This window comes from Triticum aestivum, chromosome 2A (assembly GCF_018294505.1).
Source record: "Triticum aestivum cultivar Chinese Spring chromosome 2A, IWGSC CS RefSeq v2.1, whole genome shotgun sequence".
Classification (NCBI taxonomy): domain Eukaryota; kingdom Viridiplantae; phylum Streptophyta; class Magnoliopsida; order Poales; family Poaceae; genus Triticum; species Triticum aestivum.
In genome coordinates, this window is record NC_057797.1 from 557,549,610 (window position 1) to 557,621,698 (window position 72,089).

Consider the following 72,089-nt stretch of genomic DNA (forward strand, 5'->3'; position numbering starts at 1 on the left):
CCTCCGTTGCCACCTGTGGGTAACCCCTTGAGCATATAAAAGGAGGCCCGTGTGCAACGTGAGGGGGGGTTGGCCAGTTTGAACACCCACGCTCAGTCTTGCTAGCCGCTGGTGTGTACTATAGCACTCCGCGCTCCCGAGCCAGAAATCAATACCAAACCACAAAGCAGGAGTAGGGTTTTATGCATCCATGCGGCCCAAACCTGGGTAAATCGCTCGCGTGCTTCGCCTCGATCTGCTCTTTGCGCGACCTCCGCCCCCACCGAACTGAAAGGGACCCGGTTCGCCGGTCCCATAGGTGCCCGTGGATCAGCACCCCGGCATTCCCCTTTGAAGTTATCTTATCGGACTAAGTCTTTAGAGATTTGAGAACACTTGATGTATGTCTTGCCGTGCGTATCTGTGGTGACAATGGGATACCACGTGATTCACTTGATGTATGTTTTGGTGATCAACTTGTGGGTTCTACCCATGAACCTATGCATAGGGGTTGGCACACGTTTTCGTCATGATTCTCCAGTAGAAACTTTGGGGCACTCTTTGAGGTTTTATGTGTTGGTTGAATAGATGAATCTAAGATTGTGTGATGCATATCGTATAATCATACCCACGGATACTTGAGGTGGCATTGGAGTATCTAGGTGACATTAGGGTTTTGGTTGATTTGTGTCTTAAGGTGTTATTCTAGTACAAACTCTAGGGCTGTTTGTGACACTTATAGGAATAGCCCAACGGATTGATTGGAAAGAATAACTTTGAGGTGGTTTCATACCCTACCATAATCTCTTCGTTCGTTCTCTGCTATTAGTGACTTTGGAGTGACTCTTTGTTGCATGTTGAGGGATATTTATATGATCCAATTATGTTATTATTGTTGAGAGGACTTGCACTAGTGAAAGTATGAACCCTAGGCCTTGTTTCAACTCATTGCAATACCGTTTATGCTCACTTTTATCATTAGTTACCTTGCTGTTTTTATATTTTCATATTACAAAAACCATTATCTACTATCCATATACCACTTGTATCATCATCTCTTCGCCGAACTAGTGCACCTATACAATTTACCATTGTATTGGGTGTGTTGGGGACACAAGAAACTCTTTGTTATTTGGTTGCAGGGTTGCTTGAAGAGACCATCTTCATCCTACGCCTCCTACGGATTGATAAACCTTAGGTCATCCACTTGAGGGAAATTTCCTACTGTCCTACAAACCTCTGCACTTGGAGGCCCAACAACGTCTACAAAAGAAGGTTGTGTAGTAGACATCATACATACTTCTCATCGACATTACATTCATGTTCACACACTCATTGCTAGATGTCAGTGCTCATACTTTTTCATTGTAATATCCAGGCTAGTTTATTTCCTTTTTATGCTTTCTTCTTGTGTGTTTGATAAACCTTAAGAAAAACAAAAAAATAGTTGTAGCTTTTAGCTATTTTAAATTTCTATGCTTGTAGTAGTAATTAAAAAGAAAACTCAAAAAAGATTTCTCGTTCTTCTTTTTCTTGTTGGGGGCTTTCCCGTGTAAATAGTTTTATTTCTTTCTTTCCTTTGGGGGTCGAGAGGAGAAGACCATAATGAAAATGTTAAAGTGGTTCTTATATGCATTATTGTTGAGCTAACAAAGAGCCCATATTACCTTGTCTTCTCTCTTGAATTGAATGCTTGCAGATTCCAGCTTAGTCCAATGCACGTGCACTGTTATTATTATTCACATCATTCGGTCGTGCAAGTGAAAGGCAATTATGACGATATATGATGGACTGATTGAGATGGGAGAAGCTGGTATGAACTCGACCTCTCTTGTTTTTTTAAATATGATTAGTTCATCGTTCCTGATTCAGCCTATTATGAATAAACATGTTTGCAATGACAATTAGAGATTATAGTTGCTTATGCCACGCTTAATTAGCTAGGAGCTTATAATGGTTTACCTTGCGGGCCAACATGCTATTAAAATGGTTGTGATGTGGTATGATAGGGTGGTATCCTCTTTTGAACAATTCGAGTGGCTTGACTCGGCACATGTTCACGCATGTAGTTGAAACAAAATTAACATAGCCTCTACGATATTTATGTTCATGGTGCATTATATCCTACTCATGCTTGCATTCGGTGTTGATTAATTTTAATGCATGTTCATGACTATTGTCGCTCTCTAGCTGGTCGCTTCCCAGTCTTTTTCTAGCCTTCACCTGTACTAAGCGGGAATACTGCTTGTGCATCCAATTCCATAAACCCCAAAGTTATTCCATATGAGTCCACCATACCTACCTATATACGGTATCTACCAGTCGTTCCAAGTAAATTTGTATGTGCCAAACTGTAAACCTTCAAATAAACATTCTGTTTTGTATGCTCGAATAGCTCATGTATCAACTAGGGTTGTCCGTATCTTCCATGTTAGGCGGGTTATTCTCAAGAGGAGTGGACTCCGCTCCTCACTCGCGAGAAAATGGATGGTCACCGGGATGCCCAGTCCCATGCTTTATGCAAATCAAATCAAAATAATTGCAAAAAAAACTCCCCCGGGACTATTGTTAGTTGGAGGCACTCGTTGTTTCGAGCAAGCCATGGATTGATGCTTGTTGGAGGAGGGGGAGTATAAACTTTACCATTCTATTTGGGAACCGCCTATAATGTGTGTAGCATGGAAGATATCGCCATCTCTTGGTTGTTATGTTGACAATGAAATTATACCTCTCAAAATATTATTCACCTCTATTTCAAAATCGAGCTCTAGCACCTCTACAAATCCCTACTTCCCTCTGCGAAGGGCCTATCTATTTACTTTTATGTTGAGTCATCATCCTCTTATTAAAAAGCACCAGTTGGAGAGCACCGATGTCATTTGCATTCTTTACTGTTAATTTACATTGAGTATGACTTGACTGGATCTCTTTTACCATGAATGACAATGTCTAGTCAGTCCTTGATCTTTAAAGGTGCTCTGCATTTATGTTTTGCGGTCCCAGAAAGGGCTAGCGAGATACCATCTTGTTATATCATATTATGATTGTTTTGAGAAAGTGTTGTCATCCAAGATTTATTATTATTGCTCGCTAGTTGATTATGCCATTGATGTGAGTAAACATGAGACCTAAGAGTTATTGTGAATATGGTTAGTTCATAATATTTGCTGAAAACTTGAATGCTGGCTTTACATATTTACAACAAGAAGAGCAAACAGAGTTTGTAAAAGTTTTTCTTTATCACTTTCAGTTTGTCAATTGAATTGCTTGAGGACAAGCAAAGGTTTAAGCTTGGGGGAGTTGATACGTCTCCGTCGTATCTACTTTTCCAAACACTTTTGCCCTTGTTTTGGACTCTAACTTGCATGATTTGAATGGAACTAACCCAGAGTGACGCTGTTTTCAGCAGAATTGCCATGGTGTTATTTATGTGCAGAAACAAAAGTTCTCAGAATGACCTGAAACTCCACAGAGATTATTTTTGGAAATAATAAAAAGTACTGGCAAAGAATCAAGGCCAGGGGGCCCACACCCTAGCCACGAGGGTGGGGGTGCGCCTGCCCTGCCTCGTGGCCCCCTGGAGCTCCACCGACCTCAACTCCAACTCCATATATTCGTGTTCGGGGAGAAAAAATCAAGGAGAAGGATTCATCGTGTTTTACGATACGGAGCCTCCGCCAAGCCCTAAACTCTCTCGGGAGGGCTAATCTAGAGTCCGTTCGGGGCTCCGGAAAGGGGAATCCATCGTTGTCGTCATCATCAACCATCCTCCATCACCAATTTCATGATGCTCACCGCCGTGCGTGAGTAATTCCATCGTAGGCTTGCTGGACGGTGATGGGTTGGATGAGATTTATCATGTAATCGAGTTAGTTTTGTTAGGGTTTGATCCCTAGTATCCACTATGTTCTGAGATTGGTGTTGCTATGACTTTGCTATGCTTAATGCTTGTCACTAGGGCCTGAGTGCCATGATTTCAGATCTGAACCTATTATGTTTTCATGAATATATGTGAGTTCTTGATCCTATCTTGCAAGTCTATAGTCACCTACTATGTGTTATGATCCGGCAACCCTGAAGTGACAATAATCGGTACCACTCCCGGTGATGAACGTAGTTTGAGGAGTTCATGTATTGACTATGTGTTAATGCTTTGGTCCGGTATTCTATTAAAAGGAGGCATTAATATCCCTTAGTTTCCGCTAGGACTCCGCTTCCACGGGAGGGTGGGACAAAAGATGTCATGCAAGTTCGTTTCCATAAGCATGTATGACTATATTTGGAATACATGCCTACATTACATTGATGAACTGGAGCTAGTTCTTTGTCACCCTTGGTTATGACTGTTACATGATGAACCACATCCGGCATAATTCTCTATCACCGATCCAATGCCTACGAGCTTTTCACATATTGTTTTTCGCTTATTTACTTTTCCGTTGCTATTGTTATCATCACTACAAAATACCAAAAATATTACTTTTGCTACTGTTACCACTACTATCATATTACTTCGCTACTAAACACTTGGTACAGATATTAAGTTTCCAGGTGTGGTTGAATTGACAACTCAGCTACTAATACTTGAGAATATTCTTTGGCTCCCCTTGTGTCGAATCAATAAATTTGGGTTGAATACTCTACCCTCGAAAACTGTTGCGATCCCCTATACTTGTGGGTTATCAATGCTCAGGGAAAATTAAACTAGATATGGTATTCGGCACACCAGAAAACTATAGGTCTGAAGAGATAATCTTCCAGGTGGCTCCTTTCAATAGCGGATATCATGCCCTGTTAGGGCGAGATGCATTCACACGCTTTCAAGCTATACCTTATTACAGGTATATGAAGCTCAAAATGCCCAGGCCCAATGGTGTTATCACTATTTCCAGTGATCCGGACATAGCACTCCGCGCCAAAAATAAAACCGCATCGCTGGCCCTTGAGGCACTGTCCGAAGCCCTAGCGGCCGAGGAACTCACCGCTCTGCGTTCCACAGTGGATAGGGACGACGTAATTCTTAATAAAAGGTCTAAATCCACCTCTTTCAAGCCAACTGACGAAATAGTCAAATTTCAAGTCCACCCGACGGATCCCAAGAAAACAGCTTCTATTGGGCACACCTGGACCCGACGGTTGACGCCACATTGCGTGCGTTCTTGCGCGAGAACTGGGACATCTTCGCCTGGCACCCCTCCGATATGATGGGAATCCCACATGCATTGGCTGAACATAGACTCAACATACTGAAGGGATACAAGCCGGTCAAGCAAACGCTCCGGCGATTTTCCAAACCCAGGTGACAGGCTATGGGGGAGTAGCTAGCCAAGCTACTCGAAGCCGAGTTTATCAGAGAGATCAAACATCCGGACTGGCTAGCAAACCTAGTCATGGTACCAAAGAAGGACAAATCCTGGCGCATGTGTGTCGATTTCAAAGACCTTAACAAGGCCTGCCCTAAGGACCCCTTCCCACTACCTCGCATCGACCAGATTATTGATGCAACTGCAGGACACGATTCACTGTGTTTCCTCGACGCATATTCCAGATACCATCAAATTAAGATGAAGGAATCGACCAAGCCGCAACGTCATTCATCACCCTGTATGGGCCTTTCTGCTTCAACACTATGCCTTTTGGGCTCAAGAACGCCGGCGCCACTTACCAACGCATGATTCAAACATGTCTGGAAAAGCAAATCGGCAAGACTATGGAGGCATATGTAGATGACGTAGTCATCAAAACAAAGCATGTTGAATCGTTGGTGGATGACTTACGCCTCACATTCGACAACCTCCGAACATATGACATAAGGCTCAATCCGGAAAAGTGTGTTTTCGGCGTTCCCGTCGGCAAACTGCTCGGGTTTATTGTCTCCAATAGAGGTATTCAAGCAAACCCAGCCAAAATCCGGGCCGTCACAATTGGCAACACCAACTGACCTCAAGCAGGTCCAAAAACTAGCCAGGTGTGTGGCTGCCTAGAGCCGTTTTATTTCCAGACTATGAGAAAAGGCATTGCCATTGTATCACCTGCTCCGACGCACCGACCACTTTATGTGGATGGACGCATCAACAGCCGGACTGGAGGAAATAAAAACTTTGCTAGCAAGCAACCCCATCCTAGCCGCACCAAACATCGGCAAACCAATGTTGCTCTACATATCGGTAACTCACCAGGTGGTAAGTGCGGTGCTCGTCAATGAACGAAAAGAGGAGGAGCATAAATTCCCAACCTAAAAAACAGTATACTACGTATCAATGGTCCTTACACCATGCAAATCCCGATACCAACATTATCAGAAGATAACATATGCGGTCTTTATGGCATCCCGCAAGCTGCGGCACTACTTTCAAGAGTGCTCGATCATAGTAGCTTCAGAAGTACCACTCAATGATATTATAAACAACCGGGACGCCACCGGCTGGATTGCCAAATGGGCTATTGAACTCGTACCATTTGAAATAATGTATAAACCATGCCGAGTAATTAAATCCCAGGTGTTGGCCGACTTCGTCGCCGAATGGACAGAGGCCGAACTCCCTAAAGAGTACATCACGTATTCCAACTCGGTGGTGCAATTTGATGGCTCTAAAATGCTAGCCGGACTTGGGGCTGGCGTCGTCATGACATCCCCACAGGAGATACAGTCCGTTATGTGCTCCAAATACTGTATACGGACTTTAATAACGCAGTCGAATACAAGGCCTTATTGCATGGTCTTCGAATGGCTATCTCTATGGGCATACAATGCCTTGAGGTGCGCGGGGATTCAAACCTCGCAATATGCTAAATAAACAGAGATTTTGATGCCAAAGATCCGAAGATGGCGGCTTACCGCAATGCTATACTCAAAATTTTAGCTCGGTTTGAGGGGCTTGAGTTTCATCACGTGGCCCGAGAGAGCAATCAGGCAGCAGACAATCTTGCTCGCATGGGGGCTAAGCGTGACCCCGTCCCACCGAACACATTCATGGAAAGGCTCTTCAAGCCATCCATGGTATGGCAAGATGAGAGCGGCAACGCCAGTCCGGATCCGATCATACCCCCAGATGCCGAACATAATCCCGATATCATCAGGGACTCGGCCATTGAACCAACACCATCGGCCCATGCAATCATGGCAATAATCGCTCCATGGACCGAACCCTTCCTGGCCTACCTCAATAGGCGAGAGCTCTCTGAGGACCAGAATGAGGCTCGATGCATCATCCGACGCTCGAAAGTCTACAAGGTTCACGAAGGAGAGCTCTACAAGAAAAGTAATACCGGAATCCTTCAAAGGTGTACCTCCGAAGAAGAGGGGCAGCAGCTCTTGGCCGAAATTCATGCTGGTCTTGGCGGCCACCATGCCGCAGCTCGGGCCCTTGTAAGTAAGGCCTTCCGAACAGGATTTTTCTGGCCTACGACCCGAGCAGATGTGCAAGACCTCGTCCAGCGTTGTGTAGGATGCCAGCTTTTCACAAACCAAAGCCATATGCCGCCTACCGCCCTACAAACAATCCCCATTACTTGGCCCTTTGCGGTCTAGGGGCTTGACATGGTCGGACCCCTTAAAGGGGGAAGCCACAAGAAAAAATATCTATTGGTCATGGTGGATAAATTCACTAAATGGATAGAGGCCAAGCCGGTTAAAATAGCCGAAGCCGGACCAATGATAGATTTCATATCCGGTATCGTACACCGTTATGGTGTCCCAGAAAGCATCATCGTCGATGACGGCTCTAACTTCACAGCCGACGAAGTAAAAACCTGGTGCACTAATCTGGGCAAGCTCGATTGTGCCTCCATCTATCACCCTCAAACAAACGGTCAAGTCGAACGGGCTAATGGCCTGATAATGAGCGGCATTAAACCCAGACTAGTGCGATCCTTACAGGAGTCAGATAAACACTGGGTTGAGGAGCTTGACTCCGTACTATGGGGGCTACGGACCACACCCAATCGCATGACTGGATACACACCATTCTTTATGGTGTATGGCACAGAGGTCGTCTTGCCCTGCGACATTATCCACGACTCACCTCAAGTCTGCATGTACGACGAGAAAGAAGCCAAGCTTGATCGGCAAGATGACTTAGATGGTATGGAGGAGGAGCGCAATGTCGCAAAAGCTCGCTCAGCATTCTACCAACAACAGGCTCGAAGATACCAAAGCAGAGAAGTGTGGGCCAAGACTTACAATGTCGATGAACTCGTTCTACGCCTACCAGAGAATAAAAAGGACAAGCTCAAGCCCAAATGGGAGGGTCCCTTCATTATAGATGAAGTTCTCACTGGAGGAGCCTATCGCCTTCGTAATGCATCGGACAATCGCTTGGAGCCGAACCCATGGAACGCTGCCAGACTCCGAAGATTCTACGCCTAAGTCTGAACCCAATGTTCGTCACCTTTTTCTATTCTTTTCTCTTTCTTCTTTTCGTTTTTATACAACTTTTTGGCTCGTGTTCGGATAAACCGCACACTTGAGGGGTATACATCCTTAAATGTACATACCCCACAATACCTGGGGGGCTTCTTTTCACAAGAAGCTTATTATCATTATTACTATTTTTCGAGCATCAAGCTCACCCTATATATGTGTCGTCTACTCACATATGTCTTTTCTTTGGCATTATATGCACCTTTATGACTTAAGTTTTTGCCAAGCTGGGTTGCCTGGCTCCTGTGCTTATGCCCTACGTTCCTGCTTGTTCGGTTAGGGCATAAAGGGAGCACCTCTGCGATTGTTACAGCCGGGTTATCCGGACATGTACCTCAGATGGGTGAAGCCGAAAGCTAGCGTTCTTAAGGGAATGATTGGTCGGTGAGAAAAAGATAAACTGCTCTCGTTGCAATACAAAACCCCAGATTATAACATGTACTGTGATTTTTTAGCATCACAGCTTTGGTATGCACAAAAACTGCATGTTGTCCCAGGGAAAGGAACCCTTAATAGAACTATTCTCTGTGGAAGATGTTTCTTACAATCAAATGTAATATAACATAACTCCCCGAATACAACTTGTCTGTTCAAGCAACTATGACCGGACTGCCTGGTTTCCAAGCATACTTTGGTGTTTACCTACGATATAGTATTCGATAACACTCCAAACCTATGGTTTTCGGAGGTCGAAGCAGAAAGTCTGCCATGACAATCGTTTCACAAATTCGGCTAGAAACAAGTTTGTCAATAAAGTACATTGTTACTGTGACTCCAAAACTTCTTCTTCCTCTAGACCCTCTAACAGGTTGTTAGCTTACAATCCTACTGAGAAAACTTGGCAGCTATCTTCACTTGGTCATACACCAGGCTGACCGGAATTTCCTGCCCATCGGATCCTCGAGGTCCAACTCGCGCCATATGATTCGGATCAAGTCCGGTGTGTCATGTTTTCACCATGGCCCAGGCTTCCCGTGCACCTTCACTACAAAAAAATACACTTCTGTGATGATACGTGTTTGTCACAGTAGGTCGCATTTTCTGTCATGCATGTACATCCATGACGATTTTATGATAGAATCAAGATAGTCATACCTGTGCTGTCATAGAAGTGTTCCATGACATTACCAAAATTATCATCACGGAAGAGTCCACTTCCATGATGATAAATCGCGCGTCACAGAAGTGCTTTCGTCAAGGGTGACCGACACGTGGCATCCACCGTAACGGAATGACGTTAAGCTATCGGGTCGGGTTTTGGATCCGATAACCCGTTAACAGGCCCGACCAATGGGGATTTTCCACGTGTAAAATCATCATTGGCTAGAGGAAACACGTGTCGGCTCATCGTTGGGACAGATGTCATCCACTTATTGGACAGAAGGCGCCTATGATACGTCGACACGTGGCACGGCCCAACAAAGGCCCATTCAAATGAAAAGGTTGGCCCGTTTGACTTGGTCAAAAGGTGGCGGGCCGGCCCATGTAAAGCCTGTTAATGGCCTGTTTGCATATAGCCCATTTACAGGCCGCTAACCCAAGGCCCATTACGCCCTATCTGAATTAGGCCCAGTAGCGTCATCTGGGCCACCCAATATGATTCCAGCACGTTTTCACTTCTGGCCCATGTATGGCTCATGACGTCTTTCGGTCCATATGAGGCTCTATGTAACTCTTGGCCTATTAACGGCCCGTGGTGAAACTAGCCCGTAATGAACAGTGTATCACTTTACACCCATTAACGGCCTATGGTGAAACTGGCCCGTAATGAACAGTGTATCACTTTATACCCATTAACGGCCCGTTATTCCGTTGGGCCGTTTCCAGCCCATGTTATCTTTTGGCCTTCTCAGAGCCCATGTATTCTTGGGCTCATTTCCAGCATTCGTTTACTTATGGCCCGTTATTGTCATTTTCTGCTTGTGGGCCAAATTCAGCTCGTGGTTACAGTCGGCCCGTTTGTGGTCCGTTAATATGTTGGGCCGTTTTCATAGCGTCATCAAATACGGCCTATTAACGATGGCCTGTTATGGTCGTCCCATGAACGGACGATTCCAACTCTAGCCCGTTTACGGCCATAATGCGGTCTATTTGGCCCATGTTTGGCCAATCGATCATACGACCCGTATAAGGCCCATTGATGATACAGCCCGCAGAAGGTCCATTGTTTCTACGGCCCGTAGAAGGCCCATTGTTTCTACGGCCCGTAGAAGGCCCACTATTTCTACGGCCAGTAGGAGGCCCAATGTCACTACAGTAAATATTAGCCCATGGTTATTGTGGCCTAGTTTTAAAAAATAGGTTATTGCAGCCACTAGCTAACCGCGTAAAAAGAACTGCAATGACTACAAGCAAACAAATAAACAAGACAACAAGGAAATAAATAAGCAAGCAACTAACGCTAGGCTATCATGACTATTACACATATTACATCCACTGGGCATCAAAGTTCGCCACCAGTGCAAATATAGGGAACAAAGTAGCATATCATATACACTGGTTGTCAAAGTTGGCGACCAGCGCAAATAAATGCCGCAGCAAAACAAATCCAGAACTAAAACCACTTCAGAAGATCTCAAGAAACAATATCCTGGGTACCCATAATGCTGGCAAGATGCTTAGCAAGCTTATTAAATTTCTCTTGTTTGGCACTTCAATCATCCAGCGCTTGTTGTTGCACCAGAAAATATGCATCTGAATTCTGCAGGGACTTCCTCAGTCCTTCAGCTTCTTGTCGCAGCACATCTGATCGATGTCTTTCAACTTGAAGTTGAGACTCAAGAAGATGAACTGATTCAGGCAGCAAGTTCGAAGAGCTTGTGCCAGTAGTAGTGGCCAGTAACTCGAACACTACCTCAAGACAGGACTTTTGGGTTCCCTCACTATCGTCAAGATAGTTTTTATCAGCTTTCTTGGAGACCAACAGGGATGTCTCACTATCTTGAACCTTATCTGCATTACTTCCTTTACCATTGGATAACGCGATACTGTTCTCAAATATTTTGTCTGCATTTTAAAAGAGAAACAAGCAGACACATCACATGTTTACCATGTTGTATATGAAACTCATTTTGGTAAATGAGTTCAGTAGTAAAGTGGACAGGATAACAGCATGAAACAAACATATATCTATGTACCATGGTCACTTTATGGTCTATATCATTCTAGTTTTTGTTGCCAAATCAAGATAGAGACACAGTTCAAATAATATTCGTTGTGCATTACATGAGAACATAACTGTTTATTCAATTGAAACTAAAATCAACATAGAGCAGGTTACAACAGCAAACCAGTTAAAGAAACAGGTTTAAAACATACCTGTTGCGCCATTGGAGTTTCAATTCCATCCTTCAAATTTGAAAATAGTTGGTATGAGTAAATACAGTAATGCAAGAGCAAAGGAGTATGAACCATAGCTATAGAACCTGACCTGTGAACAAATCTTCTTCTCCTTTAAGTGTTGAGTTGGGATTCGGAGTGGTGGTCCTCGTGCTTTGGGAACTGCGGTTCCCTTACTAACTGCTCGTGTTTGGGTGCTCTGTGGTGGAGACGGTGATGTGTCAACTGGAACTAGGTTACTATCTGCCGGGGTTGGGGTTAGAAGGGGTGTAGCTGGTTCTCTGTCCAACTGGGTAGGGGTACAATCTGCGAGAGTCTAGGTTATGTGTGGTGGATCTGGTCCTTGGGCAAGTACAACCGTGGTTCTATCTGCATCAACTAGTAGCACTATCTTTTCTGAAGACCGTGTTGTTACTCCCTTAGATACTGCCATCACGCTCTCCAATTCAAATGACTGATAAACAAGAAAAGTAATTGAAAGTATAGACATTGTATGATAGACAGGTGCAATGGATAGTGGGGAATAAAAGAGGGCATGCGATAATTCATATTTACGTTGTCTAACCAAACAGGATAGCATGGCACAATTTCACATATATGATGGCTAACTAAACAGGATAGCATGACACAATTTCACATTATGATGGCTAACTAAAAAAGATGGAAAGACATAGTTCAAAATATGAGACTATGTAAACAGGATGACATGACATAACTATATAATGTGTTTATTAAATAGGTTGGCATGCCATAATTCACAAACATTCACGGATAGAATGCCATAATTCAAAATATGATGATTGTAAACACTAAACAGGATGAGATGATATAACTATATGATGTCTTTATTAAATGGGTTGCCATGCCATAATTCAGATAGATGATGTGTATGTACTATGTAAACATGATAGCATGATATAATTCAAATATATGATTTATATAGTAAGCAAGTAAGCAGATGGCAATCCATATATGATGTAAAAACTAAGCAATGCAAGACAACATGCATGACATGGGTAATATAACCCTGCCAAGTTTGAGCATAGACCTCAGGGGGGAATAGGACTGGTTATCAGTCTCTGAATCCTCCTCTGAGGAACTCTCTGTAACCAGCAAGATTTCTGCTTCAGCAGGTAGCATTGTCTACTCTGAATACCTTGTTTTCACTCCAGATACTTCCATCACCGCTTCAAATGGCTGATGCACAGGAAGAGTAGTTGAATATACAAACGTTGTCGACAAATGGAACACGTAATACAAAAAATGATAGCATGATATAATTCACAGACATGATGATTGGCTAAACAGCATGGCATTGCATAATTCACATATATAATGCCTTTGCAACAAGATAGCATTGTATAATTCACATATATAATGTCTTGCAACAAGATGGCAATGCATAATTCACATATATGGTAATTAGACACTGAACAGGTGGCATTCACACAAAGCATGTCTAAACTGATCAAATGACATAGCAATGCGAGACACCATACGCACGATATGAGCAACATAACCCTGCCAAGTTAGAGCATACACCTCGGGGGGAATAGGACTGGTCATCTGTCTATGAATCCTCCTCTAAGGAGCTATCCGTAACTAGCGAGATATGCGCTTCGTCAGATAGCATAGTCTGCTTTGAAGACCTTGTTTTCACTCCAGAATTTGTCATCACCGTGTCAAATGGCTGATGCACACGAAGAGCAGTTGAATGTCCTAACATTGTTGACAAATGTAATATGTAACGAAAAAAAAGGATGGCCTGATATAATTTACATATAAGATGACTGGCTAAGCAGGATGGCATTGCAAAATTCACATATATGATGCCTGGCTAAACAAGATGGCGTTGCATAATTCACATAAACGATGAATAAACTAAACAGATGGCATTCGCACAAAGGATGTCTAAACCAAGCAGATGACATATTTGATGTATAAAGTAAGCAATGCAAGACACCATATGCATGATATAACCAACATCAGCATGCCAAGTTAGAGCGAAGACCTCAGGGGGTAAATAGGAGTTGTCTTCTCCTTCTGAATCCCCCTCAGAACAGATATCTTCCTCTCGATTACAATCCAAAATACATGGAGGGGGGCTGCCTTTGCGCCTACCATGGAGCGACGTCTGCATGAAATTTTATTGCCACATTGCTCTACATGTTCAGTTCTATTGTTTACAATAACTGTCATGCAGAGGAATAAAACATAGTGAGATTATGTAAGGAGTGCCCGCAGAAATCCAGAGTGATGGTAGCAACCTGTGGATAGACCCAAAACCAATAATAGCAGGCAGATAATGGCTTCAGTTAAATAATACAGAAAATGGCTTCTTTACTGTTTGTTTCCCACCCAACATGAAACTCATAGTAGACACCGGAGATTAACCAGATAGTAGATAGATACTATTGATAGCGGCCCCGATATGTACCCCACAACCATTTAAAAACTCAAGTTTGACCATTAGTTTGGAGCCGACTCAGAGTCTAATTGGTGAACAGGACGATAAAGTAGCATGTAATATTAAGTGATGCATAACGTAAGCAGACACGAAAGAGTGTGACCTCTCTTGCGGACCCGTGTAGTCCTCGAGGTCATATGCTCGGTTGATGATGGTAATGCAGTTTTCATGGCTGCCAGCGGCGGGGAAGAAGATCTGAGGTGGCGAAAGACAGTCTGGAGGCCGGATCCCTACTGTGCTGGACCCTTTTGTCGTTGGAGCAGCTGAGCTGGGGTGGACGACGGCGCAGCAGGAGCGGGACAAACCACGCCAGGTTTTCTTTGATAACTATCTGTAAGAGAAGTAATTCTGTAAGGGCTCGTTTGAATTGGAGGATTCCAACAATCTAGGGATAGGAAATAGACAGGAATATGATAGGAATGCACGTGCAAAACAGAGAATTTAAAAACACAGGATTTCTGCCAATCTGGGTGTTTGATTCACAACAATTGGAAGATCACATGATGCAAAGAAGCATGGTGAGATTAAGTCAAACCACAAGAAAATGTACGGTTATAATGCTATCATGCTACTATCTCTTAGTCTTGTGCTTCATGAATAGGTATTTGAAAAGGAGGACAAGTGAAAATTAAAATTCCTACGTTTTTTCTTTCAAGGAGACACTAAAGGAACAAATCTGTGTGCTCAGTGGACAATATATATAACATGTAGAGTAAAAAAGAGATGCAACAAGTGTACAACCTCTTTGGCGAAGCCATGTCGATCTCAGCGTGATTGGGTTGGCCGGTGAGGATGCTCCGACTGACTTTGCTGTCGGAGGAGGGGAAGAAGATCTTAGGCGTCTGGAGATGGAGCCTGAGGTACTGCTCCGCTGTGATGGAGGGTTTCATCGTTGGAGCAGCTCCGGTGAGTTGTACGACGCCGAGGCTGAAGTAGGACAAGAGAGACAACGAACAACGTTAACCTGAGTGGAATTCTAATAGCATCGCCAATACATGACGTAAAATACATAACCACAAAGTGCTAGATGTAAAATATATCAGCCTCTCATCTCTGAACTTAACTGTCGAAACTGAACTTAACTGTCGAAACTGAACTTAACTGTCGAAACTGAATTTTGCTGTCAAAACTGAATTTTGTTGTCGAAACTGAACGCACTAGCAAGGTGAGGCTACATGTCGGTCGACTGACTTTTTCATCTCTGGTCAGTCGATTTTGCAGCCGTTGGATACGAAATCAAGGGCATGTGGTTCATCTTCAACCTCCACCCCCCCCCTGAGCCGCCAGCCACCACCGACCAAACAGCAGCCCCCCGCCGCCCGCGGCTGGCGGTGCACCACCCCGCCCGCCCCGAAAACACTCCCCACCGCCGGTCCGCCGCCGCCCTGGCTATCCCTCTAGCCCCCCCCCCCCGGTGCCGAGCTTTTTCTCCGGCGATCCCCACGCCACCGCCACGCCAACGCCCCGCCACCGACGGCGACCACCGCCCCCATCCTGAACCCTAAGATAGATAGTGGGGTACCTCTCCGGCGAGCCCCCCTCCCCGCTGCGGCTGGTTCTTCCTTCACCCTAGCGAGCCCTCCCCCCCCCACCCCTTGAAAATTGAATGACCCAAAAGTCGATTCAGTCGACTAAAGTGTAGCTAAATTGGAGCAGCATCGCAAGCAAGAGCAAGAGCGAGAGCAGCAGCGCGAGCAAGAGCAATAGCAAGAGCAGACCAGGCAGGGGACCGAGAGCAAGAGCAGAGCAGCAGCGCGAGCAAGAGCTAAAGCAGCAGCAGCTCCTATTGATGTGGACATCGCCGCCGAGGGAGCGATGTTGTGGAGGAAGTGGCCGGCGACACTGCCATGGATGGAGTCGCGCCATGTCAGCTCGGGACCGAGCGCCGGCAGCACCGTGAGATCGAATCAAGAAGAAAATGCGACGATTAGTGTACAACCTCTTTGGTGCGCCGATTAGGCCGCAGCTTCATCCGAGGAAATGGTGATGATGATGCTCTTCCGGTGGTGCAGGTGAAGACGGCGGTGTGGGAATGGAGGTGGCGCAAAAGATGAGGGGAATGTCGGGGAAGCTCCTTGGAGGTGGAGGACGGGGTGGCTGAACCGGTGGGACGATCAGATCGACGACGGATCCTCATCCGGTACGATGGATGAGGGACGTCGAGGTGTTGCTGTGGACGACATCGTCGGGGAAGAGGCTCTGGCTGGGTGGCGGACGGAGTAGGGTGTGGGGTTTCGTCGCGGGTTTTTGTGGCCTCGGTGTACGAATGGGTGGGCGGATGGGATGGCAGTGGGGAACCATGGCTTAGAGACGCGCTTGTCCGAAATGTGGGGTAAGTTATGAAAGTACCCCCACCGATTTGAGGTGGTTCTTTCGGTTCAGCGGTACCACGTGCATTTCGCGTGTCGGGATTTCACAGGTGGTGGGAGTTTTCGCGCGCGTTGTAATTTCGGAATAGCAAGGTGCGGGTTGAGATGGAGGGAGTTGTCGGAGCACAACGAGACAAAGATATATCTTAAATATTTCAGGCTAACAAGGCGCGGGTTGAAATTTCCAGACAAGCCTAACATTTACTGTACCAAATCAATGCGCACTACAAATGTCATTCAAAACTTTGAATTCGTGTTATGTTCAATTAAAATATTTTGCTACGTGTATAATGCATGCAACCTACTACTCAAATGAACGTTTTAGTGCATTCCAGACGTATATACTACCACTTCAATATGAACTAAATTTGAATTTGTTTCTCTATTTGAATAAGATCTACAGTAATGATTGTTGAAGTCAAAGCATTTGAATCCGTTTCTCTATTTTAATAAGATCTGCAATCATCATTATTGTCAAGTTAAACCATCGTTTGTGTATTATCTTCACAGCACACCACATGATTAGTCTCGAGTTACATATGAACTATGTGTACTATATGAACTCGAACTAGATTTTTTGAATCCACTTTATTTTAATTTCAAGTCACATTACATTTCTAGCTCTAGCTAGATCTTCATAATCTAAACCATGTCTCATATGTATAATGTGTTTATCACATTATGTATGGTGCCCCGCCCCCTACGCATACAAGTATTTAGATGTGAGTTGCAAACACCACACATTACCACAAATTCAAATAAAATGTGAGAATGTTCGATATATAGTATTGTTTAGATTGTTCGATATTTAGTTGTAAGCTGCAAACGCCACATATTATCACAAATTCAAATAAAATGTGAGATTGTTTGATGTATAGTATGGTTTAGATTGTTCGGCATTTAGCTGTGAGTTGCAAACGTCATGCATTATCATATTATGGTATAACATGTGCACAGCACGTGTATCACCGCTATATTCATGCATGCAATGTTTAAAACACTATGATCTCCTATTCAAATATATGAATCCGCTTTCATATCAAATTATGGTCTTTATTAGTCTCTTACACCCACACAATCCTCTAACCTTTGTAGCTACCACTAACTTTCTCTCGTGCATGAACATGCCCTCCTCGCCCTCCCCCTCCCTCGGCATTCTATACACCGGGCACATTCATTTTTTTCTTTAGGTCGTTCTCCCAGAGTCTCCACAACTCCTTTCCGACACACACCGATTGATAAACCTCTCCAGCGATGCCTGCCTACAACATACACACACACCTTCAATCTCCTCCTTTATGTGTCCTTGCCTCGTGTCTCTCGTACGGTCAGACACACGTGTAAACTCTCGCCCCTCTTTTCATCGATCTCACAACCGCACACTCCTCCCCATATCTAGCTAGTAGTTGGGCCTCTCGCACCACCTCCTAGATCCATTCTCTCTATCTATCCGTCTCGCTGGGCCTTATTTGCCTCTAACAAATGGACGTACACCGACCGATCTCTCACTATACATATAGCTAGCTAGGTCCTTATAACTCATTTTTACCCACACGTCAATCGATCTACCTCATTAGTTGTGTCTCTCCCTTCCTCCGACAAACAACAATTGATCTACCGATCTAGTTAGGTTTGCTTACCAAATGCATGGTTCCCCTTCATCATCCATGGATCCATCCCGACAGATCTATCATGCACAGGGACACACAGAAACACATCCCCACTCTTATTGATAACATTGCAGTTCCACCCTTAGTTTGTCTAGTAGGACTCTCCCACCATATTCGAGAAGCAACTCCATCACTCATCCAGCACTCTACCCCTCTCCCTACCTCTCCCTCCCTCTCTCTCTCTCTCTCCTCTCTCTCTCTCTATCCCGTCATATTTCCCGTCCTTCAGTTATGTATGGATGTCGACCGATCTCCCTCGAGACATAGCTGGGTCTCTCCTTCTCAACACATATACGAGTCATTCTACCTCTATAGTTAGGCCTCTGCCTACCCCTCCCACACACACACACACACCGATACATCGAGCGCTCTAGTCATGTCTCCTTGCCACACACAAACTTGACATGTGCCCTCTACTGTTCCGGTAGGCCAGTCGCTCTATATCTTTGACTTGCACACACACACAATTTCGATGGCTCTCTTCATCGATCTTGCACCCACCCACTTGATCCTCTCTTCGACTCTATCGATAGCTATGACCCCTCCCTCTCTTCTCGTGGATTGCCCGACCCTCTATGTATGATATGGATAGGCCTCCATTTCACACACATTGCATGCAAAATTTTGTTTGAGATGTCATCGACACATATTCCCATAAATAATTCACGAAATCAACCCTCCACCCCCACCCCAAAACAAAAAACACTCGCGAACGCGGTTTGTATCTCTCACACACACCCACGTAGGTGGGGGGCGTGCACGAAGAGAAGAGATGCATGCACGGCGCACGTACTCCCGTCTCTTTCCCAAACACACCCGCGCGGGTACACTGTGGAGCTCATTTCTGTACGAAAAAGGCAGCCCATGTGGTAATTTGGCACGTGTACTGGTTGTCCACTTGGTGGAGGGAGGATCGTCTACCACGGGTGAACAAACAAATTGCGGCTTGACGTGTTATGTTAAAAAAAAGAGGCAAACCGTGTGAGGCCTACCTTAGAGGCAAGGCTCTATACACTGGAGTACTTTTGATGTGTCCCGTCAACTCGCAGAACGAGGAGAAGCTTGCTTAGTATGCTGTCTCCCCCGTTCATAAGTCTTTGTAGAGATTTCACCATGAACCACATGCGGATGTATATAGATGCATTTTAAGTGTAGATTCATTCATTTTGTTTTGTATGTAGTGGAATCTCTACAAAGACTTATCTACTAGTAATAGCTAGCCCCCACTACTAGGAATTCTCTATCCTCTCCTTGAGCCACATCATCAAAATTGGCCCTGTTTGGATCATGGGGTTAGAGCTAGTTTGGGTTAGTTGGAGGCTCAAATAACCCAAAAGTATCCAAATAGGGAGGGTTAGAGTGGGTTAGTTCCATCTAACCCAACTATCCCGGTGAAGAGGTTCTTATTTGGGTTAGAGTGGGTTAGAAAATAACTCTAACTCTAACTGTGTTAGAGTATCCAAACAGGGCCATTGATGTAGCCGTCTGATCTAGACGTTGAGAGGCTCCGCACTAAGCCACATGCAAGCATGCAGAAATACTGTGGCCCATAAATCACATCAACATGTCTACATGCAAGCAAGCACCGGTAGCATGCATGTAAGTGAGCTTTTAAGTCCCATTAACATGTCAAAAAGAAAAATATAATCCCATTATGTAGTAGGAGTTGGCTGATCTTTTTTCCTTACGTGGGATGATCTAAATGATGATGGGAGTTTATTTAGTTTGGCTACTCCTAGTAGTTATAGCATTTTTTAGTTCTATGAAACCGATAATTTTGCACAAAGAGATATACCGTTGTTCCGCGGCAACGCGTGGGGACTCATCTAGTAATATTTAGGAACGGAGGGAGTACTATGTAAAGAGTTAGGTGTCGCACGGTGATAGTGTGAGGTGGGCCATGTAATCACTGAGCCTGCGTGTTTTCACTGCTCTTGCACGCCTCCGCTGTAAGAATGGAGAAATTGTAATATACTAGTAGTACCTCCTTTCGCCGAAAGCGTGGGACTTCCAGCAGTCCTACTACCTCAGTAATAAAGACCAATGAGCCGTCAAATCACATAGACCTAACAGTAACCATCACTCTTGCGCCAGTGAGAGGTCACGTCTGCTCTGCCCAGGAATGAATGCGGCACCGATTCTTTGGAGCGGCGCTGACCATTTCGGGCGGGAAGCGCGTGCGGGCGATGGAGGGGCTTTGGGTGGACAGGCTGGTCAGGAGCGGGCGCGGCAGCTGTCTGCATGTCCCTACCGAACACGTCCGGAAATGAGAGGATGCACCGACTCTCGCGGCTAAAATCGTACACTACACAACATCTCTGTGTAGGAGTAGGTCGATCTGTCGCTCTCTCTAACACACACATGATGTTAAACACACACACACGCACACACCTTGGTCCCGTTGCACCTTCTAACTTGAGGTCTCGGGTTCGATAACTACACTTGATCATAATTTGTGCCAGGAGGATTATTTGACTGGTCAAAATGTTTTCTAGGGTTTGCATGCTTCACACTCTCTCTCTAGTATATATATACACACTGGAGCCTCGGCGCTTGTAGTTGCTCTCTTCACACTCTCTCGCCCTCTCCCTCCATTCCGAATTACTTGTCGCAGGTATGGATGTATCTTAGATGTATTTTAGTTCTAGATACATACATTTCTTCGATGAGTAATTTGGAACGGAGGGAGTAGTTGCTCTATTCACACTCTCTCGCCCTCTCCAGATCTAAACAAGACTTCATTGGCCTCTCTCTCCCATCATTGCTGCTCAAAGATCCGGCAGGATCCGTCTGCCGGGAAGGGAAGGAGGCTTAATGCTGTCGCCATCGGCGAGGGACTACCGGCGCAGCTGTTCACTTTCCACCCAACGGCGGCGCGGGAGGGCCTCCGACCCCTTCTTCTTTGTCGCCGTCCCGTCGCCCACCGAACCACGCCCCAAGAACCTTAAGGTATAATTTACTTACTCCACATGCATTGCTCTAGCTGCATGTATACCATGAATCTAGGATGTGGTTCAAAGAGGAAAGGAGTGGGGGAAAGTACTGGGAAAAGTTGTATATAGCATGAATCTAGGACGTGGTTCAAAGAGGAAATGAAGGGGGAAAGTTGTATAGCATGAAACTAGGACGTGGTTCAAAGAGGAAAGGAATGGGGGAAAGTAGTGGGGAAAGTTGTATCGCATAAATCTAGGACATGGTTCAAAGAGGAAAGGAAGGGGCGAAAGTACTAGTTCAAAAAGGAAAGGAAGGGACAAGGCTGTAGAGTTTGAGCAGGACTAGATTTGCTGCGCTCACATAGGGAAAGGTGTCTAAAGATAACAAAACTGGGACCAACACAAATATGCTCCTTGGTTGTTTATTCTTTGTTGCAACATACTGTGCATGACCACAGTACATCAGTAGATGCACATGGTGCTGGTGCGTCCACTGTCCCGTGTAACTCATTAGTTCTTGTTAATCTAAGGACCTGTTTGGTTAAAAACTCCCTAGTCCCTACCTGCTTGGTTCCATGGACTAAACATGGACTAGGGGTTATTAAATGACATGCTAAAAGACCATGTTACCCCTAGTAATGAACTAATAGAGACAAGGTGTGATGCGTGGCAGGGGCAACTGTTGGAAAAAGTCCCAAAAAGACTCCCTCAGAGTCTTCTTTCTTTAGTCCCAAATGCCCACTTTTAGTCCCTAAAAGTCCCTCCTGTTTGGTTTATATGGGACAGACACGGAGTTTTTTAAGTCCCTACACCAAAATTCCCTGTAAACAAACACCCTCTAATAATGTCGCTGGAAAATTGATGCAATGCCACAGTTAAAAGCAAATTACATGTTTAACAAATTTTATTGTTAATATAATCTCTATGTTAATATTAATCAATTCCACCGTTTGAGAAATGCTATTGTCTTGCTTTCTTTCCCATTCAGATAAGGTAGATGCTTCTTTTTGTTGGCTTCTGTGTCATCCACCGTTATTGACCACTAATTGTTTCCTTTGCACCTCTGTGTAAATAGGGTTATCTACTTCACCTCGTTGCCATTGTGACCTTTTGTTGCACTGCACAAAACACTTTTGTTTTAAGAGTGTTTTGTGCAGTTCAATCAAAATGTCACACTGACAATGTTGCTTGATTGCTTGATCTTAGTGGAACTGCACAAGAGGAGATCTTACTTCCTATCCGTTAAGGCGAATTTGGTTCAGATCTTCTTCTTGTGAGTTGTTTGAATTCCGCATCATGAGAGGTCAGTACTAGCCTTCTTTCACATGATTCTGCAGTGTGCTTTCATATGTTGTGCTACTTGTACGATGATGTTGCTTGATTTTAGTGAACTGCACAAATGGAGACAAGACTTCCAATCTGTATGTGCACCGTAATATCCCATTAAGGTAAGATAAGGATATTTCACAACTGTTGGCCTGTATTTTGCCACTTTCATCAGAAAATTAAGTTTAGTACTATACTTGTACTCCCTAATTGACATGCCAAATCTTACATTGAATGCGAAGCTTGTCTGTTATTGAACCAAGTGATGAAGGGGAAGAACAAGCGGAAGAAAAACAAAAATCAACTCCCGGTGCTTTAATGAAGCACTGGAACTATGATGACACAAGTAATGATATAGTTTTGCATCTTAATTTATTGCTATGGCTGGAACGAGCAATTGTTTTGCCACTGATTTGATGCCACTCTTAATGTAATATGTAATTATCTCAACTTGTGCAAACAGGGATCTTCTTTAAAGATGCCATATATTTTAGTGGAACTGCACAAGAAGATGTTGAAACATTAAACTAATCGAGGAGTATATAGTAAGCATGGCCACCACCATAGATAGCAATAGATGGTTCCGGAGATGTGCTTCATCTGTATGCTCTACACAATAAGCCTCCTGACAAAGGTTGGTACTCGCCCACTGATTTCATCCATATGATTGAGCTTTGTCATCTCTATTGGTGTTGTGCTACTGTTTAGATACTGTCATGAAAAAGTGGTATTGTCCTTGAGAAGTGCTTCATCTGTGTTGTTTTAAATATTTCCTTTCCTTTTTTGAGCAAACAGGGATGCTAGCATTTAGTAGTCCTCTTGTCTTTGCACAACAGGATCATCTTCCTCAGAAGAAGAATATGGAGTACGTGAAGTGACTAGTTCCGATTATGCCAGGATGAAGAAGCCCTGTCTATCTTCTCATCAAAAGGAGCAGTTGAAGGATGGTTACATTACTCCCCACAAGACCAAACTAACTTTAGCTCAAAAGGACTGACAAATCTCCATCTTTTTGCTGTGATGCGCGAGTACAATGTTGTTCTAGGATTCTTTCTGGTGAGTTCCATTTTTCTAAAAGTGTGCTCTACATGGACCATGTATGTGCCTGTTGAAACTGTCAATGCATAGTACAATTTGCTTTATACTAATCACTTTTTTGTATTTGTGCAAACAGGGGTGCTCAGCTTGATTTCAATGGGAACTGCACAAAATGTTCATGAATACATCGAATCATTCATTTCCACCACAAGAAAGGAGGTGCCGATAAGTTCAAGGCGTTGCAACATATAAGGGCGAAATCATACAAGCTACGTTTGAATTTGGTTGATTTTGGTGGAACTGCACAAAAAGAACAGCTGGTTTATTTAGCACGAGGTGCCATGTCAATGTCCGAACTGATGGCAAACCCTGCCCATTCCACAATCGTAGGCATTTGACATTTTGGAGCAGGACAACCTTGTCAAATTTTGCTCATTGATTTTAGCAAGACATGCGTTTGATATTTTCGAATGGGACGCCCTTTGCTGTCAGTAGCGTCGATCAATTTTTTTTCTTTATTCGTTAATTATGAAGTAAATATTGCCTCTGACATGTAACTCGATGAGATGCATAATCATCGATTGTTTTGCATGTTCTCTATGAATTGCCAGGCCTGTGTGTTTGATTGCAATGTACAAAAACGCTAAAAAGCATCTCAAACTCTTTGTACACCTTCTGTTCCTTTTTACTTTGCACATTGTGAAAGTGCATACTTTTTTGTATACGGTTGGTCAAAGTAGAGATACTTTGACTGCAGACAAAACTTGTATACAGACTAGAAAGGACTGGAGGGAGTACATGTGAAACTGCTGCAAACGAGGTGATCACCTTGGGAATAATGCTAGTACGTATTGTTTTGCATGTTCATCCAATGCCAGTGATACAGAAATTCGAACTAATCGAAATAAATTCATTCATACACGGTCGGATTTCATATAAACATGCTGGATTTCATTACATTTCATACATTCTTCAAATAAAAAAGGGTCCGCTGGAGGTATAATTAATTAACTGAAACTACCCACCTGTGTCCCGCTGAGCCGAACAGAAGTTTTAGTGACTTAATTGCAGGTGCAGTTGCATAACTGACATGTGGCATGTTGGGCCCACGTGTCAGTCAGCCAACTGCACCAGCAGTTAAGTAGAAGCACCGTTCTTCTCCAGCGCAGCTCTCCGACTCCACGTCGCCGCCAAGAAGCAAACTGGCCGTCAATGGTCAATCCGCCTAGCTTGGCTTCAACCAGAGGGTAGAAACGGTGGCCTTACTTGGACCCGAGCGGCGGCGACCTGCCGTGTTCTAGTCTTCCTCGTTTTTCTGTGTGGCGCGGCCTCATTGGCAGTGGGGTGGGGCCTCGGGCGGAGCCGGCGATGTCCTCTGCCTCGTTGTTGGCGGGGCGGGGCCTTGACGGAGCCGGCGGTGTCCTCTGCCTTGTTGTTGGCGGGGCGGGGCCTCGGCGGAGCCGGCGGTGTCCTCTACCTCGTTGTTGGCACCACGGGGCCTCAGTGGAGCAGAGCCTCGTCGACGCCAGTGGAGCGGGGACTCGTCGGAGCCGGCATTGTCCTCTGCCTCGTCCTCGGTCTCACCAAACAGCGCCTCGCCCGCTTCATCGCCTCTTTGCTAGCCTCTTTGTAGGCGGCCGCAGCCTCCACCACCTACATGCGGTACCGCCAGCGCTCAAGGCGGCCCTTGCGGGCGGAGCGGTACGAGTCGAGTAGCGCCTCCTGCTCCGCCCGCTCCGAGACGATTTGCTCCTCCGCCTGCAGGTGCTCCTCGAGGAGATGGTGGTTGTAGGCGGTGTCGGCCTGCGCCTCTTGGAACTTCTCCTCACGCATCTGCCTCACCCTGTCCATATATTCGGCACAAGCCTCGCCGATGGTCATGGTGCAATGCACCGGCGAGGATGGCGTGGAGGAGGGGGTTGGCGCCGGATTGTCGACTACCATGTTCTCCATTGGGACGTCGTCGTCCTCCGGCTGCCTGCCGGCTAGCCGGTCGGCGGCAATGGCTGCCATCTTCTTGTGGTCCGTCGTCCGCCCGTTCCGAAGAGCGCTGGAGCGCGAGGAAGCCATGGTGGGCAGTAGTGGTGTGGACAGGAGAAAGGGAACGGATGCGGATGACTGCGGCTATGGCCGGTGCAGCAGTTTATATAGCAATGGTGGGCGGGCGGAGGGACGGACATGTGGCGCCGGAGTAGAAGCCTCAGCAATCGTGTATCATTAATGTGGGCGGCAGATGGACGAACGGATGGCACTTGTGTCGTTTGAAGGCAGAGCAATCGCCTGCACCGGGAAGCGGGGAGGGCGGCGCTGACTGTTTCGGACGGAAAGCGCGCGCGGGCGAGGAGATGACTTTACTTGGAGAGGATGACAATGGGGACCCACCAGGTCCATAGCCTCACGTACGCAAGTGCCTTCTTATTTTATATATATATATATATAAAAACTATAATTTATTTTGCTTCCTCCTGGTTTCCTGACATCACGGTCCCACACCATTGTCAACCTATGTAGTACTCCCTCCTTTCCGGTTTACAGGGCTTATCTCGAAATTTTAGTTTTTCCATTTTATAAGGCTCAATTTGGTTGTTCCCCATCACATGTTCAGACTTCAAGGTGCATTAAATCATTGCATGCAAGTATTCAGAGAAAACTGACCAATGCATGCATGCATTGCAATTAATGCATTCGTAAACATACTTTTTTGAGGAAAACAGAAGCATTAATTGGGTGCTTTTGCAAACTATAAAAAATATTTCACCACTCATCATCTATCTTGGTTGGTGAGATTTTTGAATTGAGCCTTATAAACCAGAAAGGAGGGAGTAGTCAATAAACGAGAGAATTGCACAAGAAGCGGCCGACAGCTGGGACCAAGCAGCTCGAGCAGTATTTGTGTTTTGGAGGTGTGAGCACTACAGAGTTTTTCGATGTTTAGCCCAGATACTAATTTTTCTCCTGTGAACAACAACGAAAACATCGCTGCAGGTATTAACTGGGCGGGTTGTGGCCCGTCTAGCCCAGGCCAGATATTCAGCCCAGATATTAAAAAAATTTCAAGCTGAAAATGGCTAGCCCAGCTATACTTTTTTTAGGAATACGTGGGCAAGGTCAAGTTGTTATTCTCCGTCCCGCTGGGCTGCAAATCTTTTCTAGGAGGGATGCATTAGGCTTAACAAGAAAATGGGCTTTAAGAAATAATAAATAGTTGGATGTAATTATAAAAACTGGGCAGTAACTATAAAAAATGCACCAAACACGTGATTACTTTATAAAATATTATTTTTGGATAATCAAAATTTTAATTTCATTAATTGTTGCGAGCGCAATGTTTCGTTGGATTTTTACGTGATATAAATTTATATTGAAATTGTATTTAATCTGACTAGAAATTTCAGAACAAAAATATTTCGGATCCCATCAACCTCTGGTCTTCTTGCTCCAACCGCCCAAAGCAGCGCCGGTCGTGCCGCCTGCTCCTACCTCCCATGGCCGGTTGTGCTGCCGCGGAGGCCTCACCACCCCCTACTACTCCCACCGCTGGCCAGGCCATCCCTCCACTCACCCACACCCCCTGTTATTCTGCGGCGACGGCAACGCGGCCGAACCAGTGAACCCTTGTACTCCTCTCCGCGTGTGCATCCACTACCGCGTCTTCCCCGGCTCCGCGTCGTCCCCTTCCTAGGCCTCGCCGTCGTCCACCGTCCTGGTGCTCTCGGCGCGGCGTGGTCAACGTGGTCAAGGAACAACTTCCATCGGACGTGGACTGTACGTGGAGAGGCTGACAGCTGGGTCCACGGCAGCTGCAAGGAAGTGCCTCCTTATTACGCGCAAAATAATTATTGCTCCACCTGACAGTGGGGACCCACCGGACGGGCCACTGTATTTCGTGAAAAAATGATTCGCCCCCTGACTGCTGGGACACACGAGCTACATCTTCGCATGCAAGGAAGTGCGTCCGGGAAAAAAATGATTCGCCCCCCTGACAGCTGGGACCCACCAGCTACATCTTCGCACGCAAGGAAGTGCGTCCGAAAAAACGATTCACCCCCCGACTGCTGGGACCCACCAGCTACACCTTCGCACGCAAGGAAGTGCGTCTGGGCAAAAAAAATGATTCGCCACCCTGACTGCTGGGACCCAGCAGCTACACCTTCGCACGCAAGGAAGTGCGTCCGGGCAAAAAAATGATTCGCCCCCCTGACTGCTGGGACCCACCAGCTACATCTTCGTAGGCAAGGAAGTGCCTGACAGTCGGGACCCACCTGGTTGAAGCATACGTAGCGTTGTCATTCTGGTCACGAACATGTATGTACATACTGGTCATAGTAGAGGCGCGCGCGTAGCATGTACACGTACGTACAGCGGCCAAGGTGCAAGAAAGAAAATACAGCCACGTATGTGTACATACGGACAGGGTCTCGAACACCTACTCGCGCATACGTACGGTCAGGGCTCGTGTACATGGCTGGGTTGGAATGGAGAAACAGCGTCGTCGTCGTGTTCATGGGGAGGCAACGGAATGCGTTGTGTTCATGGGGAGGCAACGGAATGCATTGTGTTCATGGAGAGGCAATGGAATGCGTCGTGTTCATGTGGAGGCAACGGAATGTGTCGTGTTCATCGGGAGGCAACGGAACGCGTGGGAGCCAACCGGCTCACTACTAGGAATAGGCCTACTAGTGGCACACCAGTTTTGCTTACTAATGGCGCACTACTGGTACCATGCCTAGAGGTGCGCCATTACTATCTGACTTAGTAATGGCGCACCACATAGAAGTGCGCCATTAGTAATAATTTATTTTCAATTTTAAAAAAAAAACAATTTTTTTATTAATCTCGGGTAAATATGCTTAATCTCAGGTCAAATCGCACTCTGTGGTCAAACTTCCCAAAAGGTCACCCATCCTCACAATACTCCAACCCAAGCACGCTTAACTTCAAAGTTCTATCCAACCCTAGCACCAGCTCACTTCACAGGCACTTGTTGATATATCTAGCATATCAATCCTATTAAACCTTGTTGATGTTTAGGACTTTGTTCATGTTCATGAGTGTGATGAAATTTTGAAAAAATATTTCAAACTTCCGTTCATATTACGTATCATATTTTGAAAAATAAATTCCGAAAAAAAATCGAAACTAAATTTTTTCTATTACTAGTGGCGCACCTAGCATACGGTGCGCCACTAGTAAGTTTGAAATTTTTTGAATTTTTTTGCCTCCAGATCTTAAAAGCCCCGTAACTTTTTTTGTTAGGTTTTTGAGGATTTTGAAAATGTTTAATTCGGATGTAACTTTTCGAGTAGATGATTTTTCATATAGAAAACTTTTTAATCCGAGTTCGTATGCAAAAGTTATGCCCATTTTACAAATTCCAGAGAGATTTTGCAAATAAAGTCGAAATTCATATTTATAAATTTTCCCAACAACTAGACCACATATCACATGGGAAACTTATTTTCTTTTATTTTTTGACATTTTCATCATTTTCTTTTATTTTTTAAAAAACTGAAAAGGCGGTCCAGGGGGTGCATGCGAGGGAATTTTTGGGCCAAGTTAGTAATGGCGCACCGTGGGAATGGTGCGCCATTACTAGTTGAACTAGTAATGGCGCATCACTCCCACGGTGCGCCATTACTAGTTTTCAAAAATTATTAAAAAATGAAAAAAAAAATTACTAGTGGTGCGCCATTACTAGTTTAACTAGTAATGGCGCTTAACTAGTAATGACGCACCACTTCCACAGTGCGCCATTACTAGTTTTAAAAAAATAAAAAATAAAAAAAATTACTAATGGCGCACTATGGATGTGGTGCGCCATTACTAGTTTAACTAGTAATGGCGCACCACTCCCACAGTGCGCCATTACTAGTTTTGAAAAAAAATAAAAAAAAATCTTGTTACTAATGGCGCACCATGGATGTGGTGCGCCATTAGTATTTGCACACTAATGGCGCACCAACACATGGTGCGCCATTAGTATATAGTAGTGGCGCACCACATGTCTGGTGCGCCATTAGTGTCAATTTCATCTATAGCCCTTTTCCTAGTAGTGGTTGGGTCGGAACGGAATGCGTGGTCGTGTTCATCGGGAGGGCTTGGACGGAACAGGCGATGGAAATAAGGCCTGGCGTACCGCACAATAGAGGAAAGAGACCTCCTACGTTCGGAATAGGGTCCTATTGATCGGGAGGGGTGTGGCGTACCGCAAAACGGAGGAAACGGACCTCCTACGGTCGAAACGGGGGTCATGTTGATCGGGAGGGGTGTGGCTTACCGCAAAGCGGAGGAAACGGACCTCCTACGGTCGAAACGGGAGTCCTGTTGATCGGGAGGGGTGTGGTGTACCGCAAAACGGAGGAAATGGACCTCCTACGGTCGAAACGGGGGTCCTGTTGATCGGGAGGGGTGTGGCGTACCGCAAAACGGACGAAACGGGGGTCCTGTTCATCGGGGGGTGTGGCGTACTGCAAAACGAGACTCCACGGGATACTGTTCATCTCCACCGTCGACCTTCTCCCGCCTCCACGGGCTATCGTCGACCTCCTCCAGCCTCCACGGGCTCCTGTTCATCCAGCCTCCACCGCGCGCTACTCCACCGGTTACTGTTCAACCACCCCTCCACCGTCTACTATTCATCCAGCCCTCCACACCACGGGGTCCTATTCAACCACCCCTCCACGGGCACCCCTCCACCGTCTACTGTTCATCTCGCTCTCCACCACACCATGGGGTCCTGTTCATCCAGAGGCAACGCCACTACTCACTGTTTATCCAAACCCCTCCCCCCCCCAACGCTCACTATTCATCCCAGAGGCAACATCGATCGGCTTCAGTTAGCAGCAGTAGCAAAGGAATCGCTCGATCGGGTTCAGTTAATATCCGTCGACCGATCGCTCGGGTTCAGTAACGCGTAGCCTGCAGTGTAATCGCTCAGGTTCAGTTAGAGCCCAACGCCTCGCTCGGGTTCAGTTAGAGCCAACGCCTCGCACACACACGCGTACGTGTACGAGATAAATATGCATCGCTCGGCCCCCGACCTCCCACCGTAACCGGGAACTCCCCAAAATTTCCCCCCCCCCCCTCGCTTCTACCACGGTTTTTTCCGTCATGGACGGTCCAAAGAATGTCATGCAGCTGCGTCTCCGGCCCGCCCAGGACGAAAAGCCCATTTTCTGTCATGATTTTTTGTCATAGAAGTAGGAGCCCACCACATCTATGATGATACCGGGTTTTGTCACAATTATCGTCATAGAAGTGTCATATGTATGGTAGAAAAAAAATTGTTCGGCCCAAAATGTCACGGATGTGTCTTTTTTTTGTAGTGCTTCTTAACAGGCTGATATCTTCCGTAGCCCAAAACAGCGCTGAGCTCCCTTGAACAAATTAATGAGTTCCTCCATACTTCCTGGAGGAGAATCGGCTGGCCATAAAGCATTTGCGGTGTTTCTCATTGCTTTCCACGCTCATTCATGCACCTTCGATAGCTCCTGTAGCAGGTCACCCTGAAATCCGGAAACCTCTTCTTCGGGCCACCCAGTCAGCACACCTACAGCAATAAACGTGTTAGGATTCGCATTAGCGATCTGTGCGGAAGTAAGTTAAAAGGCATACTGAATATGCCGCCTCTCAACTTTCGGTTCTCCTTTAAGGCGTCCGCCAGTTGATCCCACATGTCTTTTAGCTCTTCGCCTAGCTGGGTGTTGGCGTCCTGCAGCTTATTCTTTTCATTCCTGGTCCGTGTTAGTACACGCTGACCAGTGGCCTCTTGCCTTTCAGCATGTTGTTTAGCCATTTGTGCGGCCTTCAGTTTCTCTTCCAGCTGACCCGGTGATCCTGCCATCGTACATACAACGGTGTTTATTTTACTGGCACATGATCATATTTTCCACGCACGAGGGGACATTACCAGTCGGTGCCTCCTTGGACTTCACCAGTTCGGCGGTAACAGTAGTTAACTGGGTCCAAAAGATTTCCAGCTCCTGAGACAGCATGTTGTTCTTCTTTGTGAGTACCTGATTGTACAAACAATCCTTAAAATCAGTTGCTTCAACTGTTTTCAAGTCTCGGGGGCTACTGGTACATGATTATTAAATCTACGTAGTACGATCTTACCTGCTTGTCTTTTGAAAGCTGGTAAGTGTCCCTAGTAAGCCCATCCCGAGCAGCCTGGATGTATGCATCCGTCGACCTGAAGGCATTGAATGCCTCTTTCGTAAAGTTGGGGTCGCGCATAGCGGCCCTCCAGCGCCGATGGTTCATCGCACTCTCTACTTCGGAGTTGGTGACGGACACATTATCTGAATCTTCGGAGAGAGGACAATCCGACATTACACCCGCATCAACTCTAGCCCTCGAGGCAGGGGCCGGGTCGGATTAGTGGACGTATGTCCGGCGACGTCTCCGGATACAGTTCGGCGAACACTCTTCCTAAAATATGGTGCAGTAAGGAACGTTATAGTTCGGTACGATTGTCATGGGGCACAGTAAAAACCATACCTCTTCGACGAAGGCTGGACAGTGTCGTCATCTGCCCTTCTCTTCGAAGACCCACCTCGCACGGGCTCCCCCCCCCCTTTTATGGGATACCTCTGGTAAGGAGTGGCGAGACGAACGCCGTCCCTTTAAAACACAAGACAGTGAAGTGGGTGAAGCACAGTGAGAAACCTCTTTTTGAGGGGACGTCTTCAGGGTACTTACGTGGGAGGAAGGGAGAAGGCCGGGGTAATCGGCTATAACGGCCACTTCCGTGCCATCATAACTCGCTTGATAGAAAACCCCCTCCTTGAGCTCTACGGATATATCCGGATCCTCTCCGAATCTGGGATCCAGGTCCCGATTATGGTCCTCCGGCTGCGAGGTGGGGCTATAGATCTCCATGACAACTTTCCTCCATTCCTGTCAAGAAATGGTCGGGTTAAGTTCAGCTAGGTACGGCTCAGGAGGAGTATTAAGTAGAATTAATGAGCGAAGGCTCACCGAGCTGGGTGGGTTGTACATGGAAAAGCCATCTAGGCACTTAAGGCGAGTGAATTCCTCTTTCTCCCCCTTAAAAAGATCAGCCAGCATGGCGGCCAAGGCGGCGAAGTTGTCCAGACCCTTGCATCTGCATCATGGTGCGTCGTATTGTTCGTTATAATGCCACATCGGGAGTCCTCTGGATTGGAGTGGTTGAACGCCCCGCGTTATCGAAATTTCCATTACCTCAATAATGGACAGTCCAGATTGGGCGAGTGCCTTTATCTTGTCCATTAGCCACTGAACCTCCGCACTGTCTTCCTCCTCAAGGCTTTGGGGGCACCAGCTGTGGTGCTTCTTTAACAGAGCATTGGAAAATGTGGGTAGGCCTCATCGGATAGGACGACATCTTTCAATATAAAACCACTCCGAGGGCCACTCTTTGGATGCCTTCTTTGGAGTGCCGGATAGGTATCCTGCCCCGGCTATACGCCACACTTAGGCGCCGCCCACCTCGAATATGGATCCCTTTTGGGAGTGAGGGACGAGGCAGAAGAGCTTCCTCCATAATTCAAAATGGGCCTCGCAGCCTAGGAACAGCTCGCAAAGAGCGACGAAGCCCGCGATGTGCAGAATGGAGCCTGGCGTAAGGTTGTGCAGTTGGAGGCCATAGTACTCCAGGAGACCTTGGAGGAAAGGATGGATTGGAAATCCAGCGCCTCTTAATAAAAAGGAAATGAAGCACACTCGCTCCCCTTCTAAAGGATTGGGGAAATTTTCTGCCAAGGCTTCGCCAGTAAAAGAGGTTAATCCCGCCCGAACAGGGACTAGATCCGCAGGGGGGAGATATCCCTGCATCTGGATCTTGGTCAGCTGGGCGTGGGATATAGAATAGCTCTCCCAATCGCCTTTTTGCGGGCCATGGTGGCGGGAAGAAGAACTAGGAGCGCTGGCCATGTTTGCGTGGTTTCTTGTGGCAAGCTCTGAGGATTTTCTGCCTGGTATGGAATGGCACTTGAGATTCAATCTCCTTAACTAGGCGCCTTCCCCGCACGGCCCGGGTGTTATGTGTAAAAATGCTTGGACCCTTCATATTCATCTGACATGTGGGAGCTGGAGCGGCGATGGCGCAGAAGACGAAGGATATAACATCTAATGTAAAGCCGAAGACCGATGACCGAAGACCGAAGATGTAAAACTGAATACAGTCCTTTGGTTCAGATGCTTGGAGATCTGCGAAGGAGGAACCTGCCTTGCAATGACGAAGACAATTTGCGCGTCGGACACGTCATCATTAAAGACTGGTTCGGGGGCTACTGGGGGAGTCCTGGATTACGGGGTCCTCAGGCGTCCGGGCTATGCAACATGGGTCGGACTAATGGGCCGCGAAGATATAGGATAGAAGACTCTCCCCCGTGTCCGGATGGGACTCTTCTTTGTGTGGAAGGCAAGCTTGGCGTGCGGATATGGATATTCCTTTCTCTGTAAACCGACTTTGTACAACCCTAGCCCCCTCCGATGCCTATATAAGCCAGAGGGTTTAGTCTGTAGAGGCAATCATAATCATACAGGCTAGACATCTAGGGTTTAGCCATTACGATTTCGTGGTAGATCAACTCTTGTAACCCCTATACTCATCAAAGTCAATCAAGCCGGACGTAGGGTATTACCTCCATCAAGAGGGCCAGAACCTGGGTAAACATTGTGTCCCCGTCTCCTGTTACCTTCGATCCTTAGACGCACAATTCGGGACCCCCTACCCGAGATCTGTCGGTTTTGACACCGACACCTGTACCTTCGGGATGAGGGTGATGATCCCGTAGTTCAACCGTGAGAGGTCCAAAACACCCTGGGCCAGCTCATGGAAGAGTGCCATAATTTCCTCCTTAATGGAGGACCAGAAGGTCTGGAAGAAGCGCACCGAAAGACCACCAGGCCCAGGGGCCGACGCGGGATTCATGCCCTTAATGATCGCTCCCACCTCGGCCTCCTCAAATGCAGCGAGCAACGCCCTATTCTCTGACACTTTGCCCTTCATCCCAAATGGACTCCACGAGGGCGATCCCCAACTGGGGCGGCCAGCAAATAGATTCTTGTAGAATCCGTCTACGTGATCCCGGATTTCTCTGGGGTCCTGCAACAGCTGATCCCCATCCCAAAGAAGCAGGATGGTGCACCTATGTCGACGGCCACTCATGATAGCCTGAAAGTAGGCCGTGTTGGCATCATCAAAGAGGACCCAATTAAAGGATCCCCGTTGGCGCCAGTATTCCTCCTACTTCCGGTAGATCTCCAAAGGGTTGTTCAATGGAGACAAGTACGTACTCTAAATGTCTATCTCGTTCTAGGTACATATTACTACATGCTCTTTTGTCTCTGAGCAGTTTTTGGTCCACGTCTGGTACGTATTACTACATGCTCTTTTGTCTACATGGCATATGTTTTTTTCTTCAATTTCCTGATAGCTACCAGTGTTGGCTTTTTTAGACTCTGAAACATATCGAACAAGAGGTACTACCGGCTTCCTTTTCGGATCATGCTAACACTATTTATACATCAGTTCAGGTAAGAGTCGATGACAAAGAGGATAGAGAAAATTTGGACTCCGAGCAGAAAGAACAAGAGGTATCTACTTATGTAGCTGCTCGGTTTCTTATTTGATGCCTGTAATATCGGCCCTCTTGTTCAAATTCCCTTCTTTGTTTTGTAGCCCCACTCCCATGACGATGACAACCATCTCGTCCCCCACCTAATGGAAAGCAGCGTTGACAGTGCTAGCACATCTCCTCGGTTGCCTGAGCGGCAATGGACATGGAGGCAGTGGGTGTGCTTTGCTTGCCTCAACTCGGGCAGCAGCAGTTTCGCTGCACCTGCCACAACAAGTTCTAACCACTTTGGCGCTTCAGGACAGGGGATTGATCAAGCCGCAAAGGATGATAAATAATGAGGTTGCCCAACCCTGGTTAAACTGCAATACTAGTTTTCTTAAGATTTGTTATTAAAATTGCTTGTTATTCCTGAAAAATACTTGGTCTGTAATAATTAGTATTGTATGCTGATAAGGCAAAGCAAAAGAGATGAATCAGGCCCAGAAATCTCACACCAATATGGCAGAGTTCACGATCTATGGACAGCGGGTTTCCTGGCTTTGCTAGAATCCTATTTTTCAATTTTCCTACTCGACTTTGTTGAGACTTGTTATTTCTATTGAATTCATGGTTACATACAGCCAAGGTTCAATATTGAATTCGTCCTACCGATACTGAAGCTCAGGCTATACTACTGTATTATCAGGATGGATTCCTAATGTTGGCAAGGCATAGAAAATGAACCTCAAACCAATCTGGCAGAGTTCATGATCTACATGCAGCTAGCAAAATAGATGATGCAAGTCAAGACCCAAAATAGATCTGCATGACAGAAGACCTCATGTATCGGATGGCGTAACGACCGGCAACGAGGGCGGCGCGTGGGGACTCGGCTCAGAGCGGCGAGATGGCGTATGATGAGGGGTGTCGAGCCGTTGGAGGCGCCGGCGGCTGGGACGACCACCGCTTGCCGCGTGGGCCGAAGTCGGCGTGCGCGTTGTTTGCCGTCCGACAGGGCTGGCCGACGCAGATGAGAGGGGGCAGGGGAGAATCTGCGATGAATGGGCGTTGTGGTCGGGTCAGGAGATGGCGGCAAGAGTGGATCAAAGAAGAGAAACATGAGAGAGAGAGAGAGATGAACCTGCGGGTCATCGCATCCGGCGTTCCCAGTGGCGGCTCTGAAGGGGACACTCTCGGCCCTGGATGCCACGGTCTTCAGCTCCGGACGCCAACCGGTCGCGGGAGAGGAGAGCCACGCTCTCCTGCCTTATGCACGCGAGGACCACGATGACGATGACGGGACATGTATGGCCGGGATCGGTAGGCAAGGTGAAGGAGACGGCGGCAGCGTGGGGAAGCAGACGGCGACGGCGGCAGGCGGGGGCTGCTACTTCTCCGAAGGAGGGGGCTGTGGGAAGGAGAAGAGGCGGGGCGGGGAGGATGGCTGGCGGCAACAGGGAGGAGAGGAGAGCGGGCGGGAGCGGGAGGGAATCGGCTAGGGTTCCAGCGCTAGCTCTCATTTTGTTATTGGATATTTTTCCAAGCAGGTGAAATGACAAAAATGCCCTCGGCGGGGCAGTCAATTTACACGCGGTGGCAGGCTGGAGGCCACCCTATTCATTGCGACAGTTTCTGCCTCTAATCCGACGGCCAAGGTCAATCCGGAGCGAGATCAGATGGACGAAATCGCATCAAGGAATCGATCCGACGGCCACTAGTGCCTGAGCTCTGAAAGCGCTTGTAGGGCGCTTGGTTTCTTGTTTTAGGATGCTCTGAGGGACACACCCCTGCCACTCACCGGTCACCACCCCTATACAATACCACACTGATCGGGATTAGCTACAACGCGCTGTGTAGTTGTTATAGCTAGTGGTCAAGTCTACGCGTGCGTGCAAGTGAGGCTAACCCGGTGGCAGGCTTGCGATGACTGGTGGAGGGTTCGCCGTGGCCGATGCCCCGTCGGGCGACTACGGCGGCGGCATAACCTTCTCCGTCGTGGTCACCTGCCTCATGGCAGCCTCCGGTGGCCTCATCTTCGGCTACGACATCGGCATCTCAGGTACCGGCCTCACAAGTGTATGCAATTCTGCCGAGATGTGTCTTTCTCTAATCTCTATGCATGTACGTACATCGGTGATAATGTTTGGTCGATCAGGGGGCGTGACGGCGATGGAGTCATTCCTGGAGGAATTCTTCCCGGGCGTGCTCCGACGGATGGCGGCGGCGCGGCGGGACCAGTACTGCGTCTACGACAGCCACGTGCTCACGGCGTTCACGTCGTCGCTGTACCTGGCGGGGCTGGTCGCGTCGCTCGCGGCTGGCCGGGTCACCAGGGCAGTCGGGAGACAGGCAGTCATGCTAGCTGGCGGCGCGTTCTTCTTCGCCGGCGCCGCCGTGAACGCCGCAGCGGTGAACATCGCCATGCTCATCGTCGGCCGCATGATGCTCGGCTTCGGCATCGGCTTCACCAACCAGGTATGTTTTGTATTCATAACAGCTGATCTGTATCTGGAACCAGTACAGAATTTTTGGAACTGTATAAGTAGAAACAACGAGCTGGTTGCCGAATTTCAAGAAAATCACAATCTGTTTGGCCCTTTAAACTGTATAAACTCGACCAGATTGTTTACTCTATTGAAGATTTGGTCTAATTTAAATGTTTTTTCAAACAAGCGACAGTTTATTAGGTGGCTAACTCGGTGCCTAAGTATAGTACTCCCTTCATTTTTATATACAAAGCCACAAACTCAAATTACAGGTACCAAAATAAAAATTAATGTGTGCTTTACATGCCAAATTATTTTCTCAATTACCGGGTTAATTAATAGGATGCATGCACATTAGAGGAAATTGAGTGGCCAGAAGGGAGGAAGTTGTTGAGCGTGTCATTATCATCCACTACATGCATGCTAGTAATTAAACCATGGATTAATAGTATGAGAAAACATCATTAATATTTGCCTTGATTACTGTTGGTGGCCTTGTATAGATGCAAAATGTGTTTTTTATAATGGCCTTTTATAAAAAAAATGGAGGGAGTATTGTTTCTACTCCCTCCGATCCAAATAAATTGTCGCATCTTTAGTAAACTTATTTTGATGTGTGGCGAATGAGCCACCTAATAAAGTGAAAGAAAACCTAGACCTGAAAAACCTGAATGTGACAACAATCTACCCAACTGAAGTGATACATCTCTATATATTGTCGTGGCTCCTGATTTTGATGTGTGGCGATTGATCTACATAGAGTGATAAATAAAGCTACTCACCCACCTATCAGATAAAGCTCCCAATGAGACAATAATAGTTCTCTATGTATTGCCCTCACTTTCAATGTAATTTCACTGAAATTTCAGTAATTTCAACAATATTCAGTCAAAATATTTCAACAATTTCAGCAGTAAACATAAGTTCTGAAACTGAGATTCAAAACATATTGCCTGCCTAAACAAGGATTCGCAATTGCATAGAAAAAAGGTTTCATAAAGGGGGTGACTATGGTCCCTCAAAAAGAGGGGTGGGGTGGCTATGGCTTGGTGGGAATTATCTTGGTAGGAGGGCGTAATTCCACACATCTTCTATATCAATATATATATCTGTATCTGTATCTATCTATATCCATCTATATCTCCGCAACTCGCTCTTTTATATTGCTGAAGCGAGTCTCACCAACCGAGTTTGCACAGTTCAGCAAATTCGTAAGTTTACCTTCCATGGTCTATACTCATCAATTCCATAATTTAGTGCATATAGGGTTTTCTCAAAAGTCAAACTCTACAAGTTTGAACCAAGATTGTATAGCAAAATATCTACATCCAGAATACCGACTACTCCCGGTGTATCTCATTAGATACATCATAAGATGTATTTTTATAGTGTATACATACTTGGTATGGTAGGTATAAATAGTTTTTCCTCTGAACTTTATCAATGTTTGTAAAGTTTGACTTAAAAAAATGCACCACATTATGGAACGAAAGGAGTACTTGCAATTTACTTCTACCACTCTTACTTAGAATCGCTGCCTAACAATCCCGGATGGAGGGAATAATATTGTAGTAGTTCGTCAATCTACATAAACTCGAAGCAAATACAAAAGGTTGACTGAAATTCACTCGGATCCTCTAGCAACTACCGGATTGTATTTGTTGTGTTGAACTCGGACCTTGCCGAGATGAATGAATAAAACAAAACCCATTCTAACTCAAAAAAAGAGACTGAAATGCAATGTATTTTCTTGATGATTATATGCTTTAGCTATGCAGGCATTTAAAGTTATAACCCACTTTAATTAAGAGGTCAACATTTCGGATGGTCCAAGGAGAAACCACGTACCGTGAAGTCCTACAGCCGTTCACATGTCATGCAGATTAGTAGAAAGGTGGTAGCTGGCTGGGCCCTTTGCTTCGTTTGTCCGCTGCCTCCCCTGGTTAGCTAGGGCAAGTGGCTAGTTTTGACCCAGAGGGTGTTTGTTTACAGGGATTTATTGGTCTAGGAACTTAAATAAGTCCCTATAAGTCCCATCTAAATCAAACAGGAGGGACTTGTAGAGACTTAAAGTGGACATTTGGGACTTATAAAATAAGACTCTTAAAGAGGGACTTATAGGGACTTATAGATGTAATATGGTCTTATAAAGACTTATAAGTCTCAGAAACCAAACAGATAGGGACTTTTTAGGGACTTGGGACTTATAAGTTAAGACTAAAAAAAGTCCTAAGACTTATGAACCAAACAGGGCCTCAACCCATCGCTCTCGTGTTACTCAAATTGAATAGTGGATAGGATGTCGCGTTTCATCTTTTGTTCAGACTTCAGTGGTTAAGGTGCAACATTCTGCTCGTGCAGGCACGCATGGGTGAGTCAAGCATCTCACTTTCCTTCGTTGGGCGGGCGTTGTGGTAGGTTGGTGATAGCTCCTCCTATGTTTCTGTCGTCCGTGCAGAGCTACTCGTCCATTGCCTACATCACATGTCGCACGAATATAATGGTCGACCCGAAGTCGATTACTATTAGGACACACTGACTAATCCGCACGTACTCTCTCGGAGGGAGTACTAATCGCTTGCGTCCTGATTAATAACTACGCTTCACGTGTGCGATGTACGAACAAATGCACCATGTGACGTGACCGTGGCAACTCATGACAGGCGGCGCCGGTGTACCTGGCGGAGACGGCGCCGGCCAAGTGGAGGGGCGCCTTCACGACGGGGTTCCAGCTCTTCCTCGGCATCGGCAACCTCGCGGCCAACCTCACAAACTACGGCGCCGCGCGCATCCCGCGGTGGGGCTGGCGGCTCTCCCTCGGCCTGGCGGCGGTGCCGGCGGCCGTCATCCTCGTGGGCGCCCTGCTCATCCCGGACACTCCCAGCAGCCTCATCGTGCGCGGGCGGGTGGAGCAGGCGCGCGCCGCGCTCCGCCGTGTCCGCGGCCCCACGGCCGACGTGGACGCTGAGCTGGAGGACGTGGCCCGCGCGGTCGAGGTGGCGCGCTCCAACGAGCAGGGCGCGTTCCGGAGGATCCTCAGGAGGGAGTACCGCCCCCACCTGGTGATGGCCGTGGCCGTGCCGCTCTTCCAGCAGCTCACCGGGGTCATCGTCATCGCCTTCTTCTCGCCGGTGCTGTTCCAGACGGCCGGGTTCGGGAGCAACGCCGCGCTGATGGGCGCCGTCATTCTCGGCGCCGTCAACCTCGGCTCCGCCCTCGTGTCCGTCGCCACGGTGGACCGCTACGGTCGCAGGCCGCTGTTCTTGGCTGGTGGACTCGTCATGATCATGTGCCAGGTACAACAAACACGGAAAGGGAACGCATGCTTTCGGTTTCCACGTCGTGATTCTGACAGTTCGTTTGCTGCTGCCTTTGATTAGGTTGCGGTTGCGTGGATCATGGGGTCGCAGATCGGCCGTGACGGCGAGTCCGCGATGGCGAGGAAGTACTCCGTCGCGGTGCTGGCTCTGACATGCGTGTTCTCGGCGTCGTTCGGGTGGTCGTGGGGTCCCCTGACGTGGGTGATCCCCGGCGAGATATTCCCGGTGGAGGTCCGGTCGGCGGGGCAGGGCATCAGCGTGGCCGTCAACCTCGGCGCCACCTTCGTGCTCACGCAGACGTTCCTCTCCGTGCTGTGCAGCTTCAAGTACGCCACGTTCATCTACTACGCGGCCTGGGTCGCCGTCATGACAGCCTTCGTGGTGGCATTCCTGCCGGAGACCAAGGGAGTGCCCCTGGAGGCCATGGGCGCCGTCTGGGCGCGGCACTGGTACTGGGGACGCTTCGTCAAGGTGCAGCAGCCGCCCAAGAACACCGACGCGCTCATAAACTGACGACGTTTAGCGCCTTTGTCATCGTGGCAAAGATGGGTATGGGTGTGGCTTTGATCTCCGTACCCGTACGTGTTTGTGTCTGTGTGTTCGTGTGTGGGTATATGGAGCCGCAGTGCTGCTTGTGGAAAGATTTGTGTTTCTTTTTTCTTTTCGTTTTCTTTTCTTTTGTGGAAAAATGATTGTTGTTTCGTGCTGTTGTAGTACGTCCATTCGTCATTCCGGATTGAATAACATTCGTTGTCTGCGCTAGCAAGAAGAAAATGACACATACAAGAAAATGGACTCATCAAGACTTGTTTGAGAGTTACAAATGACTGTAAAACCAAGGTTTATTTCCCATAACAATTGTTTGAGTGTCAAGTTCATGTGACTAGTTTGCTATCCATTGTGCTTGGCTGACTAATGCTCCAAGTTCATGTGACTAGTTTGCTATCCATTCGATTCCTAGCGCAGGGAAGGAGAGTTTGAGGAGGCGGAGCTCCTAGACATAATGGCGAGGCGCGGGGCGATCAGTGGCCGCAGCGAAGGCGAAGGAGACTAGGGATAGCCATGGCAGAAGAAGCTTTGAGCTACGATTGTGGTGGCTACTACAGTGGGCGAGAGGGCCTTCGCCTAAGATACCCGCCGGCGGTACCTGAAACTAAGTAGCCACCGCTCCTCCTTCCCGCGACGCGCCCACGCGCGCCGGGGGGGGGGGGGGGGGGGGGGGGGACCCTAGCCGCCGCTCCTCCCTTCCCCCTCCCACCTCTCCCTCCCCCGCCGCCGCTGGCAGGCGTTGACGGGCAAAGCCCGGTCGGCGCGGCGGTGGCGGGGCCTTTCCCTCCTCCTCTGCCTTCGGGGTTCGTCGCGGGGCGGAGCTCGCGGGTGGCGACGCTGGGATGCGGCAGGGCCCAGCGGCACGGCGCTGGTGGTGCGGGGCGGCGGTGCGGCCGTCTGGTGGCGGCGCGGTGGCGGTCTGAGCCCCGGTGGAGGTGCGGCGGCTGCTGGGTGGTCCGGCTCAGGTGGCGGCGCGCTGGTGGGCGCCTGGCCAGATCCGCCCGGATCTGGCGCCTGTGGTCCGGCTGGCGACGCAGGGGCTGGAGGGAGCTCGCCGGAGCTCCCGTGTGCTGCCGGTTGGCGGCGTCTCGTGCGGGGCAGCGGGAGGTTGTGGCGGCCGGCATCGCGTGATGGTGGTTGCATGTCCAGCCGGGGGATCTCGAGCTCCCTGTTGGATGGCGCGGGCTGCGCTGGCCTTGGTCTGCGGTCGGCTGCCTCCTCCTTCCCGAGGAGGCAGCGGGGTGGTGGTGCCCTGGGAGGTGTGTGGCCGGCGACTCCGACGCGTGGAGCTCGCCGAGCGGCGCGGGTTGGGCAGTGGCCGGGGTGGTCGCTGCTCCGGTTGTGGATGGTTCCACGGTGGCTTGGCAAGTCGGCTTTGGCGACGGCTGACTCGTCCTGGCGTCGGTTTGTCCGTAGGCGGCTTGTATCGGCCTTTGATCCCCCCTCCGTGTCGTCCGGTCGCTATGTTCGGCGAAGGGCTGGCCTTCTCTCTGCTGCGGTCCATCGCTTGTCTCGCGCCCGGTGCGCAGGTGCGAGCTCGTCTCGCACATAGTGCCGCAGGACTAAGCTCGTCTCGCGCACAATGCTGCAGGACTGCCTCGTCTCACGCACGGTGTTATGGAACCGAGCTCGCCTCGCGCCCGGTGCTGCAGGACGGGTCGATGGAGGCCAGATGGCCGACCTATTGGGTCTCGACGCTGGGGGTTGCCCAGGGGTGCGAAAGGTGGGACCTTTCTGCTTGTCTCTTTGGTTGGGATAGCGGCAGGTCTCGGCTGAGGTGGTGTCAAGGTCTTGGATGTCGGGCGGTGACCCTGGTGGTGGTTGCGCGGTGCTCTCGGGCGGAGGCCGTGGCTTGGTGCTGCCCGGTGGCCATGGCTGTGTGGGCGGCATGGCCGCCGGGGTGCGGCGTTCGGTGGCAGTGAGTTTTGACTGGGGTGAAACCCTGTTCTATCTTCGGACGGACCGGCAGCGGCGGAGCTCGTTCCCTTCTTGAAGGCGTCGTCGCGGCTCTCATTACTCGTCGTGCAGCTCCGGGGGAAACTCTAATCCTCGGATTGGGCGGTGGCGGTGCTACCTCTTGAGCACTGTGTTGGTTTTCCCCGAAGAGGAAGGGATGATGCAGCAAAGTAGCGTAAGTATTTTCCTCAGTTTTGAGAACCAAGATATCAATCCAGTAGGAGGCTACGTGCGAGTCCCTCGTACCTGCACAAAACAAATAAATCCTCGCAACCAACGCGAATAGGGGTCGTCAATCCCTACACGACCAGTTACGAGAGTGAGATCTCATAGATATGATAAGATAATATTTTTGGTATTTTGTGATAAAGATGCAAAGTAAAATAAAGGCAAAGTAAAAAAGTAAAGGAAATAACTAAGTAGTAGGAGATTAATATGATAAAGATATACATGGGGGCCATAGGTTTCACTAGTGGCTTCTCTCGAGAGCATAAGTATTCTATGGTGGGTGAACAAATTACTGTTGAGCAATTGACAGAATTGAGCATAGTTATGAGAATATCTAGGTATGATCATGTATATAGGCATCACGTCCGAGACAAGTAGACCGACTCCTGCCTGCATCTACTACTATTACTCCACTCATCGACCGCTATCCAGCATGCATCTAGAGTATTAAGTTAAAAACAGAGTAACGCCTTAAGTCAGATGATATGATGTAGAGGGATAGACTCATGCAATATGATGAAAACCCCATCTTGTTATCCTCGATGGCAACAATACAATACGTGCCTTGCTGCCCCTACTGTCATTGGGAAAGGACACCACAAGATTGAACCCAAAGCTAAGCACTTCTCCCATTGCAAGAAAGATCAATCTAGTAGGCCAAACCAAACTGATAATTCGAAGAGACTTGCAAAGATAACCAATCATACATAAAAGAATTCAGAGAAGATTCAAATATTATTCATAGATAGACTTGATCATAAACCCACAATTCATCGGTCTCAACAAACACACCGAAAAAGAAGATTACATCGAATAGTTCTCCACAAGAGAGGGGAGAACATTGTATTGAGATCCAAAAAGAGAGAAGAAGTCATCTAGCAAATAACTATGGACCCGTAGGTCTGAGGTGAACTACTCGCACTTCATCAGAGAGGCTATGGTGTTGATGTAGAAGCCCTCCGTGATCGATGCCCCCTCCGGCGGACCTCCGGAACAGGCCCCAAGATGGGATCTCATGGATACAGAAAGTTGCGGCGGTGGAATTAGGTTTTCGGCTCCGTATCTGATCGTTTTGGGGTACGTAGGTATATATAGGAGGAAGGAGTACGTCGGTGGAGCAACAGGGGGCCCACGAGAGTGGAGGGCGCACCTAGGGGGGTAGGCGCGCCCCCCTACCTTGTGGCCTCCTCTTTTGTGTCTTGACGTAGGGTCCAAGTCTCCCGGGTCTTGTTTGTTGAGAAAATCACGTTCCTGAAGGTTTCATTCCGTTTGGACTCCGTTTGATATTCCTTTTCTTTGAAACCCTAAAACAGGCAAAAAACAGCAATTCTGGGCTGGGCCTCCGGTTAATAGGTTAGTCCCAAAAATAATATAAAAGTGAATAATAAAGCCCAATAATGTCCAAAATAGTAGATAATATAGCATGGAGCAATCAAAAATTATAGATACGTTGGAGACGTATCAAGCATCCCCAAGGTTAATTCCTGCTCGTCCTCGAGTAGGTAAATGATAAAAACAGAATTTTTGATGCGGAGTGCTACTTGGCATAATTTTAATATAATTCTTCTTAATTGTGGTATGAATATTCAGATTCGAAAGATACAATACAAAAGTTTAATATCGACATAAAAATAATAATACTTCAAGCATACTAACAAAGCAATTATGTCTTCTCAAAATAACATGGCCAAAGAAAGTTATCCCTACAAAATCATATAGTCTGGCTATGCTCCATCTTCACACAAAATATTTAAATCATGCAAAACCCCGATGACAAGCCAAGCAGTTGTTTCATACTTTTGACATTCTCAAAACATTTTCAATTTTCACGCAATACATGAGCGTGAGCCATGAACATAGCACTATAGGTGGAATAGAATGGTGGTTATGGAGAAGATAAAAAGGGAGAAGATAGTCTCACATCAACTAGGCGTATCAACGGGCTATGGAGATGTCCGTCAATAGATATCAATGTGAGTGAGTAGGGATTGCCATGCAACGGATGCACTAGAGCTATAAGTATATGAAAGCTCAAAAAGAAACTAAGTGGGTGTGCATCCAACTTGCTTGCTCATGAAGACCTAGGGCATTTTGAGGAATCCCATCATTGGAATATACAAGCCAAGTTCTATAATGAAAAAATCACACTAGTATATGAAAGAGATAACATAGGAGACTCTCTATCATGAATATCATGGTGCTACTTTGAAGCACAAGTGTGGTAAAAGGATAGTAACATTGTCCCTTCTCTCTTTTTCTCTCTTTTTTTATTTTTTTATTTGGGCCTTTTCTCCTCTCTTTTTATGGCCTTTTTTTCGTTCGGAGTCTCATCCCGACTTGTGGGGGAATCATAGTCTCCATCATCCTTTCCTCACTGGGACAATGCTCTAATAATGATGATCATCACACTTTTATTTTTCTTAAAACTCAACAATTACAACTCGATACTTAGAACAAATTGTGACTCTATATGAATGCCTCCGGCGGTGTACCAGGATATGCAGTGACTCATGAGTGACATGTATGAAAGAATTATGAACGGTGGCTTTGCCACAAATATGATGTCAACTACATGATCATGCTAAGCAATATGACAATGATGGAGTGTGCCATAATAAACGGAACGATGGAAAGTTGCATGGCAATATATCTCGGAATGGCTATGGAAATGCCATAATAGGTAGGTATGGTAGCTGTTTTGAGGAAGGTATATGATGGGTGTATGATACCGGTGAAAGGTGCGCGGTATTAGAGAGGCTAGCAAAGGTGGAAGGGTGAGAGTGCGTATAATCCATGGACTCAACATTAGTCATAAAGAACTCATATACTTATTGCAAAAATCTACAAGTTATCAAAGCAAAGTATTACACGCATGCTCCTAGGGGGATAGATTGGTAGGAAAAGACCATTGCTCGTCCCCGACCGCCACTCATAAGGAAGACAATCAATAAATAAATGATGCTCCGACTTCATCACATAACGGTTCACCATACGTGCATGCAACGGGAATCACAAACTTTAACACAAGTATTTCTAAAATTCACAACTACTCAACTAGCACAACTTTAATATCACCATCTTCATATCTCAAAACAATTATCAAGCATCGAACTTCTCATAGTATTCAACACACTCATAAGAAAGTTTTATTATTAATCTTGTATACCAAGCATATTAGGATTTTTAAGCAAATTAACATGCTATTTAAGACTCTCAAAATAATCTAAGTGAAGCATGAGATATCAATAGTTTCTATAAAACAAATCCACCACCGTGCTCTAAAAGATATAAGTGAAGTACTAGAGCAAAACTATATAACTCAAAAGATATAAGCGAAGCACATAGAGTATTCTAGAAAATTCCAAATCATGTATGGCTCTCTCAAAAGGTGTGTACAACAAGGATGATTGTGGTAAACTAACAAGTAAAGACTCAAATCATACAAGACGCTCCAAGCAAAACACATATCATGTGGCGAATAAAAATATAGCTCCAAGTAAAGTTACCGATAGAAGTAGACGAAAGAGGGGATGCCTTCTGGGGCATCCCCAAGCTTTGGCTTTTAGGTGTCCTTAGATTATCTTGGGGGTGCCATGGGCATCCCCAATCTTAGGCTCTTTCCACTCCTTGTTCCATAATCCATCAAATCTTTACCCAAAACTTGAAAACTTCACAACACAAAACTTAAAGTAGAAAATCTCGTGAGCTCCGTTAGCGAAAGAAAACAAAAGACCACTTCAAGGTACTGTAATGAACTCATTATTTATTTATATTGTTGTTATACCTACTGTATTCCAACTTCTCTATGGTTTATAAACTATTTTACTAGCCATAGATTCATCAAAATAAGCAAACAACACACGAAAAACAGAATCTGTCAAAAACAGAACAGTCTGTAGTAATCTGTAGCTAGCGCAAGATCTGGAACCCCAAAAATTCTAAAATAAATTTCTGGACGTGAGGAATTTATCTATTAATCATCTTCAAAAAGAATTAACTAAATATCACTTTCCAAATAAAAATGTCAGTAGTTCTCATGAGCGCTAAAGTTTCTGTTTTTTACAGCAAGTGTAACAAGACTTTCCCCAAGTCTTCCCAACGGTTCTACTTGGCACAAACACTAATTAAACACAAAAAACACAACCAAAACAGAGGCTAGATAAATTATTTATTACTAAACAGGAGCAAAAAGCAAGGAATTAAAATAAAATTGGGTTGCCTCCCAACAAGCGCTATCGTTTAACGCCCCTAGCTAGGCATAACAAGCAAGGATAGATCTAGGTATTGCCATCTTTGGTAGGCAATCCATAAGTGGCTCTCATAATAGATTCATAAGGTAATTTAATTTTCTTTCTAGGAAAGTGTTCCATGCCTTTCCTTAATGGAAATTGGAATCTAATATTTCCTTCCTTCATATCAATAATTGCACCAATCGTTCTAAGGAAAGGTCTACCAAGAATAATAGGACATGAAGGATTGCAATCTATGTCAAGAACAATAAAATCTACGGGCACATAATTCCTATTTGCAACAATAAGAACATCATTAATTCTTCCCATAGGTTTCTTAATAGTGGAATCCACAAGGTGCAAGTTTAAAGAGCAATCATCAAAATCACGGAAACCTAACAAATCACACAAAGTCTTTGGAATCGTGGAAACACTAGCACCCAAATCACATAAAGCATAGCATTCATGATCTTTAATTTTAATTTTAATAGTTGGTTCCCACTCATCATAAAGCTTTCTAGGGAAAGAAACTTCCAATTCAAGTTTTTCTTCATAAGGTTGCATTAAGGCATCAACGATATGTTTAGTAAACGCTTTATTTTGACTATAAGCATGAGGAGAATTTAGCACGGATTGTAACAAGGAAATATAATAAATCAAAGAGCAATTTTTATAGTTAAATTCCTTGAAATCCATAATAGTGGGTTTAGCAACACCTAGGGTTTTAATTTCTTCAATCCCACTTTTATCAATTTTAGCATCAAGATCAAAAAATTCCGAATTCTTGGAACGCCTTCTAGGTAAAGGTGGATCATATTCAGTCCCATCATTATCAAGATTCATAGTGCAAAACAAAGATTTAATAGGGGACACATCAATAACTTTTAGATCTTCATCTTTATTTTCATAGGAACTAGAAGAACACGCTCTTATAAAGGCATCTTTCTTAGCACGCATCCTAGCGGTTCTTTCTTTGCACTCATCAATGGAAATTCTCATGGCTTTGAGAGACTCATTGATATCATGCTTAGGTGGAATAGATCTAAGTTTCAAAGAATCAACATCAAGAGTAATTCTATCAACGTTCCTAGCCAAATCATCAATATTAAGCAATTTTTCTTCAATCAAAGCATTGAAATTCTTTTGCAAAGTAATAAATTATTTAATATTAGATTCAAAATCAGAGGGCATCTTATTATAATTTCCATAAGAATTGTTGTAGGAATTACCATAATTATTAGAGGGATTACTAGGATAAGGCCTAGGGTTGAAATTTCCTCTATACGCGTTGTTACCAAAATTGTTCCTACCAACAAAATTCACATCCATAGATTCATTATTATTCTCAATCAAAGTAGACAAGGGCATATAATTAGGATCAGAAGAAACACTCTTACTAGCAAATAATTTCATAAGTTCATCCATCTTTCCACTCAAAACATTAATTTCTTCTATCGCATGCACCTTTTTATTAGTAGATCTTTCAGTATGCCATTGAGAATAATTAACCATAATATTATCTAGGAGTTTAGTAGCTTCTCCTAAAGTGATTTCCATAAAAGTGCCTCCCGCGGCCGAATCTAAAAGATTTCTAGAAGCAAAATTCAATCCGGCATAAAAATTTGTATAATCATCCACAAATTTAAACCATGAGTAGGGCAATTACGTATCATTAGTTTCATTCTCTCCCAAGCTTGTGCAACATGTTCATGATCAAGTTGCTTAAAATTCATAATATCGTTTCTAAGAGAGATGATCTTAGCGGGAGGAAAATACTTAGAGATAAAAGCATCTTTGCACTTATTCCATGAATCAATACTATTTTTAGGCAAAGACGAAAACCAAGCTTTAGCACGATCTCTAAGCAAAAAGGAAATAGCTTCAATTTAACAATATCATTATCCACATCTTTCTTCTTTTGCATGTCACACAAATCAACGAAGCTATTTAGATGGGTTGCGGCATCTTCACTAGGAAGGCCGGAAAATGGATCTTTCATGACAAGATTCAGCAAAGCAGTATTAATTTCACAAGATTTAGCATCGGTAAGAGGAGCAATCAGAGTGCTAATAAAATCATTGTTGTTGGTATTGGTGAAGTCACATAATTTAGTATTATCTTGAGCCATCGTGACAAGCAAGCAAACTAACACACAAGCAAACAAAAAGCAAGCAGGCAAAAAGAGGCAAATAGAGAAAGAGAGGGAGGATAGAGAGAGAGGGCGAATAAAATGGCAAGGGTGAAGTGGGGGAGAGGAAAACGAGAGGCAAATGGCAAATAATGTAATGCGGGAGATAAGGGTATGTGATGGGTACTTGGTATGTTGACTTTTGCGTAGACCTCCCCGGCAACGGCGCCAGAAATCCTTCTTGCTACCTCTTGAGCACTGCGTTGGTTTTCCCCGAAGAGGAAGGGATGATGCAGCAAAGTAGCGTAAGTATTTCCCTCAGTTTTGAGAACCAAGGTATCAATCTAGTAGGAGGCTACGTGCGAGTCCCTCGTACCTGCACAAAACAAATAAATCCTCGCAACCAACGCGAATAGGGGTTGTCAATCCCTACACGACCACTTACGAGAGTGAGATCTGATAGATATGATAAGATAATTTTTTTGGTATTTTTGTGATAAAGATGCAAAGTAAAATAAAGGCAAAGTAAAAAAGCAAAGGAAATAACTAAGTAGTAGGAGATTAATATGATAAAGATAGACCTGTGGGCCATAGGTTTCACTAGTGGTTTCTCTCGAGAGCATAAGTATTCTACGGTGGGTGAACAAATTACTGTTCAGCAATTGACAGAATTGAGCATAGTTATGAGAATATCTAGGTATGATCATGTATATAGGCATCACGTCCGAGACAAGTAGACAGACTCCTGCCTGCATCTACTACTATTACTCCACTCATCGACCGCTATCCAGCATGCATCTAGAGTATTAAGTTAAAAACAGAGTAACGCCTTAAGCAAGATGACATGATGTAGAGGGATAGACTCATGCAATATGATGAAAACCCCATCTTTTATCCTCGATGGCAACAATACAATGCGTGCCTTGCTGCCCCTACTGTCACTGGGAAAGGATACACCGCAAGATTAAACCCAAAACTAAGAACTTCTCCCATTGCAAGAAAGATCAATCTATTAGGCCAAACCAAACTGATAATTCGAAGAGACTTGCAAAGATAACCAATCATACATAAAAGAATTCAGAGAAGATTCAAATATTATTCATAGATAGACTTGATCATAAACCCACAATTCATCGGTCTCAACAAACACACCGCAAAAAGAAGATTACATCGAATAGTTCTCCACAAGAGAGAGGGGGAACATTGTATTGAGATCCAAAAAGAGAGAAGAAGCCATCTAGATAATAAGTATGGACCCGTAGGTCTGAGGTGAACTACTCGCACTTCATCGGAGAGGCTATGGTGTTGATGTAGAAGCCCTCTGTGATCGATGCCCCTCCGACGGAGCTCCGGAACAGGCCCTAAGATGGGATCTCATGGATACAGAAAGTTGCGGCGGTGGAATTAGGTTTTTGGCTCCATATCTAATTGTTTGGGGGTACGTAGGTATATATAGGAGGAAGGAGTACATCGGTGGAGCAACAGGGGTCCCACGAGAGTGGAGGGCGCACCTGGGGGGTAGGCGCGCCCCCTACCTCGTGGCCTCCTCTTTTATGTCTTGATGTAGGGTCTAAGTCTCCCGGGTCTTCTTTGTTGAGAAAATCACGTTCCCGAAGGTTTCATTCCGTTTGGACTCCGTTTGATATTCCTTTTCTTCGAAACCCTAAAACAGGCAAAAAAACAGCAATTCTGGGCTGGGCCTCCGGTTAATAGGTTAGTCCCAAAAGTAATATAAAAGTGGATAATACATCCCAATAATGTCCAAAACAATAGATAATATTGCATGGAGCAATCAAAAATTATAGATACATTGGAGACGTATCAGGCGGCGCTCCGGTGTCGTATCCTTCCTGAAGGCGCCCCCTTGGAGCCCACGGTTCGCCGTATGCGGCTTCATCTCTTCACGGCGGTAGTGCTAGGGGTGGTGTTGCCGCGCTCAACACCTGTGTATCATGCCTTGGGTGTGTGCGTGTGTTGTGGTGGCGTACGTTGTACTGAGTTGTGAGGATCGTGCTTTATATATAAAGCGGGGCGAAAGCCTTTTTCGGTAAGACCCGCCGGCGAGCGGGGGCAGGACCAGCTACCGTGTAGTGTGTGGCTTCTCTGAGGGAGGAGAATGATAGGTATGGGAGCGTGTGGCTCGGTGGGAGTAATCCGTCTAAGTGTAGGGTGGAGTAGGGTGGTGTTGGGAATTTATCTCCGCATGTACATATTGTAAACCAATGGATCAATTGGGATTCTTCCTCTCCTTCCTTTATAATAAATGATACGCATAATCGTACGTATTCGAGAGAGAAAAAGACAGGTATGGGAGCAGTAGAGGGGTGAGGAGACGCCGAGGAAAGAGGAGACATTCGGGGTGTCAGGTCAGTTCTTCTTCTTCTTCTTTTCTTCCTATGACATACAGACCCCACACATCAGCAATAACGGCCGTCTAGGTTGGTCATTACCCAGTGCCACATGACCCTAGCGGATGGGCCTTGTTGTCAGTTTTTGTGTCAAAACATGGTCAATCCATGATTTAGTGCTTTCGGCCACGCGCTTACTGAAAAGGTGTTCTCTACAAATTGTTGCCAAATATTGGCCTTCCTTGTTGGAGTCGCACTCCCCGCAAGGCCGCAAGGGACCAATAGAACACCTCTAGAGTTATGTATGGCTGTGGAGCAGGGTTTTTGTAAGTGTTGTCTTTTGGATGGGAGGAAACATTCCTAAGCTGAAGCACCTGCAGCAACAAAACACGAGGAGAGGAAGCTCAGCCTCTAGCCTTGGGCCCACCTGTTCCAACGGTATGAAATGTTCTTTAGTCGGCCACAAAGTGTAGCTAAAGGTGATCTCAAAACCATCATCTAGTGTGAGCAGAACTTGTCCAAACAACCCTTCAATCTCTCCAGGTATAGAATTGGAAAAAATTGATAGTTTCAGGATCTTCCACAAAACTTGCTTGATGTCAATCCAATGAACATTATCAAAAATCATGATGTTTCTATATTTCTAGATACACCAAAGTTCAGCTGAGCTAACTAAATTAGTTAAAAGATAGTTCTGATTGGCTATCTATAATTTTGCTACGGATTCATAAGAACTACCAACATAAAAAAACTAGCTATGACATGCCAGAGCTCATTAGCAACCTCACAATCAAGAACAAGTGTTGGGCAGTTTCATGTTCCATACATAATAGACAATATTTAAACTTTTAAAGTTTCCTTTTCTTCAGATTATCCATGTCATGAAATGAAGGGCAGCCTCGGGTTCAGGGTTTCCGCCTGTTTAATCAGGCCCTACTCGCCAGGCAGGCGTGTCGCTTACTTACTAATCCTAATAGCTTATGTGCGCAGGTGCTAAAGGCTCGCTACTACCCGGAGGGTCTCCCCGAGGACACTGTCTTCTCGGGGAACGCCTCCCCTACATGGCAGGGCATGCAGCATGGTCTTGAGCTCTTGAAAAAGGGCATCGTGTGGCCTGTCGGGAATGGACAGAACATCCACATTTGGCGTGATCCCTGGCTGCCCACTGAGCCTTTGCGCCATCCCATTACTCGGCAAGGGAGCTGCTGGCTCAAGAGAGTCGCGGAGCTCCTCAATGAGTATGGTAATTGGCGTATGGACCTTCTTCGTTGCCACTTCCTTCCTCCGGACATCGACTCCATCAGCAGCATCCGTACATCGCCGCGCGTCACCGACGATATCATTGCCTGGGCGCATGAGAGGAATGGTATCTTCACCGTTCGCTCGGCCTACCGCCTTGCCATGGACGAGCGCAAGTGAGGGAGTCCTGGATTAGGGGGTATCCGGACAGCCGGACTATATCCTTTGGCCGGACTACTGGACTATGAAGATACAAGATTGAAGACTTCGTCCCGTGTCCGGATGGGACTCTCCTTGGCGTGGAAGGCAAGCTTGGCAGTACGGATATGTAGATCTCCTTCCTTGTAACCGACTCTGTGTAACCCTAGCCCCCTCCGGTGTCTATATAAACCGGAGGGTTTAGTCCGTAGGACCAACAACAACAATCATACCATAGGCTAGCTTCTAGGGTTTAGCCTCTTCGATCTCGTGGTAGATCAACTCTTGTACTACTCATATTATCAAGAACAATCAAGCAGGACGTAGGGTATTACCTCCATCAAGAGGGCTCGAACCTGGGTAAACATCGTGTCCCCCGCCTCCTATTACCATCCGCCTAGACGCACAGTTCGGGGCCCCCTACCCGAGATCCGCTGGTTTTGACACCGACATTGGTGCTTTCATTGAGAGTTCCTCTGTGTCGTCATCGTTAGGCTGGATGGCTCCTTCAATCATCGATAGCGATGCAGTTCGGGGTGAGAATTTTCTCCTCAGACAGATCTTTGTATCCTGCGGCTCCGCACTGCAGGCCAACTCACTTGGCCATCTGGAGCAGATCGAGAGTTACGCCCCTGGCCACCAGGTCAGGTTTGGAAGCTTAAACTACACGGCCGACATCCGTGGAGACTTGATCTTCGACGGATTTGAGCCCCTGCCGAGTGCGCCGCACGGTCACGATGAGCATGATTTAGCTCTACCATCGGATAGTGTTCAGGAGACCGCACCGGCACCGCTCCGACCCTCAATTCGGAGCCAATTGCGCCATCCATGGACGGGTGGATAGACCCCGCCACGGAGGCCGCATTCTCAGCGGCGATCGAGCCGAGTATCGACCTTACCCTTCACGGGAGCCATGACGCCGAACTGTCGGATTCTTCCCCGACCACGGACTCCAAACCGCGTGCGCCCATGCCTATCGAATCCAACTGGGCGCCGATCATGGAGTTCACCTTCGCGGATATCCTTCAGCACTCGCCCTTTGGAGACATACTGAACTCATTAAGGTCTCTCTCCTTGTCAGGAGAGTCCTGGCCGAACTATGGCCGGCCAGGTCGGGATGCGGACGACGAAGAAATTCGCCGCCCACCCAACACCCACTTAATAGCCACTATCGACGATTTGACCGACATGCTCACCTTCGACTCCGAAGACATCGACAGTATGGATGACGATGCAGGAGACGAACAGGAGCCACTGCCCACAGGGCACTGGACGCCCACTTCATCATATGATGTATACATGGTGGACACACTCAAAGAAAACGACGACGAGGAACGGAAGGACGTAGCGAAGGATCGTTCCCTCGAGAAGCAGTCAAAGCGGCGGCGTAAGCACCGCTCCAAATCCTGCCTCGGCAGAAACAGCAATCATATAGACTCAGCGATAGAGCAGGGTGAGCCAGCAGACGACAAACACGGCATTGAACCACCATCCGACCACAGCAACACGGAGAATCAAACCGAACAACCCAACTCCGGCGAAGATAACAGTCCGGATGACATCACACCGGACAGGCACCCGGAGCAAAAGAATACCCATCAAAGGCTTGTTGCCACTGCGAGGAGTCTGAAAAAGCAAAAGCAAAGGCTCAGAGTTGCACAAGACACACTCAGAATTAGATGGAGTGAAGTACTCAACACTGCAGCAAAGTACGGCGGTAGTCGCCAAACAAAGAGCTACCCGAAGCGAAAGTTGCTACCTGAATTCGATGAGGAGGCCTTAGATCCCCCGCAATCAAAAAACAAAACAACCATCCGGTCAGATAGACGACCTCGTGGCCAACATAGAGCGGCAAACGACGCTGCACACAAGCCAGTACGCGATCCACGTGAGGGCTCGCATCAAAAGGATGGCGCAACCAGATCCATCTACGGGCCAAGCAAGCGCGCTCCAGCATGCAATGCAACACAACAAAAATCCGAACACCACGGTACATCCAAATACAGGGGTGCCGCACACCCCCTATGTTTCATCGATGAGGTGCTGGACCATGAATTTCCAGAGGGATTCAAACCCGTAAACATAGAGGCGTACGACGGAACGGTAGACCCTGGGGTTTGGATTGAGGACTACATCCTCCATACCCACATGGCTCGAGGAGACGATCTCCACGCCATCAAGTACTTACCCGTCAAGCTCAAAGGGCCAGCTCGGCACTGGCTTAAAAGCCTCCCCGAAGACTCCATTAGAAGCTGGGAAGAGCTCGAAGACGCTTTTCGGGCAAATTTTCAAGGGACCTATGTTCGACCACCGGATGCAGACGATTTAAGTCATATAACTCAACAGCCCGGAGAGTCAGCCCGAAAGCTTTGGAACAGGTTTCTCACTAAAAAGAACCAAATAGTCGACTGTCCGGACGCCGAAACCTTAGTAGCTTTCAAGCACAGCGTTTGAGAGGAATGGCTTGCCAAACACCTCGGCCAAGAAAAGCCGAGAACAATGGCAGCATTAACAAGCCTCATGACCCGCTTTTGTGTGGGCGAGGACAGCTGGTTAGCCCGATGCAGCACCAGCGACCCAAGTACATCCGAAGTCAGGGACGGAAACGGGAAGCCACGACGCAGCAAAAACAAGCGCCGGAATAAAGAAGATAGCTCGAAGAGCACGACGGTAAACGCCGGATTCAGAAGCTCTCGGCCAGGTCAGCAAAAGCTGCCCTCCAAGGGCAACAGAGACGAACTGTCCTGCTTGAACAAGATTTTGGACAAACTATGTCAGATCCACAGCACCCTCGATAAACTTGCAAATCATACCCATAGAGAATGGTGGGTCTTCAAGCAGTCCGGCAAACTCAACGCCGAACACAAGGGGCAGGATACACCAAGCGAAGACGAGGACGAGCCTCGCAAGCAAAGCACTGGGGAACAGAAGAAATTCCCACCAGAAGTCAAAACAGTAAACGTGTTACACGTGATGAAGGGGAGAAACAAAGCGGCACTCCTAGAGACACATGCCCCAGGGCCTATCACCGCCGCACTACTAGGAAAAGGCCTACTAGTGGCGCACCAGTTTTGCCTACTAATGGCGCACTACTGGTGTGCCACTAGTACCACGCCACTAGTATTATATACTAATGGCGCACCATGTCGTGCGCCATTAGTATAGACCAACATGCGCCATTAGTATCTGGCATACTAATGGCGCACTGTGGGGTGATGCGCCATTAGTATGAATATTAGGGTTTTTTTACTTTTCTGATTTTTGCACAGGTTACAAAATATATTATTGGACAGAATATAGACAGCATCACACAGCAAGAGCAGATTCATCGAATACAATAGAAGATTAGTCTTCGAATACAATTCATCATATTAGTCTCCAAATTCAAAAGACCGAACAAAGATAGAACATTACAAGTCTCGAGACCGCGAGTAGCGAGTTTGTCGGAAGTAATACTAATCCTAACAAGTCCTACTAATCATCATCATACAACTTCTACTCGTTATTAATAACAAGTCATACGATCATCATCTTGATAGTCATCAAACCAACCCTACTTAATTGTTCTTAGCACATGATCATCAGTATTAGGCAGGACCTAAATACCCTATTTAAGGTAAAATAGCATAAAACAATATAGACCCTGACTCTCCATTATGGAGAATGGAGAACATCCTGTCTCCAATTCTTGCGCTTCGCTTCCTTTTGCTTCCAAGAACCTCCTTACGATTGTCCATACATTTTTTCCATCATTTGATTTTCATGTCTCCACTTCTTTTAGAAATCTCGTATGGACAGTTGAGATTCGTAGGATGACCTAGTTGTATGTTCAAAACATTAAGACTACCTTTCTGATACATCAAATGAGGCACACAATTCTCTGGGATTATCTGTTGAAAAACATAGTAATAACTTCATAGTTAGCAATGATGCACTAGTTTTAGAAGTATGCAAAAGATGCACGGATGTCGTAATAGTAAAAATCTTACCAGGGTATCTCCATGGTAGTTACCGTAGTTGAACACATGCACTAGTGGCACGTATTGACCATAATGTTGAGGAGTTTGATTGTGGATATTGTAATTCTCAATGTCAGTACAAAATCCGACCAGATGATTTTTCTCCTTGTAAGTTGTTAATTCGGAGCCATCGGTGTAGTGGGTTTTGTCTACCATCTCCCGCACATTCTTTGAACAATAAAAATAAGCTGTCAATGGAAATAAGCTGTCAACTATTTTGAAATAAACAATATAAATTAGCTAATAACTATGTTTGAGAAACTCACATAGCGGTAGAACTGGAGGCGTATCAACAAGGACCCAAATGTCCATATTGTCTTGGTCGATGTCAGGATTACCAAGATCCATGGTGATAAGCATACCCTCATCAAAACCATACATCTTGCAAAATGCTTCCCATTTTTGCAACCAAAATGGGTTACGCTCTCAGAATTATACAGATTTACTTCAAAGTCCACATCGTGATGAGTCCTTAGGTGAATTTTCTTTGTTTCAGAAATTTCATGGTCTTCAAAATCCATCCTCTCCAAGACATAGCATCTTGCATGGCATGGGATAAGCTATACTCGAATTGTAAAAGATGAAAATTACACGTTGAAATAGTTGAAGTCATGCTTAATTATGAAAAAAACAATTGTCGTCGTTGTGTACCGTTTCAACTTCGAAGGTCTCCTCGAGCTTAATGCTGAAGCGCCGATCATCGTCCAGGTGAGGCCTGTCGCACAGACCTCGATCGTCGTGGCACCAGCCGCACTCCCCCGGGAGACTTTCGTCGTCCGATGATGACATTTCCTACGTTCATAATTCAAAACTACATCATCTCTTGACATTAGTAATAACTATGAGTTGATATCACACTTCTATATGTATAACACAAGAGGCAGTTGATCCTACTTAATTAAGTACTAAGATACCCAGGCCCATGCATTAGTCGCAAGTACCCCATATGTCCTATTTTTAGCAAAGTCATGCTAAAATTCACGGAAAATTTCAGCATGACCTTTGCTGAAAATAGGACATATGGAGTACCCGGATTTGCCGGAACGGAAGTTAATCGACATTCCAGCAAACTCAAGGGCCTCTCGGGGTACCTGCAAAATCATCACGACACGATGGTCGGAGACATGACCTTTGCTGAAAATTGTTTTCTGTAAAAGATGATCATGCCAGCCAGCCAGGCAGGTGATTGTCACTCAAATTAAGCTGGGCTTAGACTGACTGAAGCATCTGTCTTCCTCCCTTTCTTTTTCTCTCTTCCTTTCACATTAACTTTACTTTCCAAAGGAAATAAAAAATACAATGCATACATACATACTAAAGCAGGTAGATAGATAGTTAGATAGATGAGCATGTTCAGTTTACAAGAATGAATATAAACAAGCAAAGAATGCATGCATGCATATCAAGCCTGCCTTGACAAATCTACCAAGCCTGCCTAAAGCATGTCTGCATGATGGGTATCACACTATCAGTTACTACCAGTTAATTACTAGTCATGCCAAATAAAATACTCCTCCTCGTCATCATATAAAAAATGACCAACCAGAATTAGTTAAGCTCAGTCTCAATGTTCTAAAAACATAAGAGCTCATGTCATACATATGCTGGTGTGGTAAAGGAAAATATTGATAAAATAGCTCTAGCTCTCAAGAGTCTAAACGGAAGCATGTGAAAAAATGGCCAAGATTGCACCTTCTATCTACTCTGGCCCTAAGTCCCAATTTAGTTTTACAAGCCAAAGCATGAGAAAACAGCAGATAGAAGGAAAATCAAGCTTGCAGATTTAAAATCTGGTTTGACACAAGGCATGTTTGCTTATTTCAAGATATCGAACAACCTTCATTTGAGCCAAGGCAGATAACTTTTAAGCTATGCCACTGAAGAATAAGGACGCCAAACAGAATATAGTCAACACCATATTATATTATGCTCCAGTGCAGCAGAAAATTTACATCAGACCAATTAGGCTCATTTTTCAAACTCCTGAGCTTGCAACTTTGCACCCCCTGCCTAATAGACTAGACATACTGATTAAATCTTACACCCTATCCATCGAGTTTCACACTGACAGAAAGAACATCACATTTATCATCAAATGCTAAGCTAACATCATTCAAGCACTTCAATTAAGAAATTTGCATAGCAGAGGAGCTCGCCGTCCGGTGACAAGGCAGAGGCAGGTCGGCAGCGGCCGGTGTTGAAGAGGGGGTGTCGTCGAGGAGGGCGGTGAAGAGGGGGGCGTCGGCGTCTCGCCTAGATGCTCTGCACGACTGGGGAGGGGCAGCGTCCGGAGGCAGAGAAGATGGTGGGCACGGCCCTGAACTCGGGGTTGTCGGTGGAGGAGGAGATGGTGCGGGGAGCCGGCAGCGGGCAGAGTCATCGGCGGCGGGGCTGGATTGGGGGGTGGGGGAGGAGGAAGGCGGCGGTGGGGGGCTGGATTGGGGGGTGGGGGAGGAGGAAGGCGGCGGCGGGGAGCGATAGAGAGATTTGGGGGCGGTGGCGGGTGGGGCACGAGGCCGAAGATGATGGACGGGCGGAGGAGGAGGGGGCTTACGGGCGAAGGAGACCGGGCGGCGGCGCAGTGGGTGGGGCGGCGGCGCAGTGGATGGGGCGGCAGCGCAGTGGGTGGGGCGGCGACGCAGTGGATCGGCGGCGAGGCATGAGACGGCGAGGCGGGGCGCGGGGGTCGTCGGAGCGGGTGTGGAGCGAGGGGGGGAAGTGGAGGGAGGGACGAAGGGGTCGGGCGAATTAGCTAGGGGGAAGATTACTAATGACACACCCCCTGGCGGTGCGCCATTAGCTAGGGGGAAAAAACTTAGTAATGGCGCACCTGTGGATAGTGCGCCATTACTAGTTTTAACTAGTAATGGTGCACTGTCTACATGATGCGCCATTAGTATGTTTGTAAAAATGAAGAAAAAAATGTTACTAGTGGCGCACCATATATCTGGTGCGCCATTAGTGTCTTCCACACTAATGGCGCACCTGCACATGGTGTGCCACTGCTATATTGTAGTGGCGCACCACATGTCAGGTGTGCCATTAGTATCCATTTCATCTATAGCCCTTTTCCTAGTAGTGCGGAGTTCTGCCACTGGTCGTCCAAACCGATCACCTTTGACCATCGGGATTACTCAGCAAGTATCCGACATGCAGGATGGGCTGCCTTGGTGTTAGACCCGATAATTGACAGATACCACTTCACACAAGTCCTGATGGACGGCGGCAGTAGTTTAAACCTGATATATCAGGACACAGTCCGCAAAATGGGGATAGACCCAACAAAAATCAGCCATAGCAATACTACCTTTAAAGGAGTAACGCCAGGCCCAGAAGCCCATTGTATGGGCTCCCTCCTACTAGAGGTTATATTCGGCTTTCCCGATAACTTCCGCAGTGAAAAGTTAACCTTCCACATCGCTCCGTTCCAAAGTGGCTATCAAGCACTACTCAGACGCGAAGCTTTCGCTCGCTTTAACGCAATACCGCATTATGCTTCTCTCATGCTTAAGATGCCCGGTCCACATGGCATCATTACAGTAAATGGAAATATTGAGCGCTCCTTTCGCTCGCTTTAACGCAATACCGCATTACGCTTCTCTCATGCTTAAGATGCCCAGTCCACTTGGCAGCCGCACACTAGACGGCCTCACCAACTAGAGCATCTGACAGGTCGTTAAGACCATGGACACGGTTAGACGAGTCCGGTGTAGCTATATATAATTGATACAGGTTTGATGGCTATACCCCTACAACAATACAAGGGGCTCAACACGTGTGAACAAGTGACAATTAGGCTCAACTTTACTCATCTGGAACTATACATGGTTTATTTAGTATAACCTACCTTTTGCACGACAACTTTTCAACTAAGTTCCTCTCTTTTTCAGATGACCATCGTGCTACACCCGTCTAGGATACGGCACAACAGAGACACAGGCGCAGACGTGCAGCAGGGACCCGTTCCAAGGATTCTTTTTAGATTAAGACCCTGCGTAAACCTTTTTTATTGTCTCTTGTTGATACACATCCCCTGGATTCTCAGTACAACTGAGAAGGATGCTGACGTATTGGCATGTGGCCATGTTAGAATATTGCACGTACCTGGACGCCAGGGGCTTATTACAAAGGGCACTGTTTAGCCCGGTTTACATCATAAAGACCGAATACCTTAGGGAGTTTTCGGCGTCGCGAGTTTGGCCTTATATGCATCAGCTCCGAATCATGTCTTTGGTCAAATGTTGGGTTTGCCTGGCTCCTATGTTTTGCTGCCTTACGTTCCGCTCTATTGGATAGGGCAGCACCAGGAGAACTACTGCGATTGTGCCCTGGTTCATCCGGATGAGCACCTCAGTAGAGAAAGCCGAAAACTGACTGTCATGATATAGCGTGAGACTGGTGAACCACTCGATGACCTAGAGGAATCTTCGAGATTCCTCCGCCTTAACGAAGGGCCGTTTCCCAGCCAGGCATGTACGCGCCCCGAATCCAGATGAGCGCGGAGCCACCAGGGGCTATATAGTAGCCCCACTATCAAACTCCTCTGGCTAAGTGAAAGTGTTAAAGCATTATAGTCCGATTGCCTAGTTCGCTGCGCTATCACCTCCTTAATGGACCAAGACGTTGGATCAAGTGTGAACATGCGTCTTCTGCGAGCACCCCCGCATTATATGCGTGGGGGCTGAAGCCCACGACTGCCATCTTTCAGGTTATATACATATATACATAAACGGCCGCACAGGAGGCATCATAGTACTTTTGGGCAAAAGTATAAAAACAGCCTTGATAAACTCAATAAAACATTGTTTTTCAATGGGAATACATGTCATTACAACATAATATTCTTCGAGCACTGCGCTTCTATCGAACGAGCGCCCTCAAGAACTTCTCGAAAGTAGTGCTCAGCAGGTACTCGGCTCTCGTCCGAATCTTGGGCTCCAATGGCGGTGGCCTCCATCTCCGCCCAGTATGTCTTCACACGGGCAAGGGCCATCTGCGCACCCTCTACGCACGCCGACCTCTTTCATTGCGTTGATGTGCGGCACCGCACCAAGGAACTGTTGCATCAAACTAAAATAATTGTTCGGCTTTGGCCTTTCCGGCCATAGATGATCCACAACAGACCTCATGGCGAGTCCGGACAGTCTATACAGCTCGGCCCATTCGGCCAACCGATCAGTCAATGGAAGCGGACGCTCTGGAACGTTAAATTGTGACCAGAACAGCTTTTCCACTTCGTGATCTTTTCGATCTCGGAAGTATTCGGCCGCATCGGCGGCACTCGCCGCTAAGTCCAGATATGCATCCGCAGAACTCCACAGCCGATCCAAAGGGGCGTACCGAGGATCTCCAAACTTCATCCACAGCATAAAGGGCTTCCCAGCCGCGATATCCCCGGCTTGACGCAGCTCCTCCTTCATCGCTCTCATTGCAGAGCGGGTGTCTTTGGTCGCCATCGTGGCCTTCTCTAGGTCTGTCCTCTTCGCTCGGTCTTCCTTTTCAAGAAGCTCGTAACGGTCAGCGGCGTTCTTCAATTCCACAGACATCCTGGCTATTTCCTCCTTGCTTTGGCAGTGAGCAGCCTGTTCGGCTTTCAGCTCCTCGATTGCCTTTAGGGCAGCCGCATCGCTTTTCCTGGCTTGTTCTGTGGCTCGGGCAAGTTCCGCCCGAAGGTTCTCCATGGCCGCAGCTTCATCTGCATTCACACACATGTTATAGATACTGGCATCATGCTCCTCTTCCCATGTGTCACCGGAGGAATCACATACCCTGTGCCTCATCAAGCCGCTTGTTGACAAGTACGATGTCAGCGTCTGCCATGTCAAGCTGCCGCTTTAGCTCAGCAAACTCATCAGTCCGGCTGGCCACCAGACCCTCCGCCACGTGCATATTAAGGCGGCATGATTATTCCTGGGACTATGATCATCTGTGCGTTGTCATCTTCGACAGCACCCAGAGTCTCAGGGCTACTATCTACACAGGGCACATCTAAAAATGTGCGGTACTGTCAAAAATGTACATCATTTCGCGTACCTCAAAACTTGTCAGTAGACTCATAAAGGCTTCATGCAACCCGCTTTTAGCGGACGAAATCCTTTCAATCACCGTACCCATCAACGTGCGGTGCTCTTCTGAGATAGCCGGTTGCTCTAGCAAATCCCTCAGTATGTCCGACCGTACACCAGACGGTGCCGGACTCTTTCGATTGCCCTCTTCAAGAGCCGGATACTGAGGACTTCGGGTGGCCATAGGATTACCTTCTGGCCTTGCTGGATCAGGAGAAACCCTCCGCGACGACACCTCGGGGTCGCCCGCCTCATGAGGCGGTATGGCAGGGGGAGGTGTTTCGCTCTCCATCATCTCTGGAAGAAGATCCCCTAAAGACGAGCTCTGCTGAGAATTGCTAAGATCTGAACTGCAAGATAAATGCTTCGGTTATTTTCCTCAGAAGTAAGGCGAGATATTTTCATTATGAAGTACCCTTTTACTTACAGCTCGGTGGAGGGCTGATCCCCTTGAGGGCATAGTGCAGCCGGGGTATCCCCCAAGGCAAGACCCTCCGGCGAAGATTTCTTCCCCCGTTTGGAGACCGTGGTCTCCGGGTCCTCAGAGGCGTTCCTCTTCCTTCCCTGGGGAGAGGAAGTTTCAGTTCCTCCTCCCCGGTTAACCTCCTTCGCGGAGGCGCTAGCCTCCTTGTCCCCCCTTTATCTTCTCCTAAGGGCGCTTGATAGGGCGCGATCTCCAACATCCTGGTTAGCATGGGATTTAGTGATGTCTCAGGGAGGGGGGCCGGACACTTGATCAACTTTGCCTTCACTAACCAATCCTGGTCAAAGAGCAGCTTTTTTAGGGCGACGTTGCGATAAACAAACGGACAGTGTGTTCGGATGCGGGGCTACTTACTTGGGTATCCGGGTGATTGCAACTCGGACCTGCATCCTCAGTGATGTCCGGACACATTATTTGTGGTCCGAAGAACAATTTGTACATCTCCTCGGGCGTCATGCCAAGGAAGTGTTGAATAGCTCGCGGTCCTTCCGGATTGAATTCCCACATGCGAAGGGGCCGGCGTTTGCAAGGCTGGACTCAATGAACTAGCATAACTTGCACTACCATAACCAGACTGAAATCTCTCTCAAAGAGATCTCAGATACGGCTTTGCAGTATTGTCACGTCCTTGGCTGGACCCCAGCTCAGCCCCCTGCTAATCCATGACGTCAGTTGTGGTGGGAGGCCTGAGCGAAAGGTGGGGGCAGCTACCCACTTGGCACTTCGGGGAGCTGTGATGTAGAACCACTCCCGCTGCCACAATCCGGACACCTCTGAGAAGCTGCCCTCAGGCCATGGAGGATCAGCAATTTTGCTTATTAAAGCACCTCCGCACGCTACGTGCTGCCCCTCGATCATCTTCGGATTCACATCGAAGGTCTTGAGCCATAGGCCGAAGTGAGGGGTAATGCGGAGGAAGGCCTCACATACGACAATAAATGACGAAATGTGAAGAAGGGAATCTGGGGCCAGATCGTGAAAATCTAGCCCATAATAGAACATAAGACCCCTAACAAAGGGATCCAGAGCGAGGCCTAGTCCTTGGAGGAAGTGGGAGACGAACACGACGCTCTCGTTGGGTTCGGGAGTAGGGACGACCTGCCCTCGGGCGGGCAGCCGATGCGAAATTTTGGCGGTCAGATATCTGGCCTCTCTCAACCTCTTGATGTCCTCCTCTGTGACGGAGGAAGGCATCCACCGACCTTGAAGGTTGGATCCGGACATAGTTGAAGGTCCGAAGCACCTGACCTGAGTTTTGGGTGTTAGAACTCGAGGCGGGGGAAGGATTTGATTGAGCACGAGAGGGAAAAAAAGAAAAAGCCTTGTCCCCTTTATAAAGAGGGTGAATATCAAGTGTCCTCCTCGTGGCCGTTTGGGACTTTCCTAAGATCTAGGAGTCCTACCAATAGGCACGGTTGGGTTACCCACGTCCGTATTGATGAGAATCCCGTAATAAAGGGGACACGATCTCTTCTTCGACAAGACGTGCCAAGGAAACCGCCTCGCGAAACACGCTGAGATTGGTTATGAAAAACGATTCGAATAAAGACCTGGTTGTGGTGTGATGTCACACTATAGGGTACGTCAGCAGATTAGATCTATGGAAATATTATTCTCTCTACGGTGGTATGTGGAACTTGTTTTGCAAAGCCGGACACGATCCTCGTGTTCAAAATCTTCTATGAAGTATTCGGAGGAGGAACCCGCCTTGCAATGCCGAAGACAATCTGCGCGCCGGACTCATCGTCATTGAAGCCTGGTTCAGGGGCTACTGAGGGAGTCCTGGATTAGGGAGTATCCGGATAGCCAAACTATATCCTTTGGCCAGACTGTTGGACTATGAAGATACAAGATTGAAGACTTCGTCCCGTGTCCGGATGGGACTCTCCTTGGCGTGGAAGGCAAGCTTGGCAGTACGGATATGTAGATCTCCTTCCTTGTAACCGACTCTGTGTAACCCTAGCCCCCTCCGGTGTATATATAAACCGGAGGGTTTAGTCCATAGGACCAACAACAACAATCATACCATAGGCTAGCTTCTAGGGTTTAGCCTCTTCAATCTCGTGGTAGATCAACTCTTGTACTACTCATATTATAAAGAACAATCAAGCAGGACGTAGGGTATTACCTCCATCAAGAGGGCCCGAACCTAGGTAAACATCGTGTCCCCCGCCTCCTGTTACCATCCGCCTAGACACACAGTTCGGGACCCCCTACCCGAGATCCGCCGGTTTTGACACCGACAGCGAGCGTCCATTGGCAACCGCCACGAGCAGGACACCGAATGGTCGTCGCGCCATCTGGAAGATCATATGGGGGTGCCCTGCTCCCCCGAAGGTATGCGTCTTCACATGAAGAATTATCACCAACTCTTTGGCCACCTGGGCTAATAAGTTTTCCCGCCGCCTCGAGCTTACTGATGTATGTCCCCTTTGTTGGAAATATGCCCTAGAGGCAATAATAAATTGGTTATTATTATATTTCCTTGTTCATGATAATCGTTTATTATCCATGCTAGAATTGTATTGATAGGAAACTCAGATACATGTGTGGATACATAGACAACACCATGTCCCTAGTAAGCCTCTAGTTGACTAGATCGTTGATCAATAGATGGTTGCGGTTTCCTGACCATGGACATTGGATGTCGTTGATAACGGGATCACATCATTAGGAGAATGATGTGATGGACAAGACCCAATCCTAAGCCTAGCACAAAGATCGTGTAGTTCGTATGCTAAAGCTTTTCTAAATGTCAAGTATCATTTCCTTAGACCATGAGATTGTGCAACTCCCGGATACCGTAGGAATACTTTGGGTGTGCCAAACGCCACAACATAACTGGGTGGCTATAAAGGTACACTACAGGTATCTCCGAAAGTGTCTGTTGGGTTGGCACGAATCGAGACTGGGATTTGTCACTCCATGTAAACGGAGAGGTATCTCTGGGCCCACTCAGTAGGACATCATCATAATGTGCACAATGTGACCAAGGAGTTGATCACGGGATGATGTGTTACGGAACGAGTAAAAGAGACTTGCCGGTAACGAGATTGAACAAGGTATCGGGATACCGACGATCGAATACCGCTAGACAAAGGGAATTGTATACGGGATTGATCGAATCCTCGACATCGTGGTTCATCCGATGAGATCATCGTGGAACATGTGGGAACCAACATGGGTATCTATATCCCGCTGTTGGTTATTGACCGGAGAATGTCTCGGTCATGTCTGCATGGTTCCCGAACGCATAGGGTCTACACACTTAAGGTTCGATGATGCTAGGGTTATAAAGGAAGTTTGTATGTCGTTACCGAATGTTGTTCGGAGTCCTGGATGAGATCCCGGACGTCACGAGGAGTTCCGGAATGGTCTGGAGGTAAAGATTTATATATGAGAAGTCCTGTTTTGGTCACCGGAAAAGTTTCGAGTTTTATCGGTAACGTACCGGGACCACCGGGAGGGTCCCAGGGGTCCACCAAGTGGGGCCACAAGCCCCGGAGGGCTGCATGGGCCAAGTGTGGGAGGGGACCAGCCCCAGGTGGGCTGGTGCGCCCTCCCACAAGGGCCCAAGGCACCTAAGGGGAGGAGGGGGGGGCAAGCCCTAAGGGCAGATGGGCCTTAGGGCCCATGCCTGGTGCGCCTCCCTCTCCCCTCCACCTGGCCGCCACCCAGATGGGATCTGGGGGCTGCCGCCACCCCTAGGGAGGGAACCCTAGGTGGGAGCGCAGCCCCTCCCCTCCCCCTATATATACTTGAGGTTTGGGCTGCCCAACACACATGAGTTCCTCTCCTTCTTGGCGCAGCCCTACCCCTCTCCCTCCTCGTCTCTTGCGGTGCGTGGCGAAGCCCTGCTGGAGTACCACGCTCCTCCACCACCACCACGCCGTTGTGCTACTGCTGGATGGAATCTTCCTCAACCTCTCCCTCTCTCCTTGCTGGATCAAGTCATGGGAGACGTCACCGGGCTGTACGTGTGTTGAACGTGGAGGTGCCGTCCGTTCGGCACTAGGATCTCCGGTGATTTGGATCACGACGAGTACGACTCCTTCAACCCCGTTCTCTTGAACGCTTCTGCATAGTGATCTACAAGGGTATGTAGATGCACTCTCCTTCCCCTCGTTGCTAGTTTCTCCATAGATAGATCTTGGTGACACGTAGGAAAATTTTGAATTTCTGCTACGTTCCCCAACAGTGGCATCATGAGCTAGATCTATGCGTAGTTTCTATGCACGAGTAGAACACAAAGTAGTTGTGGGCGTTGATTTTGTTCAATATGCTTACCGTTACTAGTCCAATCTTGATTCGGCGGCATTGTGGGATGAAGCGGCCCGGACCGACCTTACACGTACTCTTACGTGAGACTGGTTCCACCGACTGACATGCACTAGTTGCATAAGGTGGCTAGCGGGTGTCTGTCTCTCCCACTTTAGTCGGATCGGATTCGATGAAAAGGGTCCTTATGAAGGGTAAATAGCAATTGGCATATCACATTGTGGTTTTTGCATAGGTAAGAAACGTTCTTGCTAGAAGCCCATAGCAGCCACGTAAAACATGCAAACAACAATTAGAGGACGTCTAACTTGTTTTTGCAGGGTATGCTATGTGATGTGATATGGCCAAAAAAAAGAATGTGATGAATGATATGTGATGTATGAGATTGATCATGTTCTTGTAATAGGAATCACGACTTGCATGTCGATGAGTATGACAACCGGCAGGAGCCATAGGAGTTGTCTTTATTTATGGTATGACCTGCGTGTCATTGAACAACGCCATGTAATTACTTTACTTTATTGCTAATCGGTAGCCATAGTAGTAGAAGTAATAGTTGGCGAGCAACTTCATGGAGACACGATGATGGAGATCATAGTGTCATGCCGGTGACAAGATGATCATGGAGCCCCAAGATGGAGATCAAAGGAGCTATATGATATTGGCCATATCATGTCACTATTATTTGATTGCATGTGATGTTTATCATGTTTTTGCATCTTGTTTATTTAGAACGACGGTAGTAAATAAGATGATCCCTCATAATAATTTCAAGAAAGTGTTCCCCCTAACTGTGCACTGTTGCGACAGTTCGTTGTTTCGAAGCACCACATGATGATCGGGTGTGATAGATTCTAACGTTCACATACAATGGGTGTAAGACAGATTTACACATGTGAAACACTTAGGTTGACTTGACGAGCCTAGCATGTACAGACATGGCCTCGGAACACAAGAGACCGAAAGGTCGAGCATGAGTCGTATGGTAGATACGATCAACATGAAGATGTTCACCGATGATGACTAGTCCGTCTCACGTGATGATCGGACACGGCCTAGTTGACTCGGATCATGTAATCACTTAGATGACTAGAGGGATGTCTATCTGAGTGGGAGTTCATAAGATGAACTTAATTATCCTGAACATAGTCAAAAGGTCTTCGCAAATTATGTCGTGGCTCGCGCTTTAGTTCTACTGTTTAGATATGTTCCTAGAGAAAATTTAGTTGAAAGTTGATAGTAGCAATTATGCGGACTAGGTCCGTAAACTGAGGATTGTCCTCATTGCTTCATAGAAGGCTTATGTCCTTAATGCACCGCTCAGTGTGCTGAACCTCGAACGTCGTCTGTGGATGTTGTGAACATCTGACATACACATTTTGATAACTACGTGATAGTTCAGTTAAACGGTTTAGAGTTGAGGCACCGAAGACGTTTTGAAACGTCGCGAAACATATGAGATGTTTCGAGGGCTGAAATTGGGATTTCAGGCTCGTGCCCACGTCAAGAGGTATAAGACCTCCGACGAATTTCTTAGCCTACAAACTAAGGAGAAAAGCTCAATTGTTGAGCTTGTGCTCAGATTGTCTGAGTACAACAATCATTTGAATCGAGTGGGAGTTGATCTTCCAGATGAGATAGTGATGTTTCTCCGAAGTCATTACCACCAAGCTGCTAGAGCTTCGTGATGAACTATAATGTATCAGGGACATATATGATGATCCTTGAGATATTCGCGATGTTTGACACCACAAAAGTAGAAATCAAGAAGGAGCATCAATTGTTGATGGTTGGTGAAACCACTAGTTTCAAGAAGGGCAAGGGCAAAAAAGGGATACTTCATGAAACGGCAAATCAGCTGCTGCTCTAGTGAAGAAACCCAAGGTTGAACCCAAACCCGAGACTAAGTGCTTCTGTAATAAGGGGAACAGCCACTGGAGCAGAATTACCCTAGATACTTGGTAGATGAGAAGGCTGGCAAGGTCGGTAGAAGTATATTGGATATACATTGTGTTAATGTGTACTTTACTAGTACTCCTAGTAGCACCAGGGTATTAGATACCGGTTCGGTTACTAAGTGTTAGTAACTCAAAATAAAAGCTAGGAATAAACGGAGACTAGCTAAAAGGTGAGATGACGATATGTGTTGGAAGTATTTCCAAGGTTGATCAAATATCGTACGCTCCCTCTACCATCGAGATTGGTATTAAAACCTAAATAATTGTTATTTGGTGTTTGCGTTGAGCATAGACATGATTGGATTATGTCTATCGCAATACGGTTATTCATTTAAGGAGAATAATGGTTACTCTGTTTATTTGAATAATACCTTCAATGGTCTTGCACCTAAAATGAATGGTTTATTGAATCTCGATCGTAGTGATACACATGTTCATGCCAAAAGATATAAGATAGTAATGATAGTACCACCTACTTGTGGCACTGCCACGTAAGTCATATCAGTATAAAACGCATGAAGAAGCTCCATGTTGATGGATCTTTGGGCTCACTCGTTTTTGAAAAGTTTGAGACATGCAAACCATGTCTATTGGTGTATATGCATGAAGAAACTCCATGCAAATGGACCGTTTGGACTCACTTGATTTTGAATCACTTGAGACATGCAAATCATACCACATGGGCAAGATGACTGAAAGCCTCGTTTTCAGTAAAATGGAACTAGAAAGCAACTTGTTGGAAGTAATACATTTTGATCTGTGCAGTCCAATGAGTGTTGAGGCATGTAGTGGATATCGTTATGTTCTTACTTCAGAGATGATTTGAGTAGATGTTGAGTATATTTACTTGATGAATCATGAGTCTGAATTATTGAAAGGTTCAAGTAATTTCAGGGTGAAGTTGAAAGATCGTCGTGACAAGAGGATAAAAGATCTATGATATGATCATAGAGATGAATATCTGAATTACGAGTTTGGCACAGAATTAAGACATTGTGGAAATTGTTTCACAACTAATACAGCCTAGAACACCATAGTGTGATGGTGTGTCCGAACATCATAACTGCACCCTATTGGATATGATGCATACCATGATGTCTCTTATCGAATTACCACGATAGTTTATGGGTTAGGCATTAGAGACAACCACATTCACTTTAAATAGGGCACCACGTAATTCCGATGAGATGACACCATATGAACTATGGTTTAGAGAAACCTAAGCTGTCATTTCTTAAAAGTTTGGGGCTGCGACGCTTATGTGAAAAAGTTTCAGGCTGATAAGCTCGAACCCAAAGCGGATAAATGCATCTTCATAGGACACCCAAAACAGTTGGGTATACTCCTGTCTCAGATCCGAAAGCAATAAGGGATTGTTTCTAGAATCGGGTCCTTTCTCGAAAGAATTGAGTGGGAGGATGGTGGAGACTTGATGAGGTTATTGAACCGTCTCTTCAACTAGTGTGTGGCAGGGCACAGGAAGTTGTTCCTGTGGAACCTACACCAATTGAAGTG

The 72,089-nt window shown here is 46.6% G+C and overlaps 1 protein-coding gene across 1 annotated transcript; it reads left to right on the forward strand.

Moving 5' to 3' along the window:
- The first annotated feature begins 36,899 nt into the window (after window positions 1–36,899).
- LOC123189399 (sugar transport protein MST1) lies at window positions 36,900–41,747 on the forward strand. The gene is made up of 4 exons (XM_044601810.1): window positions 36,900–37,148; window positions 37,245–37,564; window positions 40,239–40,871; window positions 40,956–41,747. Exons 1-4 carry the CDS (start codon window positions 37,013–37,015, stop codon window positions 41,406–41,408), a joined length of 1,542 nt encoding a protein of 513 aa, XP_044457745.1. The 5' UTR covers window positions 36,900–37,012; the 3' UTR covers window positions 41,409–41,747.
- Window positions 41,748–72,089: the final 30,342 nt, after the last annotated feature.

Excerpts from the sequence above, each read along its gene's own strand:
- LOC123189399 (XM_044601810.1), top strand. The coding sequence starts at position 37,013 with ATGACTGGTGGAGGGTTCGCCGTGGCCGATGCCCCGTCGGGCGACTAC. Across the intron at positions 37,565-40,238 it reads GCATCGGCTTCACCAACCAG|GCGGCGCCGGTGTACCTGGC; the intron begins GTATGTTTTGTA and ends AACTCATGACAG. Across the intron at positions 40,872-40,955 it reads TCGTCATGATCATGTGCCAG|GTTGCGGTTGCGTGGATCAT; the intron begins GTACAACAAACA and ends GCCTTTGATTAG.